This window comes from Patella vulgata, chromosome 7 (genome assembly GCF_932274485.2).
Source record: "Patella vulgata chromosome 7, xgPatVulg1.2, whole genome shotgun sequence".
Classification (NCBI taxonomy): Eukaryota; Metazoa; Mollusca; class Gastropoda; family Patellidae; genus Patella; species Patella vulgata.
The window spans coordinates 3,973,409-4,038,037 of NC_065885.2; the positions used below are offsets into that span (position 1 = coordinate 3,973,409).

At 36.6% G+C, this 64,629-nt stretch overlaps 2 protein-coding genes across 5 annotated transcripts in view; both read left to right on the forward strand.

The window, feature by feature from the left end:
- The window catches only part of LOC126827118 (neprilysin-4), a 73,966-nt gene extending 52,616 nt beyond the window's left edge, over positions 1 to 21,350 (forward strand). For 3 of the 4 annotated variants that reach the window (XM_050556319.2, XM_050556320.2, XM_050556321.2), the window contains 17 exons: positions 997 to 1,202; positions 2,178 to 2,357; positions 3,978 to 4,064; positions 5,139 to 5,272; positions 6,089 to 6,182; positions 6,875 to 7,003; positions 8,007 to 8,105; positions 8,885 to 8,962; positions 9,622 to 9,725; positions 10,291 to 10,349; positions 11,271 to 11,322; positions 11,650 to 11,717; positions 12,158 to 12,288; positions 12,958 to 13,023; positions 13,683 to 13,787; positions 15,209 to 15,285; positions 16,363 to 21,350. In XM_050556319.2, the coding sequence (XP_050412276.1) occupies positions 997 to 1,202; positions 2,178 to 2,357; positions 3,978 to 4,064; positions 5,139 to 5,272; positions 6,089 to 6,182; positions 6,875 to 7,003; positions 8,007 to 8,105; positions 8,885 to 8,962; positions 9,622 to 9,725; positions 10,291 to 10,349; positions 11,271 to 11,322; positions 11,650 to 11,717; positions 12,158 to 12,288; positions 12,958 to 13,023; positions 13,683 to 13,787; positions 15,209 to 15,285; positions 16,363 to 16,462 (1,769 nt within the window). In that variant the 3' untranslated portion in view covers positions 16,463 to 21,350. Of the gene's footprint in view, positions 1 to 996; positions 1,709 to 2,177; positions 2,358 to 3,977; positions 4,065 to 5,138; positions 5,273 to 6,088; positions 6,183 to 6,874; positions 7,004 to 8,006; positions 8,106 to 8,884; positions 8,963 to 9,621; positions 9,726 to 10,290; positions 10,350 to 11,270; positions 11,323 to 11,649; positions 11,718 to 12,157; positions 12,289 to 12,957; positions 13,024 to 13,682; positions 13,788 to 15,208; positions 15,286 to 16,362 lie in introns of those variants that run through there. The other variant, XM_056102414.1, reaches the window with a different exon arrangement.
- Positions 21,351 to 24,712: 3,362 nt separating this feature from the next.
- Positions 24,713 to 38,685, forward strand: LOC126828122 (vigilin). The gene is made up of 18 exons (XM_056102211.1): positions 24,713 to 24,782; positions 24,865 to 24,938; positions 26,698 to 26,929; positions 27,609 to 27,717; positions 28,930 to 29,045; positions 29,876 to 30,082; positions 30,613 to 30,828; positions 31,353 to 31,559; positions 32,520 to 32,627; positions 33,097 to 33,201; positions 33,848 to 33,926; positions 34,461 to 34,600; positions 35,306 to 35,524; positions 36,170 to 36,256; positions 36,839 to 36,970; positions 37,582 to 37,800; positions 38,153 to 38,239; positions 38,521 to 38,685. The coding sequence occupies exons 3-18, from the start codon at positions 26,732 to 26,734 to the stop codon at positions 38,683 to 38,685; spliced, it is 2,394 nt and encodes a 797-aa protein (XP_055958186.1). The 5' UTR covers positions 24,713 to 24,782; positions 24,865 to 24,938; positions 26,698 to 26,731.
- The last annotated feature ends 25,944 nt before the right edge of the window (positions 38,686 to 64,629 follow it).

A 64,629-nucleotide genomic window follows, 5' to 3' on the forward strand; every position in this document is an offset into this window, starting at 1 on the left:
TTCACCCACTTAACACTACTTCATCCACCCACTTTACCCTACTTCATCCACCCACCTCACCCAACTTCATCCACCCACTTCACTCCACTTCATTCACCCACTTTACCCCATTTCATCCACCCACCTCACCCCACTTCATCCACCCACCTCACCCCACTTCATCCACCCACTTCACCCCACTTCATCCACCTATTTCACCCTACTTCATCTACCCACTTCACCCCACTTCAAATAAACCACTTCACCCAGTGATAAGTGATGTGCTTGGTCATTTATTCTTAATTTTATTACGCCCAACCAAAGTTTTAAGATGAGTTTAGTTTTTATTCTTAAATGTTTATATTTATATTATGTTTACTATTTTTATATATATTACCAAACGTATATTCCATCTTCCTAATCATAAATAAATAGATAGAACTCAATGACCAGTGAATACCGCGCGGGTTATTCAATGGTTCAAGAGAGTGTATTCCTGCGCAAAGTGGCAGGGATACACTTGAGTGAACCATTGAATAACCCAAGTGGTATTCAATGGTCATTGAGTTCTGTTTTTATTCTATAACTATATGTAAATCTGTAAATACACGGTACTATCCAGATTATCCAAAAAAAAAAAAATAAAATCACCAATAACGTTAAAATTCATCATAGGTTCCGCCCATTTTTCTTTCTTTTTTTACAAAAATTGTGGTTGCTTGTGTTGACGTCATTACAGTTTGACGTAATTCTGAAAGTGACATCATTCTGGACAAAAGTAGTACATGCCCAAGCCATTGAAAACAACCATAGATTTTTTAATGGCTGTATTCAATGGCTGTATTCAATGATATTTGCTTGTATTTGCATGTAGTTATAGAATAAATGACATTAATCACCATCCGTTCTTTTGATTGTTTCTATTTGATGCTGGGGAAATGTTTGAAGCCGAAATAAACACCTGCAATAGTCAGATTTACTTCTGATATAATGAATGCATCTTTGATTTATTTCTAGCTTTAATTGATCAGCGTGGTTTGGAACCAATATTGAATCTACTTAATGAACTTGGTACCTGGCCTGCTGTTGTTGGTGATAGTTGGAAAGAAGAAGAGTTTGATTTGATTGATCTGATAATTAAATTACGTTTGTATAATAATAAAATATTAGTTGATCAGTGGGTTAGTGCTGATGATAAAAACTCAGATGTTAATATTATACAGGTGAGTAGGTCTATATTCGCCTGTCCAACTTCGTTGGTTTTCTCCAGGTCCTCCGGTTTCCTCACACTGCTAAAGACCCCTAAACGCACGCGAATTATTGAAATAGAATTAAACCATATGTTAGTCCGGAAATGATCTAGTTTGTGTCGAGTGGACGTTTAAACCCCATTTCTCTCTCTCTCTCTTTCGTCTATATTTTACTGTATGTGAAATGGAGTAGGGTCGCCTGTCCAATATTGTGGGTTTTCTCCGGGTCCTCCCTAGTTTCCTGTCACTGGTAAAGTAAATTATTGAAATAAATTATTAAACAGTAGGACTAGGGTCACCTGTCCAACTTTGTGGGTTTTCTCCAGGTCCTTTGGTTTCCAATCACTACTGAAGCAAATTATTGAAATAGATTGAACCATATGTCAGTCCTCGAATGTCTTAGTTTGTGTCAAGTAGACGTTAAATGTGCAGTACACATGATATCACAAAAAACTTTCTTAATTATATAATTTAGTTAGTCCCGAAATGACCCATTTTGTGTCAACTGGATGTTTAAACCCTCTCTCTCTCTCTCTCTCTCTCTCTCTCTCTCTCTCTCTCTCTCTCTCTCACACTGAGTTGTAAATATTTAATAGGTAAGTGGGTCTCTTGCATCCTCGATTTTATTTTACGTAAAGCCCCAACCATGCCAGAATAAATGAAATGAAATGGGGTTTAATGTCCTACTTTTCTGCAGGGTAATCTACAAAGATGTTTGTCTAGGATATAACTACCATGGAATCAGACATCAAATATCAACTAGTCAGTTCTAGAAAGGTGATCTACCTTGTTTCGTGCCTGACACATGAAATAAAATTATTTAATTATATAATTTCAGTTGGATCAACCCAATTTAGGTATCAATGTCAGTTCTAGAAAGGTGATCTACCTTGTTTCGTGCCTGACACATGAAATAAAATTAAATGTTTTTTAATTATATAATTTCAGCTGGATCAACCCGATTTAGGTATGCCATCTAGAGATTATTATTTAAAAGGAAGAAACAATAAAGCTGTATTAGTTTACGAGAAATTTGCGCAGGAAGTAGCTGCTTTACTTGGTGCCAATAAAACCATTGCTGAAAGGGATATTGCTTTAATGATAGATCTAGAAACAGAAATAGCCAACGTAAGTCACAGCATGGACCTTAAAATACCCTATTATAGGGTTCAAGCTCATGGTTTGACTGGTTTCATTCTATAAACTTTACCATTTGATTGATTGATTGATTATTTAAAAACTTTACCAGTTGATTGATTGATTGATTAAAAACTTTAACATTTAATTAAAAACTTTACCGTTTGATTGATTGATAGATTAAACACTTTAACATGTTATTGATTGATTGATCAAAAACTTTAATAATTGCTTGATAGGTTAGAAAAATTGATAATTGATAGATTGATTGATTGATTGATTATTTTAACAGATATTGACTATTAACTGGCATACATTTGTTGATAGGTCTATTACCAGGGTTTTGCTTTCAGAATTTCACCTGTCAGACAATTTTAGCCAAAGTCAAAATTAGGTCACCAAGGAAATATGGTTAAAAAGCTTCCATTCCCTTTAATATTACCAGACTGCGGCAAAAAACAATTTCTTGATAATTTGATTTGTAGCTTTCATGATATTCTGAATAATATTTATAATTACCACACTAATATAATGTAAAATAGGAACACCTGCTTAATATTGTTTATATTGGCTTCAAGTTCATGTTAATAATTACCTATCTTCGTTTCTTGATGAGGGGGTGGATGGCTGATTGGTTAGCATGTGTGCATTGCATCATAAGGTCTGACATTGAGTCAACTGGTGTGGTTTTGATTTCCCGGTTGTACGTGACAAGGAGTAGAGTCGCCAGTCCAACCTCATGGGTTTTCTCCGGATCGTCCGGTTTCCTCCCACTGCTAAAGACCCCTAAGTGCAAGCGAATTATTGAAACAAAATTGAACCATATGTTAGTCCTGAAATGACCTAGTTTATGTCGATTGGACGTTAAACCCTCTCTCTCTCTCTCTCTCTCTCTCTCTCTCTATGATAAGAATAGTTGATGATGACATTGTCTAAATACTGTTTATCATCTTTATAAAAGGGTATTTTAATATAGCATCGATGATTCAATCAGCATAGCAAACTTCCAAATATTGTTTTGTTGTGTTAACTACTGTTTGTGTCTGGGGCAAGGCATGTAGTTTTCCCAATAAAATGAATCTTTTTATTACATCTTACATAGATTTAATAATAGTATAGTTAAAGGGACCATCTCGATTTTAACAGAGTCTCGGAAATAAAAATCTGTACGTTTGAAATTTAAACGCCAAAATGTAAAGGAATGATGTAATTACCGTGTCTCAAACTTTCAGCTCAAAGTATTGACTTGTTTAGACGTGAACGTCAAAACTTGTAACCCTTTTAAGATTTCCGGTCAATTTTTCCGATAGGTCTATACGAAAGGCAAATTTCAGCTACACGTTATTTTTATAAAATAAAAGTCTGGTTTTATCCAGACACCACATAATACAGTTTGGGACACCGGTCTCCATTTCGAGATGAAGACTGACAGATTTAAGTTGTTTGAAAACTTATCACATATATTGAGTTAGTTGCTCGGCCCTATGGTAGAGGATTTGAAGGGCTTTTAATGCAAAATTAAGCTGTTTTATTCTCCATAATATAATCGAGATTGGCCCTTTAAGGTGTGTATTTGGATGGATATTTACATATTGTTCTTGTTAATTTCAGCTAACAATACCCCAGGATCAGAGACGAGACAATGAAAAACTGTATAATAGAATGACCATCAAAGAATTATCCGAGAGAATTCCAGGGGTATGTATTTATATATTATATATATTTAAAGTTTTAACTTGTAACCATTAAATTGTTTTAAGATAAATTTGGCACAGCCTGTCTGTCATGTTGTATTGGCCGTTAATTAATGTTTATATATAAAACAAGTAAAACTGCATACTTGTGGCGATATCCAACAACAAATACATTAGTTATATGGTCTAAAGTCTATGTGCACATATTAGTAGTTCCCTTTGTATGCTCGTTGCAATTGCGTGTGCACATATACAAATTAGCAGAAACGGTGCTTTCTATTATTTGTTGAGACAATGAGAGAGGCCCAGTGGGTAAAGTGCTAGCTCAATTACCAGAAGGTGCTAGTCACAGTGGCTCAGTGGGTCAAGGTGCTAGCTCATTTACCAGGAGGTCCTGGTCACAGTGGCACTGTCGGTGAAGGTGCTAGTTCACTAACAAGGACGTCCTGGTCACAGTGGCTCAGTGGGTGAAGGGGCTAGTCAGTGTGGCTCAGTGGGTGAAGGTGCTAGCTCACTTGCTAGGAGGTTCTAGTCACAGTGGCGCAGTGGGTGAAGGTGCTAGCTCATTAACAAGGAGGTCCTGGTCACAGTGGCTCAGTGGATGAAGGGGCTAGTCACTGTGGCTCAGTGGGTGAAGGTGCTAGCTCACTTGCTAGGAGGTTCTAGTCACAGTGGCGCAGTGGGTGAAGGTGCTAGCTCATTAACAAGGAGGTCCTAGTCACAGTGGCGCAGTGGGTGAAGGTGCTAGCTCATTAACAAGGAGGTCCTAGTCACAGTGGCTCAGTGGGTGAAGGTGCTAGCTTATTAACAAGGAGGTCCATCTGAAATAAGGTTTAACTGTTTACTTCTCTACATTCACTGGTCTAATGATTACAGTCGTACGCCATGTAGTGTGCTTAGTGGGAAAATTTCCAACTGTAAAGGGTTAAGTTACTTGTCCACCAACAAATACTTGAATGAACCACAGTTTTTCTTACCTTCCCTCAGGTAAAGTATCAACATGAACTTTAAAACCCCCTTTTATAACAATAGAATTTAATTATTCCTGTATAATTTTTTAAGATTTTATTTTCTTCAGTTTGATTGGTTGAGATATTTACAGCTTGTGTTTAAATCTGTTAATATTTCTATAAACGAAACGGAAGAACTGGTTGTTTATGCTCCGGACTATCTGGAAAACATGGTCAAACTTATCAACAGAACTGAAAAAAGGTAGAAAATGTGTCTTTGTCATTATTCATGAGCCTTTGTTCAGCGAAAACTAAAATTCAAATACTTTCAAAAGCAGGCTTTGCATTGGCTAAGAGGTGAAATTTGTAGTTGGATTTTAACCCACAACCAATGAAAAGGAGACATTCTTAAACTATTTTCTTTTTTTAAGTTTTTGTGAATAAGGCCCCTGGACATTTTATGACAATTAAATTAGGAGTAGGCCTATGGAATATCTTGTCACCATAGTAATTTGATGACACATGATCCAGTTGTCTATATATGGATATGTTTTTCATATCAAAGAGACTGTTGATTTTGTCACATTTCGTCTATTGCATGCATTTTGCATAGCAATTTTTATTGAATTTTTGGTCTAGACTTGAAAAGGTGTATTTGAATTTCCACTTTCGGCCATTTTCTAACTGGGTTGAGCAATAAACTGTAAAACATACTAATTTATTTAGGCAACATTTTGAAGATTATTCTCTCAATGTTTCGAAGAATATTGTCTCAACGTTTCGAAGAATATTGTCTCAATTTCTCAAAGAGTATTGTTCCAATTTCTCAAAGAGTATTGTTCCAATATTTCAAAGAATATAGAATATTGTCTCAACGATTCAAAGTGTATTGTCTCAACGTTGCGAAGAATATTGTTTCATTCAATGTTTCAAAGTGTATTGTCTCAACGTTTCGAACTAATACAGTAATACAAAATATGAGACAAACATATACAGAAAAATAAACAGATCTGTTTCATAAGGAAAAAAATAAATTGTTGAAATTGAGTATATCATATGATCTTATGTTTTATTTCAGAGTTTTGGCTAATTATTTGTTTTGGAGAATTATGATGAACCGAGTGACTAACCTACCGGATAAATTTAGAATTATTAGAAAAGATTATTACAAGGTAGGTAAAACTGAATGGTATTAGAGGGGGAGAGAGGTTTAACATCCACTCAGCGAGTTTATTACGGGTCTAACATATGGTACAATTTTATTTTGATGTGTCGCTTCCATGTAGTGGGAGGAAACCGAAGTCCTAGGAGGTTTAACATTCACTCAACAGGGTCATTTTGGGACTAACATATGGTACAATTTTATTTTAATGTTTTGCTTGCGTGTAGTGGAAAGAAACCGAAGTCCCTGGAGAAAACCCACAAGGTTGAACAGACAACCATATTCCTTGTCATGTATAAGCTTGGGATCGAACCCACCCCACTTGACTCAATTACAGAGCTTATGATCTAAAATCTATGCATTAGACAACTTGACCTCCCCCCCCCCCCCACATATCTATATTACGACATGTTAGAATGAAACATTTCTCACTGTGACTCAGTTCTTTTTTTCCTGAGTTGCTCATTGGATTTAGTGCATATGCCTGCGTGCATGTAAAAGAACCCTTGACAGGGCAAAATTTCTCTCATAGCACACTGTATGCTCATCTTCATTAGACCAGTTGGTACTTCATTAGACCAGTCGGTACTTCATTAGCCCAGTCGGTACAGAACAGTAGTCCCTTCAACCCCATTTCATTTCATTTAATTTCCCATGTTCCATCCTGTCATTGGGTTTAGAAGAATCGTTTTTTTGTTGCAGACTATATTTGGATCTGAAGCAGAACGTGCTAGATGGCGTGACTGTGTTGGTTATGTTATTGATAATGTTGGTAACGCTGTCGGCCGATTATTCGTAGAGAAACATTTTGATGAAAATGCTAAAAGTATTGTAAGTAATGATATTATTTATACAATTTTCATTCACAGGGAGGGAGGGAGATAGAGAGAGAGAGAGAGAGAGGGGGAGGGAGAGAGAGAGAGAGAGGGAGAGAGAGTTTAACGTGCACTCGATACAAACTAGGTCATTTCGGGACTAACATATGGTTTAATTTTATTTCAACAATTCGCTTGTGCGTTGGGGTCTTTAGCAGTGGGAGGAAACTGGAGGACCCGGAGAGAGAGAGAGAGAGAGAGAGGACCCGGAGAAAACCCACGAGGTTGGACCGGCGACCCTACTCCTTGTCACTTTCAACTGGGGAATCTTCATTCACAGATTTTGTGTATAGAGGATGTATTTAATCCTGCCTAAATTATTCAAAAGCTGAAAGAAAACCCCAAACATTTTTTTCTTCTACCCGTTAGGGAGAGGGGTTTTACATAGGCTAAGGGGGTTGGGTGGCCGAATGGTTAGCACATGCGTGCTTTATAATACGGCCTGTCTTTGAGTCAGTGGGCGTGGTTTCGAATCCCCGGTTGTACGTGACAAGGAGTAGGGTCGCCTGTCCAACCTCGTGGGTTTTCCCCGTGTCCTCCGGTTTCCTCCCATTGCTAAAGACCCCTACGCGCAAGCGAATTAATGAAATAAAATTAAACCATATGTTAGTTCGAAATGACCTAGTTTGTGTCGACTAGACGTTAAACTCCATTTCTCTCTCTCTCTTTTTACATAGGCTAAGCCTGTTCCCCTATCCCATTCAGACATCCTAAATAAAATACTGTTTATTAAAAAAAAAAAAAAAAGAAAAATTAACAAATGACCTACCCTGGCATAAATTTATAGATCATCCAATACATACAGTAGTATTTATACAGAGTCGGTCACTTGTATTACTTATATAGTGGTATTTAGGCAGAGTCGGTAACTTATACAGTGATATTTAGACAGAGTCGGTCAGTTTTATAGTGGCATTTATACAAAGTCGGTCACTGATATAGCAGTATTTATTTTACAGGCTTTAGAAATGATCCATAATATTAGAGAATCATTTTATGAATTATTAACAGAAGCACATTGGATGGATGAGAAGACGAGAGTCGTAGCAAAAGAAAAGGTAGAAATATTTTTGTTTCTCGTGGAAGCCGTGTGATTCGTTGAGTGAGGCACTAGCTCACTCACTAGAAGAACCAGAAGGTCATAGGTTTAATCTAGGTGTTGACCTCATGATTTTTGAGTTTGGTTTCCCCTTATCAGTGGTGCAGAACGGAGACCCTGCAAATAGTGTCTAGTTGTTTGAATGTACACATTGGCGTGCAGGTTAAAGAACCCCTAAGAATTTTAATTCGATGAAGAGAAAGCGGAAATGCCTCGATTTAGACAAAATTTCTTTCACAGTCAATGCAGAAGTAAACTAGGATTTCAATTATGTGAAAAAAAACCTCCAAAAAAAAAAAAAAACCAAAAAAAAAACATGTCTTATGATAGAACCCCCATGATGTGAACCATATTGGGCACTAGAGTCTTAAGTGGAATATTTATCCCGGAATTGGGTTTAGAGGAATCTCTGGGATTTTTCAAGTTCAACCTTTTTCGATTTCATCTTTCAGGAAAGAACAACTGTAGTAAAAACATTAAACAAAGTTTACTTTGTTTAATTATTAGATAGGCTGATAGTATTCTGACTGTGTTTATTTACATAGACTGAGAGTATTGCTGACTATGTTTATTTATATATTACATAGACTGAGAGTATTGCTGACTGTGTTTATTTATATAGACTGAGAGTATTGCTGACTGTGTTTATTTATATAGACTGAGAGTATTGCTGACTGTGTTTATTATATTATATAGGCTGAGAGTATTGCTGACTGTGTTTATTTATATATTATATAGGCTGAGAGTATTGCTGAGAAAATTGGTTATCCTGACTACATATTAAATAATACAGCTCTAGATGAAGAATATGATGATGTAAGTATACTGACTGGATCAATTCTCTCAATACTCTTCATCATATATATTTCATTAAAGTTTCAGAATCTTATTATATATTCCGTTATTTATTTTTTTAAATTTGACAGTGAAAATGTGAACCCTACTTTAAACCCTACTATAGCTTTAGAAAAGTCTGGAATATAAATTGTATATTTCTAATTTTGAACCTTACTATAGTTTTAGATAGGTTTGGAATATAAATTGTATGTTTTATTTTTGAACCCTACTATTGCTTTCAATAGATTTGGAAACTAATTGTGGCTAAGTGGATAAGACGCCGGCTCGCTAGCCTGGAGTTCGCGTGTTCGATCTTTGCATTGGCCGAGAAAGTTCAACGGGATTTTCCGACGTGGTTTCATCTTGTCAGTGGTGTAGGACGGAAGACCTGACAAGGACAGCTGTCTAGTTGTTTGTATTGGACAAAAAAACAAGATCCCGTGTATACATTGGCGTGCACATAACAGATACCTTGACAGGTAGGCCATAGGGCCGCTGCCCCAGGCAAAATTTCCCTCACAGCACACTGTATAGCGTATGCCCGTCTTCATTAGTCCAGTTGGAGCAGAACAATAGGAAGTTAAACCCCATTTGATTTCATTTTGGAAACTAATTATATATTTGTATTTTTATTTTAGGTAGAGTTTTACCCAGATAAATATTTTGAGAATGTCTTGGCTAATATTCGTAGTATAGCTATCAGTAATTTAAAGAAATTACGAGATCCTGTCGATAAAACAAAGTAAGTATGGTTAATGTCATAATATTGGTGGAGCCACAGTGGCTCAGGGAGTAAGAGGCTGGCTGTCTAACGAGGAGAGAGGGGTTGGGTGGTCGAATGGTTAATGAGTGTGCGTTGCATTATAAAATCTGTCATTGAGTCAAGTGGAGTGGTTTTGATTCCTCACTTGTACATGACAAGGAGTAGGATCTAACATATGGTTCAATTTTATTTCAATAATTCGCTTGCGTGTAGGGGTCTATAGCAGTGGGAGGAAACCGGAGGACCCGGAGAAAACCCACGAGGTTGGACAGGCGCCCCTACTCCTTGTCACATACAACCGGGGAATCAAAACCATGCCAGATGACTCAATGACAGACTTTATGATACAGCACGCGCACGCTAACCATTCAGCCATCCAACCCCCCCTAGTAAAGACAAGTAAAATGAAATTTTGAACTATAAAAACGAAACGAAATAGGATCTGTGTTTTAATCAGATTGCTATTAAATTATTAACACAACATGAATTGTTTGTTGTCATCTTTGAGTGTAATTTACAAGTGACAACATGTTTTTTTTTTCAGATGGTCCACAACACCAGTAGTTGTCAATGCTTTCTACAGTTCGACTAAAAACCAAATTAGTAAGTAATTCATCTTGTTCCAAAGTTAACCTGAAATGAAATAAAATGGGCATCAGGCTAATGAACATGGGCATACACCATGCAGTACAGTGTGCTATATGGGAAAATTTGCCTGAAAAGCAGTGCTACGGTCTACTCTTATTGGAAATTCCAACACCAATGTGTACATTAGTCTCTATCATCCAGAAAAATATTCTACGAATATTAGTCTGGATGTGTTGTCAACATTTGAGAATAATAGGTCATTGGTTAGATTATCCGGTCTTTTACATAATCATAAACAACGTCTAAGGGGGTTAACTTGTTCTAAAACAAGACGATGAAGCCATTTCAACTAATTCATGCATGCCAGTTCAATATCCAACACTCTTAATTTTTTTTTATTGTAATATTTCTCTCTTCATGGGCCATAGCTATGTTTTTTAAATTAATCCTAATTTGTCGTCACGATTCATGTTTGTTTATATCAATGCAAGAATTATGGGATTTATTGCGGGAAGGGCCGCAACTCTTACTTGACTTGGTCAAAGATACTGGATAATCAACCACATTAAAAACCAAACTCCTGGTTACGCATGGGCAATGGACTTTTCGTCAAATATTGACAACGGTCCCAGACCCTCTGTACATTGAAGACTAGGAGGTTCTGGGTGACCGAGACTATGTGTACATGGGACCTTGTTTTGCACCCCCATCCGAATGACTAGATGCTGATCCTTCCTTGTCAGACCCTCTGTCCTAACAAGAGGAGACTAAGTGTAAAATCTCAAGAATTTTCTCAGCCAACACCAAGGTGAATCCGAGATCGGCAGGTCATCAGCCGACAAGCACCTTACCCACTGAGACACTTATGGTATATGTGATATATTATTTAGTACTACATAATATTTATATTTTAGTTGTGTATTTATTATATTTCAGTGTTCCCTGCTGGTATCCTACAACCACCATTTTATAACAAGGATTATCCCAAGTAAGTATCATTATCATCATCATCATCATTCATCATCATCACTCAGTCAATCATCATCAATCATCATCAATCATCATCATCATCATCATCATCATCATCATCATCATCATCATCATCATCATCACCTTTCATAACAACCTGTTTGATATTAAAAGATGGACGTGTAGCACTTTGTTTTGGAACTTGTGGCTTCAATCGAAGATATCTGGGCATGTTTTTCATGAATACTATAACTATAATTGAATACTTTTTGTTGTGATTGATGATTAACTATTGATTTGCTGTGATTGAAGATTGACTATTGATTTTTTAAACTATTGATTTTAGATCATTAAACTATGGTGGTATTGGAATGGTTATTGGACATGAAATCACTCACGGCTTTGATGATCGAGGTAATAGTTTCTATTTATTTACACCAACAATGTCACAAGCAAGTTTCTGTTTATTTTAATGTGTATGACATCATAGTGTATATTTTTGACACTGTCATAAGCCTTTCTCTCATGTTCTGTAGTCTTAAACAACCATCATCATCCTCAGCTTTGCTCAACTGTGAGGCCAGGGATTGCATAAATGGGAGGGACCTCATTATTGGAATAGCCTAGGGCCTCTCTTCATCACTTCAATTTTGGAGATGATATATAGAATATGCTTAACTACAGTATAACATATCTTTCCTGGTTGGTCACTTTCTAAAATACTTTTGGTGATTTTGACAATAGACTGGTATGAAAATCTATATTGCGCTATACCACATCACATTGAGACATGCCCTAAGCATATGTTAACCATAATTTATGAAATGATATAACTGTTTGTTTTTTTATATTAGGACGTCAGTTTGATAAAGATGGTAATTTGATACAATGGTGGGATGACGAAGTTATAGAATCGTTTAAGAACCAGGCTCAGTGTATTGTTGATCAATATGGAAACTATACAGTACCAGAGGTCAATCTACAGGTAGGTCTCAACGAGTCAATCTACAGGTAGGTCTATATAGTACCAGAGGTCAATCTATAGGTAGGTGTATACAGTACCAGAGGTCAAACTACAGGTAGGTCTATACAGTACCAGAGGTCAGTCTACAGGTAGGTCTATACAGTACCAGAGGTCAAACTACAGGTAGGTATATACAGTCCCAGAGGTCAATCTACAGATAGGTATATAGGTCAATCTAACGGTAGCTCTATAGTATATACGCTATACAGTATCAGAAGTCAATCTACAGGTAGGTCTATACAGTCCCAGATCTACAGGTAGGTCTATACAGTCCCATACTATTAGCCATCTACAAATTTATTGGATCTTAAGGAGCCATGGTGGCAGTGTGCTATCAGCGAAATTTTGTCCGAACAGCAGCTCTTCCAACTACTCTTCTTTGAATTCCCACTGTCAAGATCTCTCTCATGTACATATCAACAATGTGTGCACAGGAACTCAGGTTTTTCATCCCATCCGAATAACTAGACTCTGTTCCTTGCCAGGTACTCCGTCCTGCACCACAGATAAGGGGACTGTCTGTGGAAGTTTCTCATCCAATGCCAGGATTAAATCCTCAACCTTCTGGTTAACGAGCAAACACCTTAATCACTGAGCCAATATTGACAAGTGTTTTTCGTTTTATTTTAGGTGAATGGTATTCAAACACAAGGTGAAAATATTGCTGATAATGGTGGATTGAAAGAAGCATTCAGGGTAAATAGTAGAACAGCTATAGCGTATTTACCTCCCTTTAATCATTATAATGGGGACGCTTGATAGTTGGTCCGGAGCGTCCCGAATCGACAGAATTGCAATTGAGTAACGCGGAATTCAATCTTTTCACATTTCTATCAGTCTCAACAACTGACGATGTGTGAGTTGAATCGTGATGTATTTAAACACAACCAATATGGTTGGTTGAAATATTTTCATATGCAGTTGATACATGCGCTGTTTCACCCCAAATCCGCTTTCCTGAATTTTCAAAATTTTGTAAGGGAGAGTCCACAGACCGTCAGTGGCTGGAACTCTTCATTAATTAACCTATGCTTACATGTATTGCTATAATCGTGAGTTAGATCTATTTTATACGGCCAACTGCAAGTTTGGTCAAAGGTCACGAAATGTAAACAAACGGGGCTAGCAGCAATTCCAACCCTAACCCTAATCCTGGACCTAGCTCCAATGCTGACCCTAACCCTAACCTACAATCTCACCAACAATCATGTGCCTATCCTTATTTACATCTCAGTGACCATGACGAAAATTGAGCTGGCCTTAACAAATAGATTTAGAATTAATCCTGTTCTGTCTCTGTGTATTTTGTTTTATTTCGCTCTCCATTTTGAAAACTATAACATTTCCTTTTCCAGGCTTACAGAAAAATGGTTGAACATGATGAACATGAGAAACGAATACACTTACCGGGCATAGCTCATCTTAACAATTATCAACTATTTTTTCTCAATTTTGCTCAGGTAACCATCTTTATTAAACGTGTACATCTATAGGCCTACTAATATTTGTGACTGTCCTTGGTCTGTCTGTTCAGGGTTGGCGGCTACACTAAGGACTGTCTCGAGGCTGAGATTTGGTGTATAGGGGTAGCTCGGCACCAGGTAGTAACATACGTCTGAAGACTTTGGTCTACTGCTTCCAGGGGATATACTACTGCAGTGTCAGGTCATCCGCTAGATGGAATTTTGTTCACTGGAGTAGATAGGTTACTTGATTTGTCTGTTTGTCTGTTCAGGGTTGGCGGCTGCACCAGGGCTGTCCCCGGCTGAAATTTATTTTATAGATCTGGTAACGTGGGAGAACGATAAATCGACGATGGTCCTGCACATTTTAGCACATATGACGTCATAATTATGTGGGTTAGGGTTAGGACCTGCAGAATTCGTCAAAGCCTTGAGATGTAAGTGGGGTTGGATGGCTGAATGGTTAGCACGTGCACGCTGTAGCGTAAAGTCTGTCATTGAGTCAACTGGCGTGGTTTTGATTCCCTGGTTGTACGTGACAAGGAGTAGGGTCGCCTGTCCAACCTCGTGGGTTTTCTACGGGTCCTCCGGTTATTGAAATAAAATTAAACCATGTTAGTCCCGAAATGACCTAGTTTGTGTCGAGTGGACGTTAAACCCCATTTCTCTCTCTCTCTCTTGTGATGTAAACAGGGCTAGCCCTAACCCTAACCCTGGACCCCGCCTAACCCTAACGCATAATCCACATATAACGTCATATCTAGCGTTCTCCATTGACGTGGCCTTCCAATTTTGGTTTGGGAGTTATAGGCACATCCGCTAGTTTTATAAAATTACAAGAATAAATCTTAGGCCAATTAGTTTAATTTTTTGTTCTTCGAGTCCTGATAAATTAATATCCACATGAATCACATGAAAGATGTTTAAAAAAAATTGGAACTAAACGTTTTTGAACAGTGCAACCAAGTACCTTTCCTGAAGAAATTAAAACAAAAATAGGTATTCCCGAAGACCAGAAAATCATATTGGTGTGACCTTAATGTGAAATTGTTCATAAAATATTAGTCAGCATGCTTAGTTGTTAGGATGGGGAAAAATCCAAGGTCCACAGAAGTACTGATATTAGGAATTGCAGGGGCGGATTCAGAGGGGGGGTTTGGGGGGTTCAAACCCCACCCTGCTCAAGCTACATAAAAAAATTTGAATGCCTTGCATCAATGAAATTAAATCACAATGTGTTCCTACGTCATTACAAAAATGATTTCTCTCTTTAAAAAGCGTATGTATAATTTAGAGACGATGATGACGGATTTCCTTAACAGGAACCTGGCAAACCCCCTCCTGCAAAAATTCCTGGATCCGCCCCTGTATTGTGTGTTATAGAAGTTATATAATTTGATGTATTTGTATGATATTAGGTATGGTGTGGTACGATGAGACCGGAGGCAGCAATCAACAGGATCAGAACAGGTGTACACAGTCCAGGTAGATTCAGGTATGGCTTATTAACACATCAAAACTCGATTAAATTGTGTATTTATGGCACTGCTGCAGTGCCAGGGTCCAGACGAAAACAAATCAAATGGGGTTTAACGTCCTACTGTTCAGCTCTGACTTGGCTAATGAAGATTGGCATATGCCATACAGTGTGCTATGAGGGAAATTTTGCCCAGGCAGCGGAACTATGGCCTATTCTTATATCGAATTCAAAGGATCTTTCACATGCATGCCAATGTATACACGGGACCTCATATTTTTGTCCAATCCAAATGACTAGACAGCTGTCCTTGCCAGACTCTCTGTCCTGCACCACTGACAAGGGGAAGCCACGTCTGAAAATCTTGATGAACTTTCTCTGCTAATGTAATGCAGGGATCGAATGTGTGACCTCCAGACTAGCAATCCAGCAGCCATAGTGCCGCTGCCCGTGCAAAATTCCCCTCATAGCACACTGTATGGCCGTCTTCATTAGCCCAGTCAAAGCTGAACAGTAGGACGTTAAACCCCATTTCATTTTATTTCTCGATTGGTCGATGAAAATTGCAGAAATATCAAGGGGGGATAATTTGACTATGTGTCTCCCCCTTGGATGGAGCCAGGGGTAAGTGGAGTAGAATGGAACGACACCACTGGGGATACCGAGAGTGTAACACTTCAGAAAAACCTCTCTACATGGAAATGAAATGAAATGTAATGGGGTTTAACGTCCTACTGTTCTGCTCCTAAACTGGGCTAATGAAGACGGGCATACGCCATACAGTGTGCTATGAGGGAAATTTTGCCCGGGCAGCGGCACTATCGCCTGCTCTTATATCGAATTCCAACTGCCAAGGGATCTTTTACGTGCATTCCAATGTATACACGGGACCTCGGTTTTTCGTGTCATCCGAAGGACTAGACAGCTGTCCTTGTCAGGCCCTCCGTCCTGCATCACTGACAAGGGGGAACCACGCCGGAAAATCTGGATGAACTTTCTCGGCCAATGCAGGTATCGAACACCCGACTTCCAGGCTAGCGAGCCAGCGTCTTACCCACGTAATGTATTCATTTGGATGTGTTGTTGATTTTTCAGGGTAACGGGCACACTACAAAACCTTCCAGGATTTGTTGAAGCTTTTAAATGTGCTAATACCTCCTATATGAATCCACCAGAGAAATGTCGAGTTTGGTGAGGGGTGTGGTTTTATATTCAATAAGAAAAAAAAAAAGAAGTCCCGATCCCTGCTAAAAGTTAATGAGCAATCAGTATTGATGCCGGGTAAAGAAAACGATATTCATAATTTTAAAGTGAAAGCAACAAGCACAGAAAAAGTTCATAGTGTTAAGCCTATATTCGTTTTTTGAGTGATTGGACTCAATGCGTAGCCTTACACATAGCAGAGAACGATACCTAGTCAGAATGGGTAGTGTACATATCAAGTCAATTCGAAGGAAGTTTGTTGGCCGTTTGGTTATTGGGTAACAATTACCCCACGTGTTCAGCCCCTTTCTTTGTTACCTCTTGGGTACTGGTATTTCAAAATTATATATATATAATGCATGATTTTTTTTCCACTTTATTTTTTTTTTCTTATATTTTTTATTTATAATACTTGAATTGGTTTGTATTACGTACACGAAGGAGAGGATATAGAATACTATTTTGTGAAGAGGTTTGTTTTGTATGGATCGCTATATAATGTGAATTTGAAATGAGAAGATCTATTTTTGTAAATAAATTGTTAACCCATATTTTCTATGTGTACTGTATATGTGACCTGTGATAGCAGAATGAGTCAGAAGTCGCAAGAGTTTTACAAAAATATTAAAATAGACTAAAAATATCTTTTTAGTGATATAACACGAAAGGTAAAAGTTTAGATTAGTCGGCAGTCTCAAGTTTTTTACAATATGAACAAAAATGTTAAAGATGCATTATGAAGATTTAGATAAAGAGCTGGTCATTCTTGCTACAATAGTTCGAAAATAGATAATTTAAAATTAATATATTAAAAATTTCATTCAAATTACTCGATTGCCTGTGAAGATATTAGCCTTTGATGGTTTGACAAGATGTATGCCTTAATTGCAGCCACCATACTGGATGTTCGAAGCTAAGCCTCGTTTCTCCATTTTTAAATTAAATCAAAATATAGCTGAACCGTTCTAATCGAGAGTTGATCAAGGTCTTGTCATGTTAATAAATGTCTAATTAATAGTTTAGATAACATTTCAGGCCTAAAGAAAGACCTGCAATAGGCAGATTTAGCTCCTGCATAATGTATGTTTAACATAGGCTAAAGCTAAACATGAAAGGTAAAAATGAATATTTGATAAATAAAATAAACTGATGTTAAATTATTTTGACATTTTTGTTCATTAATCACAAGTCTTTTACTATATGAACAAAAAAGTTAAAAAGGCTAAAAATATATTTTTAATAATATAACATGAAAGATAAAAGTATAGACTGACAAATAAAGCAAATTAAATTTCTTTGATGATACGAACAAAAATGTTAAAATAGGATAAACATGTGTTTTTAATGATATAGCACAAAAGTTAATATTTGACATAAAAAGAAAATTGATTTTTAAAAATATTTTTAGCTTATTTCAACATTTTAGTTCATATATTGTACACAATGACTTGCAACGTCTGACTCTTTTTGTTCATATATCGTTAAACATACATTATGCAAGAGCTAAATCAGCCTATTGCAGGTCTTTCTTTAGGCCAGAATTATTTTCTAAATTATTAATTAGACATTATCCAGGCCATAATTAACTCTCGATGGCATCAGATTTCTCTGATATTAAATAAATTAGAACAGTTCAGCCATATTTTGATTTAAGCTAAAAATGTAGGAGCGAGACTTAGCTTCAAACAACAAGTACGGTGGTTGAAATTATTGCACACGTCTTGTGAAACCTTCAAAGGGTAATATCTTCGTTCGCAATAGAGTAATTTGAATGAAATTTTCAAATTATCCATTTTACATTATCTATTTTCGAACTATTAAAGTAAGAATGGCTAGATCTTTATCTAAATCTTACATAATGTATCTTTAACAATGACTTGTGACTCATTTTGCCGTTACAAGTCTCGTATTAATACCCTTGTATATTATAATTCATTTTATTATTACTTTACATCTTCATATATTGTTATATTTTACTACTTTCTTCTTGACCTCATCTTGGAAAAAAAAGTACATTATTTTTTTTTGCCGCGCTGTAGTTTTAAAGTATTTTCAATATGCATATTTTATTTATTAAAATCTCTGTGCGTTATTTGAGCGATATCGGAATCCTTTGCAAACTACAATATTGTGAAAGTTGAATATCTAAATAGGAATAAAAAAAACATTATTATTAGACAAAATTCAAAGTTCTAAAAATCTGTATCAGCAAAATATTATAATCAGCAAATGGACTGTTGGCCATGTACAAAATACATGATGAACAGTGGTAACAGGTGTCCGAAAGAGTAAGCCTGGTGCCACACCCGCCATAGCTGCATCCAAACCATTAGACAAAGTTGATGTCAAGGAATTTCGGTTGCATCTCAAAATAATTTTTGACCACAATTTTTTAATGTTGCAGAAGAAATGAAAGTTGTTTGAAGATTTGGGAGGGGCTATATTTACACAAATGTATAAACTGTACTTATCTCATATCTAAACTTGAGATTTTTAATAATTAATTTGGATGTAACATTGACGAGAAATTATTTTGAGATGTAACCAAAATTCCTTGACATCAAATTCTTGATCAAATACCTACAAATGACAGACAGAGAATTTAATGATATTTTTACTGTGAGTGCTTGTGTTATGTTTTTGATGTTTTGTAATGCACAGGTTTTATATATGTATATCCATGTATTACGACATGTCAGATATTCTGACCAAATTTCACTTGAAATTAATTACTTTAGCTTTTTATGTTAAAATGGTACATCATTGTTGTGTCAGTCGGATTCAAATACAGATCTATTATTTGTTTCGTTTTTTTTATTCTTTCGATGGCCTCTACTACATGAAGATCTGCCAAGTTGTAGCGATAGGTCGCGTCAGAGGGTCATACGCACGGCTTTTGACCCTATGATGTCAGAAATTTGATTAACCAATCAGCATTGATGTTACTTGTTGATTAAGCAAAGTTCTGTGCAAAACACGCCTAAAGCTCACTGTAACAGACTGTTTCATTGGCTAATTTCTCAGACCATTCAGTACATGCCAATGATAACAACTCTTTCAGATCCTAGTGTAGTAAAGACAAGTAAAACGAAATTTTGAACTATAAAAAACGAAACGAAATAGGATCTGTGTTTTAATCAGATTTTTGTTGTGTTTTTTAAATTGATGCATTTTTTTTTCGTGGTTCTGTATTACCAGATATATACTCAATATTTGACAACGTTCATAATATTCATTTAGTTATTATAACCAGTGACCTCACTTATTTTTCTGTTGTTCAGATTGGTAAATCTTCACATCTACGGTAGGCCTATACATCTAGGCCTTATTCATGAAATAAGGATGCGGTCCATTTCATTGGTTAAAAGTTAAAATCATAATACAAATTTTGGCTCATAACCAATGAAAAAGCTATATCCTTATAATATTTTATTGAACAGGGCTCCCTGGTATGTTAACTGTATTATATCAAACATTATTATTATGTAAGAGTTATCTGCCTTGTACCTAGCAAGGTGTTTAATTTGCCACTCGGCAAACCTCGGCAGATTCCAGTAGCCTACATCTAGCCTTGGCTGTATGATGGTAAGTGATATGTACCTACACCTATACATTTGCGATGTGGCACCGGTTTACTTTATTAGGAATTTCTCAAAATTGCGTCGTTCGAAGAGTGTGTAGAATTTTCAGTGCAAAGTTGTCCTTGTTTAAAGAAAATCGGATAAACTTGAAAGAAAAACATCTTCAGACTTTGAAATATTTGTATGATAAAACATTCTTCAAAGCATCGTCATGGGCGACTCCGTTGGTAATGCGGGAACTTGAAAGTAGTTCCAATGGCGGACTTTGTGATACAGCCGCGGCTAGATGTAGAGTACTGGAATCTGCTGAGGTTTGCCGAATGCTTAATTTGCAACATATGTCATTGTTACCACTGAATGAGCATTGTGTGGTTTGTAATGATTCTTGACTAATCCCTTTCTAATCTACTGTAATGGAAGCTTGAATGGAGCTTGTTATATAAATACATTTGAAGCCTGCTAATTAATCACCTATAACTGATTACAAATCAATGCCTGAATGTGTTTATATAACTTCATGAAGGGCAGGATGGTAGAGAGGCTTTACCCTTCTCAAATAAAATGATTATTATTATTTCATCTGAGGCTATTGTCATTGAATCAGACATTAATCTTAGCAATATCTTGCATCTTTGAAGAAAAGTTTCTACCTTTGAATGTTATTGGCTTTAAAATGCATTGTGAACAAAATGTTCTACATTAGCATGTAACAAAGTTGGCTTTATTCAGTCAATGACATGCAAAGACATTTGGTCTGTACATATTAAAGTAATTGTTTGTTGTTAAGCAAAATTTCTGTATATTTTTTTTATTCAAATTATGAACTATTCTTCATTGAATTTATTCATTTTCAAACCAGGATCTGGCTCCATACACTTGGTGATTTTCGTGTTTGGAGAAGACGATCTTCATAAAAAGCCTGAGGTTATGTTAATTTGAATAAGTTCGACATGAAAATTGGCATGTTTGTTCTTTGGACAATTGCGCATAGATTGAAGGATTTCTATTTTGGATATGAGATTATAATTCCAAGATGGCTGCTATGACATCATCGTCGGTCCCTGGTTCATCTAATATGATGGTCCTGTTCGTCTACAGACGCAAGTTCTTCTTGTTTTATTTTTGTTAGATGTCAGGATCACCATAGTTAAATACAGTGCTATATGCTGTTTTCTTTTTCTTTTAATTTTGTTTTTGTTCAGCTGCAGCGTCGTTTATTTGTTCTCTTTTTATTTTATAGAAAATGTTTTTGTGTTATTGCATACATATTGATATTATAATAAAAGAAATCCAAAACTCTTTTTGTTGTAATATTTTGCCTTTTGGACCAATATAATTGTAATGAAGTCATTCACAAAATGTCTTTTACATGGTTAGCGAGTTGGCGTTGTATCATAAGGTCTGTCATTGAGTCAACTGCAAGGTTTCGATTCCTCCGGTTGTACGTGACAAGGAGTAGGGTCGCCTGTCCAACCCCAGTTAGACCCCTGTGCGCAAGCGAATTATTGAAATAAAATTGAACCATATGTTAGTCCCGAAATGACCTAGTTTGTGTTGTGTGGACGTTTTTTCTCTCTCTTTACGTGTTTGGCTGAATATAGTTCTGGGTCGCCAACCAGGGGATCCTGGGGTCCATCCTGGTGTTGGCTGATAAAGTTACTCAGGATAGTTGTTCGGATGGGATAAAAAAACATGGTTCTATGTACAAGTTGGCATGCACGTGTAAGAAGCCCTGTCGGGTGGATTTGAAATACGAGTAGGCTGTAATGCCACTGTACGGGAAATATTTCCCCCATAACACAGTACAAGGCACATGCTCGTCTTCATTAGCTCTGTCTGCGCATAAGTAAGATGTTATACCCCATATCATAGAATTCGTTTACCTGAAATCTGATTAGCTGGCTCGCTAGCCTGGAGGTCGGGTGTTCGATCCCTGCATTGGCCAAGAAAGTTCATCCAGATTTTCCGGCGTGGTTCTCCCTTGTCAGTGATGCAGGACGGAGGAGCTGACAAGGAAAGCTGTCTAGTCGTTTGGATGGGACGAAAAACCGAGGTCCCGTGTACACATTGGCGTGCACGTAAAAGATCCCTTGGCAGTTGGAATTCGATATAAGAGTAGGCTGTAGTGCTGCTGTCAGGGCAAAATTTCCCTCATAGCACACTTTATGGCGTATGCCTGTCTTCATTAGTCCAGTTCGGAGCAAAACAATAGGACGTTAAACCCCATTTCATTTCATTTCTGAAATCTGATTAAGCGGACAAATGGTGAGAATTTGTGTCAAATAAAATACACACCTTACCGTGTGAAACATTAGGAGCATCATGGCTTGATGTGCTGCCTTCGCCAAATGCAACATTAATCCATCAGTCTCATCTACCCAGGTTATTTGTATGTTAGTAGCTTTAATATTTTCAAGTTACTAGAACTATTACATACCCATACCCCACTCTACATTTACAGGGATGTGGTGAGACCGTTGATTCAGGGATCTGGTGACCTTTGATTTTTAGGGATCTGGTGACCGCTGATTTGCAGGGATCTGGCGACCACTGATTTTCGGGGGTGGGTGGGTGGGGGGTGGCCGAATGGTTAGCACGCGCGCGCTGTATCATACAGTCTGTCATTGAGTCAACTGGCGGGGTTTCAATTCCCCAGTTGTACATGACAAGGAGTAGGGTCGCCTGTCCAACCTCGTGGGTTTTCTCCGGGTCCTCCGGTTTCCTCCCACTGCTAAAGACCCCTATGCGCAAGCGAATTATTGAAATAAGAAAATTAAACCATATGTTAGTCCCGAAATGATCTATTTGTGTCGAGTGGACGTTAAACCCCATTTCTCTCTCTCTCTGATTTTCAGGGATGTGGTGAATGCTGATTTTCTTGAGAACCAGATCCTGTAGGGGCACAAAATCCCAATATTAATATCATTAGATGGTGGATGGGTGGGGGGGGCAGGGATATGTACATCATCCTAAGAAATTTTGCTGTGTGGAAAACTTGAGTTGATATGTAACATGTCGTGAACCACAGGTAATGTTTTGTGTTACTATTCAATTACTAAATGCCAATTAAAGAGGTAATTAGTCTAAATTAAGTAGCCCGTCGTTATTTTCTGTGGACCATCACATCGCTGTTTAATAATTGTGCTAGACCTACGCCATATTTGTCATTATATATATATGGTTGGCATATGCAGCAATTATTGTAACGGGAGGGATCCAAGTGTCATAGGGGCAGTGGATGGCTGAATGGTTAGCATGTGTGTGCTGCATCATAAGGTCTTGCTGTCATTGAGTCAACTGGCGTGGTTTCGATTCCCCGCTTCAACGAGACAAGGAGCAAGGTCGTCTGCAGGAGGCCCATAGCCAGCTTGCTGGCTGCGGAGGGCCAGTGAAGTTTTTAGGGGGGGGGGGGGGGCACAGTCTACAGTAGGTAGGCCTATTTTAGAGCTATATAAAAATTAAATTATATATGGTCGACAACTTTTTTTTCGGGGGGGGGGGGGGGGGCGCCTGTCCAACCTTGTGGGTTTTCTATGGGTCTTCTTACTGCTAAAGACCCGTACCACGCAAACAAATTATTGAAATAAAATTGAACCATGTGTTAGTCCCAAAATGACCTAGTTTGTGTCAGATGTTAAACCCCATTTCTCTCTGTGGAAAACAAAAATAGCCAAATGCCAATCAATAGTAAAGCAGTTGAAGGGGGGCAACTCTTATTTTTTTTATAGATTATCACACAAAATCCGTACAAATGATTTTCTGATTTTTTTTTGAAGTGTGCGAAAGAAAGACTCGGCAGTTTTACTGAATTGGAAACAATCTCGTTTATCAATAAAATAAAAAAATTTTTATATTATCTTAAACGGTTTTAAAAGTAGAAATGAGATTGAGAAAGTTTTGTAGTTTTTCTATAATATAATAATAATAATTCTAACTGAATTGAACCAAGAAAATTATCGGTGGTATACATAATACACGAATTGCTGTATGTCCTGGGTAAAAAAATTTACACAATGGAAATAACTGATTTAATCTTAGCATAGATCCAGAAAGGGGTGAATTAAATCAGGGCAAACACACACACTGATTTTTTAATTTTTTTTATGCTTCATTTTCATTCCATTGCTTGTTTAGGCCAACTCCCCCAGCCCCGCTCATGTTACTGCAAATGTTCGTTATCGTACAAAACCATTATGGTCAATATTTCAAATAGCCGGTGGGCTGAAATTAATACATTTTATTTCAATTAGTTTTGAGAAATTGTTCTCAATAACACAAATTGATCGTTCCATAAACAAACCATATGGTGTTATCTGACTGAATTTATTTTCACACGTGGGCAGTGACGTCAGAGTATTTTATTGGAAACTTTGAACTTTGAACTCAGTAAAATTTGATACAAAATAGTCCCATGTATAACTACTAATGTGTTTATCTGTATTTTAAAAAGGATTAAAATTTGATCTAAAATTACTGTTATTATTTGATGTATATCTTTTTGCCTTTAAACATGATGGAATAAAAAAGGGGACGATGTGTCAGAACATATTGTTTACACCATGGTGTGACCCCATTCCTTCCATCACCATTGGCCAATATAACTGTTTTCGTCAGCAAGTGTCCGTTTTCAACCAATCAAATAAGCCGTATTATACAGAATACTTGTATCCCTACGCGCAAGCTTGCTAGTCAAGGTCTGACTTGTGAAGTGCTCCTTCTGTTACGTGGTTGGTAAGTGATGGTCTGTATTTTAGATGTACCTTGATAAAACAAAGTTAATAATTTCTACTGACAGTCGCTTTTTTTCTTGCAGATACCAACCCAGACACATTGGAGACTCATAACCAAGAAAATCTCTTTTAGGACGGACATTACGGACGCAGTACGGTAAGATTATAAGTTTTGTCAAGTTGAAAACGACACGTCTACAGATTAGCCGGTTATGCCCGAATTGAGAGGTCCTACGTGGACCAAGTTTTCACTTCGTTCCAAGTCGTACCTAGTACAACTTTCCCCTTGATATCTCTCAATGATGATTAATTGTAAATATTCTAATTATTTTAAACAGTATTCACAACGGTTCTATGATGTTGTTGATGAAATATCGAAAGATTTCTTAGGTTCAGAAAATTCCTCAAGACTTAAAGTTGAAGAAAGTCGACACTTTGTCACTGACAGCTGTTATTGTATAGCCATCAAGTTGATAAAGCTTCTCTCTTATACGGCGATGGATATGAATTTTAGATACAATTTTATATTATGAACTAGATCCACGAGCTTTCCACACCAAATTAACCATTTTTAATTAAAATTTACTGCAATATTTCTGTTTTTTCCCTTAAGATATCCGTTTCCCATGATAATTTCTTACATGCATAACATGGGACAGGTAACCCATTTGTTTTTTTGTACATTATTTGTACAACGTGAATATGTCAGAGGCAGACGAGGAGTAATTCGCCACCCATCTTCATTGATTGCTAATCCTAACACTAGAATACAGCACTTTTCATGTGTATGCCAGAGTCGGTTACTCGATTCACACGACTCGGACGTGCGACTTGTCTTGAAATATTTATCTTGACTCAGACTTTGCTGCTGTGATAACTCAGGTCGCCAACTTGCCTTATTCATAATGAATTGCAGACACATATGATGAACTGGCGACTTAAACAAGGCTTGAGTCTTTTGAAGACTTGGTGTTAATGTCAATGAGTTGGGACTTGACTTAATACTAATGTCAGTTCAGTATCACTCGAAGTCTCACATCTGGTGTATGCTACATGTACCTCCAGGTACATAAACAGGAGGTCTCTCTACCCTTATCTTTGCTGAAAACGCCGTTCTGTTGAAATTCTGGCGTGAGACTTGTAATCTTTCCAGACATGAGTTTACATCTTACGGTTACGGCTGGCCCCCGTATCCTATCAATTGATTTGATATTTATTTTTTGCAATGTCTATATTCTGTCTTGTAGATTTTGTTTTGCGTGTAGTGCGGTCCTGCACTTGCTATTAAATGTAACTTAATAGTAAGTGCAGGAGGACCGCACTACACGTAAAACAAAAAAATCTACAAGATAAACCTGCGGACAAGACAGAAAATAGACATTGCACCAAATAAACAAATATCAAATCAACCCTAAGATGTAGATCAAAAATATGATCTTGCTAATCTGAAGGACCTGGATTTGATCCTTATTGCAGCCGAAAGGTTTCATTGTGATTTCTTGCTTTGTTCCACTTATTAGTGGTTTAAGTTCAGGCAGGCAAATTTTCCCTCACAACGCACTGCATGGCGCATACCTGTCTTCATTAGCCTCGATGTAGCAGAAAGGTAGGACTACTAGGACATTCAATTTCATTTCTCAAGATAGGTTTCCACTATCATGATTCGTGCTATGATTGAAATCGTGGTTTTAATTGTGGAGTAATCATGGTGATCCTATCAGATGTTATATTTTGAGGTCAGTCGTAGCAATCGTGTTGATCGTATCGAAACGTATCCGAAAGTAACTGCACATACCAGATTGTGTACTAATTGGGGACAATCCTATCGTAGCACATCGCACGGCAGTGCAAACCTAGCATAAGCAAATTTTTGGCTTTTTGGTAATAATAAATATGATTTTGGTTGTATATTACAGGTGTACTGTTCGACTCGGATCTGTCTACTGAAATATGAGCAAGGACATGGCTACGAACTCTGAGGTAGTCCACAGTGTAGAGGATGAGGCTTACGAGCCCCAGACTTACAATGATGCTTTTCCGGCCCTAGAAGCTGCCCGAGATGTTTCAAATGTTCAACAACAAGGTGCATGGCAATCCCAAACAGGAGCGTGGAAACACCCAACTGTCCGCTCAATTAAGTGTACACAGGTAATTACGACTAAATTAAATGGCAGCTTGATACAAAGAGGGTGGAGATCACATGAGACTTCAACTGTACTCCAATCCCTAAACACCACGAATAACAACAAAAATCTCTTTACCCTGAAGAAGAACAATACTACCCATCTCTATAGAGATTTACAATTTTATTTTTAAATTAGTCTAGCACTGAGTCGTTTAAAATGTATCCCAATTATTCCCAGTACAAGATGCGATGGTAAGAAACTTACTTTGAGTTGAACAGCTTGTCAATTGAATGGTCTGAACGAAATAGACGAGAGGTAATTCAATGTCCCTGGATATCATTTTAGGGATTGGACAATTGCTTGCTTACTACAAAATTGTGGAAGTAGAATCTCTAAAAAAAAAAAATACTTATCAAAAAAGTTTCAATTCCATTCAGGGTTTACGAAGATATAAAAGGGATATTGTCCCCTATAATTTTTGCCTAGGTCTTTTCATTTGACCGTATTAAATCCAGGGGGGGGGGGGGGACTTTCTACTCAGAGATGTTTTTGTTTTGTTTTTAATATGGGTACATTTGGCTTTGATTAAGTTGTCTTGAAAAATTCGATATTGCCGATCAGCGTTTTCAGTTTCTAAAATTTTTCATGAGAATCAATGTTTTAGGGATGATCATCAAGTTAAAAAATTTCTTGGCTTGTAGGTTTTCTCTGTTCCCTTAGAAGAAAGAAGGTTCAAGGAAATGGACGATCGATTATTTGGTGATGAAACGGAGCAGACTAAAATATGCAAGGACATTATGTCCAAAACAGGTTTGTGAATATTCGTACCTTTACTCACCACAGTTTGACACTGGTAGGAGTGTGGACTATTTTCAGTCTTCTGAGTAACTTATTCTTAGACAATAGTAAATTCTTCAGCTACTGTGGTGTACAATGGCACTTTCTCACAAAAATTGATTTTATTTAAAAATAGATTATCAAGACTTTGTTTATTATCATAACATCTGTAGCTATGAACGTCGAGATGCTATCACTGTAACCCAGGTATCGTTTAATCTTGTGTATCTAGCACTAATTTCTTTCACATTCGTTTAATATCGAATCTTTGTTTAAAAATTTGTAAAAACTGTTTAAAATCACCATAAATCGTTCAATTTGTACTTCTGTCCAGTTTAAAGCTGACCATTCAATTTTGATAATGAGTGTCCAATTTACAAGTGTTTAATTTCTCAATCATTGTTAAAAAATAAACAACCCAATTGATTAATGATGTATAATGATTAATTTTTGAACAGTCATCAGGAAATTAAATAATTGTATATTGGACACACATTAACAAAATTAATCTGTCAGCTTTAAACTGGACACATGTACAAATTAAATGATTTATGGTAATTTTAAACAGTTTTTATGAATTTTTAAACAAAGATTGGACATTAAACGACTGAAAGAAATTAGTGCTAGGTACACAAGATTAAACGATACCTGGGTTACAGTGTATACTTCAAACATTCTTAACCCAGCTCAGATTAAAGTAATTTGACTAGAAATGTTCAATATATTCCTATTTCATTATCTATTTTTAAACTATTGTAGCAAGGTCAACCCTTTTAAAGGCTCAATACCACTTGCTCTTGTTGTAACTGAATAATATGTCCCAATCTTTATTCTGGTCAACAAATTGTACTATTTTACAATATTCCAATTAATTGATGATACAAATTTCATTTTAACACACCTAATTTTAAAAATTGGAAAAATTCAACTAAATGATTTGAAAAGCCTGACGTAAAGCTTTTCATATGTGACTTGGATTTAAAAATATTTTTGAACCCTCTGGACAAGTAAAATAGGATTTAATGGATAATTTACACAACAGGTAGGACACTAACACATCTAGTAGGCTACTTAGAATAAGACTATTTTTTATTTTCTGGAGCTGTCAAGCCAGCAAGAGTGTTATTGTCCCTTTAAGTAAATGTTATATACTGTATGTTTAAGTATGTGTGATATTTGTTGCAGGTGTTTCTATTGAAATTAGTATGGCTAAAGATCAGTCTTTAACAGTGGTTGTACATGGTAAAGGGGATGCCGTTATGAGAGCAAGAAGAGAAGTCATGACCAGACTTCAAACACAGGTAAATTAGATATTCAAAAAGGTCGAGAAGAACTCAGGGATTTTTCATTCTGGTTTCTATTGGTCACGAGTAGCATAACCAGTAGTTCGAGGGTTCAAGTTCTTTAGTTTGGGGGGGGGGGGCGAATGGTTAGCATGTGCGCGCTGTATCATAAGGCCTGTACGTGACGAGGAGTAGGGTCGCCTGTCCAACCTCGTGGGTTTTCTCTGGGTCCTCCGGTTTCCTCCCACAGCTAAAGACCCCTACGCGCAAGCGAATTATTGCAATAAAATTAAACCATATGTTAGTCCTGAAATGACCTAGTTTGTGTCGAGTGGGCGTTAAACCCATTTCTATCTATCTCTCTGTAGTTTTGGAGTCGCAGTGGCTTAATGGTTAACACGCTGGCTCGATAACTTGTAGGTTCCAGGATTGATCCCAGTGCTGGCCGGGAATTTCAGTGTTGCAGGATGGAACAGCGTCTAGTTGTTTGGAAATCTCCCTAATCTGGAGCCCCCCCTCCCCGAGTTCGCATCTGCATGTATGTAAAAGAACCCTTGACAGTTGGACTTTAAAATAAGAGTAAACTCTAGCCAACAAGGCAAAATGTCTTTTAAAGCATTATGCATGACATATGCTCATCTTCATTAGCATTAGCTCGTATGCAGCAGAAAAGTAGGATTTTACATCCCGTTGTTGAATTTGGATGTTAGAAATCACCAAATGAAAAGTGGTATCAGACATACATTTAATGAATCTTGTTAAATTTGGTCGTTAGAAACTCATTCGTATGTTATCGATGTGGTTATTGTTTCGTCAGACTAACGCTTGTTTTTATTGTTTTTCGTCAGGCTAACACGATCGTCAGCATCCCGAAAGAGCATCATCGTTATATACTTGGAAAAAGTGGTAAGAAACTACAGGAACTTGAACTGAGCACTGCAACAAAAATTAACATCCCCCGACCCGACGAGAATTCGGATTCAATCAAGATTGTTGGACCTAAAGAAGGAATAGATAAAGCTAAACATGAAATTCAGCTTATTTCTGCTGAACAGGTGAGTTCTGCTTGTCTTTTATTATTGATTGTTGCCTTATACAAGATCTTTAGACTCTTTCTGAAACCGAAGATGGTTGCATAATACAAGAACTTGCCACGAGTTCACGAAGCATTCTCAGACTTAAACGTACATTATGCAAGAGCTGCAGGTCTTTCTTTAGGCTATGTGACAAGGTGTAGGGTCACCTGTCCAACCTCGCGGGTTTCCTCCCACGGATAAAGACCCCTAAGCGCAAGCGACATATTGAAATAAAATTGAACCATGTGTTAGTCCCAAAATGACATAGTTTGTGTCGTGTTGACGTTAAACCCCATTTCTCTCTCTTTAGACTTGCAATGTTTTCTAAATTATTAATTGGACATTAATGAACTGATCCAGACCATAATCAACACTCAATGGCATCGGATGTCTCCAATATTATATATATTGAACGGTTCAGCCATATTTTGATTTAATTTAAAAATATACATGTATTTAGATTTAATTTAGAAATATATATTTATATGTTTTCAATGATCTATTTACAGGCCAAGCTAGGATTCGAACGTCTGCCCATTCTGAAAGTTTTCCACCCCTTCGTCTGTGGACCGAATAATCAGATTATCAAAACCTTAATGGAAGAAACTAACGCTAAAATTAATGTCCCTCCTCCCAGCGTCATGAAGGATGAAATTGTTGTCTCCGGCGAAAAAGATGGCGTCATGAAATGCAAAGATACGCTCATGAAAATTTACGAAGAAAAGGTAAGTATTTGAATATAAATTTGTGTATACCGATGTCATGCCCATGGTATGCCCATTGATCAATTTAGATCATGTTTTTGTACCCTCAGCAACCTAACTTACACACTTTGTTTTGGGCTATGTGTCATTTCTGAGGGTTGGAGGGCCTGACAAGGACAGTTGTCTAGTTGTTCAGATGGGACAAAAAACAAAACAAACGAGATCCTATGTACACAATGACGTGCACGTAAAAGATCCCTTGGCAGTTGGAATTCGATATGAGTAGGCTGTAGCGAGCTGTCCGGGCAAAATTTACCTCATAGCACACTGTATGTCTTCATTAGCCAAGTCGGAGCAGAACAGTAGGATGTTAAACCCCATTTTATTTCTCTTCATTTCTTGTTACATGACAAAATATCTTTCATAAGTATAGTTTGCGTTGTTTAAATTTACATCCCAATTTTATTGGTGCAGAAAACTAGGACCTAAAACCTCATTTCATTTACAAATTTAACCTAAATATTGATGTGTTTTTTTTTTCACAGAAAAAGAAGTGCCAAACAGTCTCAGTTGAAGTTCGAAAATCGCAACATAAATATATTATTGGCCCACGTGCTGCTGGCCTCCATGAAATCTTGGGGGCCACCGGTGTGTCGGTGGAAGTCCCTCCTAGTGACAGTACCTCGGAGACTATAACATTACGTGGTGAACAGGAAAAACTTGGTCCTGCTTTAACTATGGTTTACTCAAAGGTATGTCTATATTTTCTGACTTCTTTATCAATCTTCAAATCTCGATTAAAAACTCGTCTTTTCAAAACTCACAACAGAAATTGACAAAAAAAACAACATAGAGCCAAATGACTTTGGTATATTTGTATGCGCTATGATTACGATTTGTGCATTTGATGCTATATAAATGGACATATTATTATTATTATTATATGAATAATTGACAGTCATTGTTTTTTAAGGCGAGCGATCACTCTCGATCACCTGCTGCCCACCTGAATGTCGGCCGAGGGGAGTTTTTTCCTTTACATAGTCATTGGGGGTTTATTATCATTTATGAAACCAGGAATGACCCCATTACATGCAGTTAAAATGATCTTAGAACCATTTCCCATGCACATATCTTATCTCCTTAATTTCTAAGTTTTTTGAGCGGAGCGATTTTTTCAATTTGTTGATTGAGGGGAGCGTTTTTAGGCTCTCCTCTGAAATACAAACAACAACGACTGAATGGAATGAAAATATTGTAAGAATTAAGATCTTCATTAGCCAAAGGATGTAATGGTTGTATCCTAAATAGGGACTCCAAAAAAATAAAAACTATTCATTTATCTTGTTTTCTCGGTAAATGGGGGGACCACGTGGCTAAGTGGGTAAGGCGCTGGCTCGCTAGCCTGGAGGTCGGTTGTTCGATCCCTGCATTGGCCGAGAAAGTTCATCCTGATTTTCCGACGTGGTTCTCCCTTGTCAGTGATGCAGGACGGAGGGGCTGACAGGGAAAGCTGTCTAGTCGTTTGGACGGTACGAAAAACCGAGGTCCGGTGTACACATTGGAGTGCACGTAAAAGATCCCTTGGCAGTTGGAATTCGATATAAGAGTAGGCCGTAGTGCCGCTGTTCGGGCAAAATTTCCCTCGTAGCACACTGTATGGCGTGATACGAATATCCACCCAGCACTAATATTGTGTTTCTATGTTTCAGGCTAACAGTGTTGTGTTTAGTGATGTCGTGGCACCGGCATGGTTACATAGATACGTTATCGGACGTAAAGGTGCTAATATCAAGAAAATATCTGAAGATTATTCTAAGGTAAGGAAACAAATTATACAAAATGTTTCTTATATATCAGTCTTCATTAACGCAGTCGGTTAGTCCCGAAATGAGTGGACATTCTACCCCATTTCTCTCTTTAATGCAATCGGAGCAAAAAAGCAGGACGTTAAACACCATTTTATTTTTTAGGGGGGTTGGATGGCCTGGTGGTTACCACATACATGAATTATTGAAAAAAAATTGAACCATATGTTAGTCCCAAAATGTCCTAGTTGTGTTGAGTGGACATTAAACCCTACTTCTCCCTCCCTCTCTCCTCTCTCTTCCTCCCTACCCCTTCTAAAGACCCTATGCACATGCAAATTATTGAAATAAAATTGTACCATATGTTAGTAAAAAAATGACGGTGTCTACGTTGAGTGGATGTGATAAGAGTTATTTAAACGTATTTTGTTTATTTAGGGTCATGTGACAAGAGTTATTTAAATGTATTTTATCGTTTTAGGTTCATATTGAGTTTGTTGAGAATCAGGATAAGATAACTATTGAAGGACCACCAGAAGAAGTTGATGAAGCCGTTAAAGCTTTACAGAAATATGTTGATGACTTGGTATGTAGCCTTACATTGGATTATATCGTGTTTCATCAATCTCATTACAATACAGATCTATATTTCCTTTTGTTTTTTATACTTTCGACAGCCTACACTACATGAAGATCTGACAAGTTGTAGGGGGTGGGGGGGTCACGTCAGGGGTCATATGAGGAGCTTTTGACCCTATGATGTCGGGCATTGATTAATCAATCAGCGTTGATGTTTCGAGTGGATAACCTACAATTCTGTGCATCGCACGACAAGAACTCGCTGTAAGAGATCATTTCATTGGCTAATCCCTCACCTCAACCAGAACGCCGGTAATATAACAACTCTTCCAGATCCTAGTGTAGTAAAGACAAGTAAAACGATATTTTGAACTATAAAAAACGAAACGAAATAGGATCTGTGTTATAATCAGATTGGGTGTTTCATGTGATGATTCACTCGAAACTTGATGCTAATTTTCCTCTATGAAATATTTCTGTGCTCTCATTTAACGTTATTTGAGGGATTGCAGATTACTTTGCAAACTACAATAATCTGAAAGTTGAATCGCACATATCTGTCAAAAAATAGCCATGAGTACGTTCTGGTGTGGTTGAAGTCGTAGAAAATCTGATTTTTTCTGAAAAATGCATTTATTTTATCTCTTTTGCAGAAGAGCAGAATGACTTTTGCTGAAATTACAGTGGACCAAAAATTCCATAAACATATTATTGGAAAGAGTGGCTCAAACAGTAAGTATATTGTTTATCGGGGGGGGGGGGGCTACAAAACCAGGCCCCGAGTCCACAAAGCATTCTCAGACTTAAGTTAAGAACTTTCAATCACTGTTTATGAGAAACACAAAAATTTTCACAGTTTCTTATTGATTTATTCTATATTTTAATTAAATTAAGGCGAATAATTTTGAGTAAATTCTTATCTTAAATCTGAGAATGCTTTGTGAACTTTGTTCCGAAATCACCTAGTTTGTGTCGAATGGAAGTTAAACATCATTTCTTTCTCTCTTGACGCTATCTGCCAGAGTATCCGCGCACATATTAAATTAACCTACTGCAATTAGTTGATCCTTATAAAATTGTCAAACCTCGTGGGTTTTCTTGAGTTTCCTCCCACTGCTAAAGACCCCTACACGCAAGCAAATTATTGAAATGAAATTGAACCATGTGTTAGTCCTGAAATTCTGTGATTTAACAAATGTTTTGTTTTTAAATAAATATAGAGAAAATTAAAACATAGAATATAAAATATTTATTGTTTTGTTTCAGTTACAAAAATTAAAAATAGCACCGGCGTATCCATCCAAATACCATCTGATGACGAGAAGAGTAATATCATCCGTATTGAAGGTAACCCAGAAGGTGTTGAGGAAGCTAAAAAACAATTACACGAAATGTCAACAAGAATGGTAAGAGTTATTAACATTCGGGCATCAGCACCTCACAGTGGCTCAGTAACCTGGCAGTCCCAGCTTAGATCTAGGTATAGGCAGATAAAGTTGCTCTCATGTTCAGGCCCGTTTTACCCTTGTCAGTTATGCGGTACGGAGGGCCTTGCAGGGACAGTGTCTAATCGTTTTGATGAATGAAAAAACGTGGTTGTGTGTACACATGGGTGTGCATGTAAAAGAACCTGTCTCAGTTGGAATTCGAGATAAAGAGTATACTCCGCATAGATATCACACACTCCATGGCATAAGTCGGTAGTCATTAATGAAGATTGAGCAGAAAAGTAGGCCGTTAAACCTCATTTAATTTCTCTTTACGTGATTTCAGTTATCTGTTCAATATTACCATCTTTATTAATGGGTTCACTAGTCTGCACGTGCACTAGTCCGCACCTAACCCAACCCTTACCCAAATTATAGATATTGGTGAACAAATGATCGGACAAATGATCCCGCCGACTAGTGAACCCACGGACTAGTGAGCATTCCCCTTATTAACCCAGTTGGAGCAGCACAGTAGGATGTTAAACCCTATTTCATTTCTGTACAATATTTGTTTTTTTTAAAATGGCTAGTTCTGTGACTTTTAAGTCTGCAATAAGGAAGGTGGATTAATGCCAGTTGCAAAAATATAAATTTCTAAGATTGTGTGGTTTTTTTTTCTAGGAAAATGAAAAGAGTAGAGATATTACAATTGAGCAAAGATTCCACAAAACCATTATCGGGGCCAAAGGTGAAAATATCAAAGAAATTCGAGATAAATTTAATCAAGTGCAGATAACTTTCCCTGAAGCAGGCAAAAAGAGTGCCGTTGTTACGTTACGTGGTCCAAAGAACGATGTGGATAGAAGTTATAAATACCTTCAACATTACCACACAGAATTAGTAAGTTTGATAGATTTCGTTTATTATATACTAGGAGGATACGCGGCTTCGCCCAGGGCCCAAAGCCTAGGGTAATAACTCTGACACTGGAAGTGGTAGTCCATTGCCAACAGGCCTATGTTATTTTACAGTAAGCTCATAATGATTTATATTTTTACAAGCAATTTAATGATATTTATTTTGTATTTGGGTTAGTATTTAACGATGATATTGACAGTTAATGATAATGCATTATTATCAATGTTACAAAAAAGTGTAAAGTAGTTTACAAGTGGAATGTTAGATTCTGTTGGAGAGTAACGATATAACATTCATTTGAAAACCTTCGCTCAGATGACCAATCTTTACTATTCCCAACCTACAACTTCGAACCTTTTGGTGATTGATATTTTTAATACACTACAGCAGTATACTGGAACAAGCTTTCCATCCACCTAAAAAGAAATAACAATCTTTATCAACATTTGAAAGCTCATTGAAGATATAGTTATTTAGACTCTAAATTAAGTGTTGCCTTAGAATAGAACTGTTATTGTACAGAATTAAATCACAGGTGCTTTGAACATACTCTCTGTATGGAATAGCTCTCTATAAGTAACACTGTAGGCTAAATATTTAAATATCAAATAATTCTCTTTCTTACAGTTAGAAAGTAATTATCAGGCTGAGGTGCACATTTTCAAGGGTTTCCATAAAAATATAATTGGTAAAGGTGGTGCCAACATCCGCAAGGTAAATATCTAGAATTATTATACGCTGGGCATCTAATCAATTCTAAGTGTTGTGTTTAATTGGGCAGAATAATCATCTGTTAATCATACCAATTGTTGTTTTAGAAATTCTAGCACATTTTAGTGCCAGTACTTGCAATATTCTTAAATAATATCCATTGTTTATCACTTACTGTCACTGTAACCTGGTTATCATTTAATCTTGTATATATAGAACTAATTTCTTTCACATTTATTCAATATCAAATCTTTGTTTAAAAATTAGATGATTTGGGGTGATTTTTACGAATTTTTAAACAAAGATTTGATATTAAACAAATGTAAAAGAAATTAGTGCTAGATACACAAGATTAAATGATACCCAGGTTACAGTGTATTAACACATGTTTTTTTTGGTATCCCACTAACTTAACAAACGTATTTAATTTAATAAATTTTAGGTTTGTAGATGACCATTGTTTCATCTCCATCCAAAGATTGATTCATTTTTATAAATATATAACAATATTGCTATTTTAATTTGTATTTCATATCATTTTCACATTTCGATTAAGTTTAGAATTTGTATTATTCATGATTTTAGATTAGGGATGAGACAGACACTAAAATTGATTTACCCAGTGAAAACAGTGACTCAGACGTAATTCTGATAACGGGCAAACGTGAAAATGTTGAAAATGCCAAATCACAGATTGAAGTAATCCAGAAGGAATTGGTAAGATATTTTAAAATTATATTTAAAAAAAAAAAAAGGGACTGTGGTTACCGAGGGGTCTGTGGGGTTGGATGGCCGAATGGTTTAACATGCATGCTTTTAATCAAAAGGTCTGTTATTGAGTCCAGTGACATGGTTTCGATTCCCCGCTTGTATGTGACAAAGAGTAGGGTCGCCTGTCCAATCTGTTGGTTTCTCAGGATCCTGCAGTTTACTCTCACTGCTAAAGAACCTTATTGAAATGAAATTGAACCATATGTTAGTCCCGAAATGAAGCCATTTATCTCTTGCCAAACCTCTGCGTTAACCATCAGTACTTCTTGAAAGGACATCGTGGGTGTTTTTTTCGGTTTCCTCCGGTTTCCTCCCACTGCTAAAGACCCCTATGCACAAGGGAATTATTGAAATAAAATTGAAACATATATTAGTCCAAAAATGCCATAGTTTATGTCAAGTGGATGTTAAACCCCATTTCTCTCTTGAAAAGACTAAAAGATACCTCTTGTCCTCATCACATTACATGACGTATCCCACACTTCATTCAGCTGATTTGTACAGAAAAGTAGGATGTTAAACCCCATTTCATTTCACTGTTTAATGTCATATTTCAGGCTAACATCAAAGAGGTTACAGTTGAAATTCCCTCGAATCTGCACAATTCTATCATCGGAGCTAAAGGTCGTTTGATTCGAGCCATCATGGAGGAATGTGGTGGTGTTATCATTCGTTTTCCACCAGAGGGAACCAGTAGTGACAAAGTAATGATCCGTGGACCAAAAGATGATGTTGAAAATGCTAAGAAACAACTTATGGAAATGGCTTCTGAAAAGGTAAGCATCATTTGATTTCACTTTCATATTCGTAACAAGCCCATTTGATTCACTAAGATATATCATTTAATTTTAAATTATCCCATCCTGTTGACGAGGTGCTTAACCCCTATTCCATTCTGTCGACAAATAATTAAACCCCTATTCCTTTCTGTCAACAAGATGCTAAACCCCTTTTTCTTTCTGTTGATGAGAACCTCTATTTCTTTCTGTTGCTGAGATGCTAAACCCCTATTCCATTCTGTCGATGAGACTCTAAATCCCTTTTCCATTCTGTCAACAAAATTCTAAATCCCCATTCGATTCTAGTCTCATTGAAATAATTATCAAATTGACTTGTTTTTTATTGTAGAAATTATCTGGTTTTACTGCAGAAGTCCAGGCTAAAGCTCAATATCATAAATTCCTGATTGGACGTGGTGGTGCTAATATTAGAAAGGTAATATCACTTATTCACTGTTGATAATTATTCACGAAGGGATGTTTACTTCAGATGTAGTGAGCGTATCCGCAGTCTTTGTTTATAATATTATTAACACCTGTTTCCGATATATCGGGATGCACTTGCAACTGGAACTTGTGGCGTGCACGTAAAAGATCCCTTGGCAGTCGTAATCTGATGTAAGAGCAGGCCATAGTGCCACTGCCCAGGCGTAGGATGTTAAACCCCATTTCATTTTGCAAATAAGATTATTTCATTATGAATGATTATATTTATAGGTACGAGAAAGCACTGGAGCTCGAATTATATTCCCAACCAATAATGATAAGGATCAAGAAACCATTAGTATTATTGGTACAAAAGAATCGGTTGAGATGGCACAAAAAGAATTGGAAGGACTCATCAAGAATTTGGTACGTTTACATGGCAGTTCTGCTGGGTAGTTCAATGATAATAGAGCGTGATTGGTTGGGCTAATGGTTTAAAGGGTACACGTTAATTCGCAAGGTCTGTCATTAAGTCAAGTGGCGTGGTTTCGACTCACCACTTGCATGGTCATCTGTCCAACCTCATGGGTTTTCTCTGGGTCCTCTGGTTTCCTCCCACTGCTAAAGTGAATTATTGAAATAAAATTAACCCATATTTTAGTCCTGAAATGACCTAGTTTGTGTCAAGTGGAAGTTCAACCCACTAGAGAGGGGAGAGGGGTTATACATAGGCTAAGCCTTTTCCCCCAATCCCATTCAGACATTTGAATAAAAACAAAAAAACAATTTCTCTCTCTCTGTCTTATCTGGACAATATGAAAGGTGGGAGGTGAGCCAAATTTTAAAGTGAAAGATGTGCTTTGGTCTAGAAGTAGTTTGCGTTAGTAAAATTTGTAGAGTAAATCACAATGTTAGAGTTATATAGCAAGTGGATGACACTTCCAAAACCGGAAGCAATAGGCCAACCTCACCAGGTGTATGCTATTCCTATACACCAAATTTCAGCCTCGGGACAGCCCTGGTGTAGCCATCGATCCTGAACAGACAAATCAAGTGCCTCTATCTACTTCAGGGAATAAAATTCCATCTAGCAGATTACCTGACGCTGTACAGGTTGAAAGTAGTATATCCCCCGGTAACAGTAGGCCAAAGACTCCAGGCGTATGTTACTCCTCAATCCGAGCCCTACCTCTATACACAAAATTTGAGCCTCGGGACTGCCCTAGTGTAGCCGCCAGCCTTGAACAGACAGCACCTAGCCTGAGCTACCCCTATACACCAAATTTCAGTCTCAACACTTCCCTAGTGTAGCCACCAACCCTGAACAGACAAAAAGTCAAAAACAAATATTATTATAGATGGTACTGGATTTAGACTCTGAATAGAATGTTTATTTTGTTTCATTTTATATTTGTTTTACAGGATAATATAGCAGAAAGTGAGATGAATGTGGATCCTAAACATCATCGTCATTTTGTCAGTCGACGTGGTGAAGTTTTACGTCAGATCGGTGAAGAATATGGTGGCGTTACTGTGAGTTTTCCTCGTAGTGGAGTAAAGAGTGACAAGGTTGTGATCAAAGGACCTAAAGAGTGTATCGAAGGTGCTAAGAAAAAGATCCAAGAAATAGTCAATGACTTGGTAAGTTTCATTTCTCAATGTCTATAAAACTTTGACGTATTAAAGATAAATTATGCGAGATTTAGTCAAATTATTTTATCCTGCTATCCCTGGTTGTACTTGACAAAGAGTAGGGTCGCCCGTCCAACCTCATGGATTTTCTCCGGGTCCTCCGTTTTCCTCCCACTGCTAAAAACCCCTACGCGCAAATGAATTATTGAAATAAAAACTGAATTTTGTCAGTCCCGAAATGATCTACTTGTGTCAGTGGACGTTAAACCCCACTTCTCTCTCTTTATTCCTGAAGATTTGACAAGAGCCATGATTGGCAGATGTTCACTACCCCCATAGAACATCAATGCCTCGATAGTCAGTCTCTAGCCACATTAGAGTTTAACGTCAATTTGGCGGGCATTGTCTCGTCCACTCAATATCTAAGCCACCCTTTAGCCAAAAGAGTTAATCATTGGCTGGTCACCTGAATAAATGTCTTAATAATTAATATATCATTTGAAGCCTTAGCTCTTACATAATAGTTCTTTAAGTCGTCCGGATGGGATGAAAAACTGAGGTCCCATGTTCCTTTTGACATGCACGCCATGGAAATTGATATAAGAGTAGGCCATAGACAAAATTTCCCTCATAGCACATTGTAGGACGTTAAACCCCATTTCATGTCTTTTCATTTTTCTCAGCAGATAAGTATTCACTTAAAAGGTATTTTGAAATTTGAATATTTTTGTGTTTCCATTTTAGGATTCTCAGATCACTGTTGACTGTGTTATCCCACAAAAATATCATCGAACTGTGATGGGTTCCGGAGGACAGAATGTTAAAAATGTCTGTTCTAAGTTTAACGTTGGCATCAAATTCCCAGATAAACCAATCGCTAATGGAGGTAAGGTGTTATTTTCTTTACTATCTACCTGTGAGGTGGGGGTAGGGGGGGGGGGGGGCTAGATCTATTTCACATGCATACCTGCAGATTTCACCATGGTCACCAGGTGTAAACAGGATTAGGGTGCGTGATTGTAGGCTAGGATTAGGGTAAGGCTTAGGTCTTGGGCTAGGGCAGTGGTTCTCAACCTTTTTTTTGCCAATGGCATGCCTTGGAAAACGACAGCTATGAAGTTATCAGTAGACACCAGTAAATACTCAATTGGGATCACATGTTTTTTTAGCATTTTCTTAGTGTGGTATTCAAAATTTTGCGGCACACTTAAAAAGGTCTCGCGGCACACTGGTTGAGAATCACTGGGCTAGGGGTAGGTCTAGGACCGATGACAAAATCTGCAGTGCAGGTGTGCATTTGAAATAAATTTAACCTTTACTTTCTACAGGTTTGTCGGTGCCGAAAAGTAGGAAGTTAAACCCTATTTCATAATAGGATCCGTGGGGTGGTCTAGTTATTTACCTGCGCTTTTGATCATAAGGTCTGTCATTGAGACATAGGGGGTAGTCTGACACGTCCTTTAGATCATAATGTCTGTCATTGAGTCAAGTGTAATGATTTCGATTCCCCATGTGACAAAGAAGTAGGGTCGCCTGTCCATCCCCGTGCAAGCAAATCTACAGGGGGTTGGGTGGCCCAATAGTTTAATGTGAAATCATAAGGTCTGTCATTGAGTCATGTGGCATGGTTTTGATGCCCTGCTTGTACGTGACAAATTGTTGAAATAGAATTAAACCATGTGTTAGTCCTGAAATGACCTAGTTTATGTTGAGTGGACGTTAAACCAAGTTTGTTGCTCACTTAACTATCGACAGAATAACTCGTAAAAAGATCCTTAAGATAGCTGTTTTCAAATTCTTCTTAAAAATTTAATGAATGTTATAGGATATTAAATCGGTTATTTATTCCATGAAAGAGGTGCTTGAACACCTATTCAACCTTGATACCTGAAGCTGGGGGGTTGAGTTCCCGCTTGCTGGTCGTGGTTTCGATTACCCTGGTGTGAGGGCATGTGGCTTGGAGACAGGGTGTGCCTTCTCAACCTCGTTGGTGTACTCCAGGTACTCTGGTTTCCTCCCACTGTAATGACCTCTGTTTGTGCACTAAGACAATAAAAAAAATGAAAAAAGACAACTTGTCTGCGATATCACCACTAAGAAGAATCAGAACAACAAGCTGGGACAGCATCTGTATATTAGACAAAAATAAACATATTTTATTTGTTTTTAAAGGACCGGCAGAGAATGAAGAAAACATACCAAATGGTGAGAGTAATGGTACTGATGAGAGTGATACAGAAAAAAACCATAAAAATGATGTCATTGTTTTAACTGGTACACCTGAAAACTGTAAGGCAGCTGAACAAGAGTTACAGGTATAATATCTCTCTCTCTCTCTCTCTCTCTCTCCCTCCCTCCCTCTCTCTCTCTCCCTCTCTCTCTCTCAGCCATGTATCAGAGGGTTGGATTGACTGGCCGAATGATCTTTCTTCATGAATCAAGTGGCATGGTTTGATTCCCATGTGACGAGGAGTAGGTAGGATACAGGTATAAGATCTCATGTAATAGTAGGAGCGTTGAGTGTTCGAGTTGTCTTATGTTTTAGATCATTAGGTCAGGTGGCGTGGTTTCGATTACTCAGCTTGTACTTCAAGGGTTGGGTGTTCGCGTTGATTGGCTATTTAGATCCTAAGGACTGTCATTGAGTCCGGTGGCGTGGATTCGATTCGCAACTTGTACTTCAAGGGTTGGGTGTTCGAGTTGATTGGCTATTTAGATCCTAAGGGCTGTCATTGAGTCGGGTAGCGTGGTTTCGATTCCCAACTTGTACTTAGGGGGTTGGGTAGTTGAGATCTGTCATTCAATCAACTGGCATGGTATCTGTTCCCCACTTGTACATGACAAGAAGTAGGGTCGCCTGTCCAACCATTTTCCTCCCACTGCTAAAGACCCCTACTCACATGCAAATTATTGAAATTAAATCGAACCTTGTGTTAGTCCTGAAATGACTTGGTTTGTGTCAAGTTTCCATTAAATCTATTAGCCCAGTCTGTAGACGTTGAACCCCATTTCATTTCATTCCCATTAAGTCTATCTCTCCATACAAACAGACTAGTTTTGAAGTCTTTTTGACCCGTTAACTCGTGGAAACTGCTGTAAATATAACTTATTTTATTACAGGCTCTTGTTCCTATCACTGAAGAAGTCAGTGTTCCATACGACTATCATAGATTTATTATAGGCCAGAAGGGTAGAGATGTGCGTAAAATGATGCAGGACTTTGATGTGAATATATCCATCCCTCCTGCAGAAGAAAACAGTAACACTATCAGGATTACTGGACCACCAGCTAACGTAGAACAAGCCATTGAATCCATGAAAGAAAGGGTTGTGCAATTAGATAGAGAAAAAGAAGATCGGGTAAGACTAAAATATGTTTTATTCATTAATATTAATAGTTGTTTAAAAGAAAAGTCACGAGTCTTGGGTAAAATTGTGTGAATTTATTCATTAATGTTAATGGTTGTTTTAAAGAAAAGTCATGAGTCAAATCGTGTGGTTTTTCTCGGGGTCCAAAAATGATCAGGTAACTCTGTCTTTCCGTCATTGGCTTTTTTTGAAACAAATGATGTTTTCCACGGCTTAATCCTGTCTGACATGTACACAATTTGATTATTTAACATTTAATAAGTAATCAAAATCAAAATACCAACGGTGATTAATCTCCCCGATTGGATTCAATCTGTCCAGAAATTTTACCCCAGCACTTATATTCGCTGTGGCTTGTTTACAATTTGTGTTTGGGGGTGTGGATGGCCGAATGGTTAGCGTGTGCGCGTTGTATCATAAAGTCGGTCATTAAGTCAACTGGCATGGTTTTGATTCCCTGGTTGTACATGACAAGGAGTAGGGTCACCTGTCCAACCTCATGGGTTTTCTCCAGGTCCTCCGGTTTCTTCCCATTGCTAAAGACCCCTACACGCAAGCAAATGATTAAAATTTAATTGAACCATATGTTAGTCCCAAAATTATCCATTTTGTGTCGAGTGTACATTAAACCCCATTTCTCAGTTTACAATGTGCGCAGATTATTGCGAAATTTTAATTTATTCATATCTTTGTAATTACTGAACGAAATCAAATCATTCTATTAATGACGATCAGCAAATTTAACACCTGCACTGAAAACGTGTCGCCATAATTTACAGAAATATTTGCCGATTATTGCTAATTTTAGACGATTTTTTTTTTTTTTTAGGATCTTAGAAGTTTTGAACTGACAATTGATGTGAATCCTGAACATCATCCTAAGATTATTGGACGTCGTGGTCTGGTGATTAGTCGTATAAGACAGGATCATGGTGTTAATATACAGTTCCCAGATAGAGGCGATGCTGATCAGAGATTGATCAAAATCGTCGGATATGAGAAGAGTGCCAACGCTGCTAAAGATGACATCATGAAGATTGTCGATGAATTGGTATGTTAGTTGCTTAGTTACTGGTAGTCATGTGGTTGTTAAAACATTTAAGTTTCTTTGAAAAGGGGGGAAGGGTCAGCATGTGTGTGCTGTATCATAAGGTCTGTCATTGAGTCAACTGACGGGTTTTGATTCCCCAGTTGTACGTGACAAGGAGTAGGGTCACCTGTCCAACCTCGTGGGTTTTCTCCAGGTACTCCGGTTTCCTCCCTCTGCTAAAGACCTCTACGTGCAAGCGAATTATTGAAATAAGATTGAACCATGATAGTTCCGAAATGACAGGGTTTGTGTCGAGTGGGGCTTCAACCCCATTTCTCTTTCTCTAGATCTAAACTTTTTTGACATATAAATCAATTTTATTTTCTAGGAAAGTATGGTTACTGAAATAATTAAACTGGATCGTAGGATCCATCCTCGTATCATTGGTGCTAAAGGCCGAGGAATACGGAAGATCACAGAAGATTTTAAAGTTGATCTTCGTTTCCCACGACCTGAAGATTCTGATCCAGATCAAGTTACAATCAGTGGACCTGAAGAGGGTGTAGCAGATTGTAAAGACCATCTTCTCAATATAGAAGAAGAATTTGTAAGTATTGAGTCTATTTATGCTAGGTTCTGACTATCAGGATTTGCGCTACGATTAAAATCAAGGGAGTAAATGTGGTGATCCTATCAGGTCTTATCATATTTTGAGGTCAGTCGTAGCAATCGGGTAGAGGTACGTGTATCGAAACGTACCCGAATTTGTAAGTATTAAGTCCTATCTGGTCTTATCATATATTGAGGTCAGTTGTAGCAATCGTGTTGATCGTATCGAAATGTACGCGATCGTACCAGATTGTGGATGATAGGGACAATCCTATCGTAATGCATCACACAACAGTGGGAACCTGGCATTAACTGTGGGTGTGTGTGCTGGGTTAACCAGTTTGTTTTATATCATAAGGCCTGTCACAGTGGCATGGTTTCGATACCATCCTTGTACGTGATGAGGTGATAGGGGCTCTTTCTTACCTTGCACCATGTTAATCCCAAAATGACCCTGTTTGTGTTGAGTGCCTGTAAACCCCATTTCTCTCTCTGGATTTTTTTTATGGAACCCTGTGTGTGAAACTTGATTGAACGTTCCGAAATTGAATTCTCTCAATCCCCAAAATAGTGACAATCGAGTGAAAGGGAGAATTCGTGCAACAAGGCGTGCGTCGAATGCATATATGATAATATCTCAACCAACCATGACAGCTAAAACATATTCTTTGTGTTGAATAACGTCACGATTCTACCTCACACCACCTCCTTTGTTGAGACTGACAGAACTGTGACAGTACTGAATTCTGCCTCACTCAATTGTAATTCTGTCAAATTCGGAACATTCCAGACTATCGAGCATCCTCAATGAAGCTCAGTGACAGAAAGTTTGTATGGATGGAATCAGCCTCTAAATGGCCAAAACTTGCTAGAATTTACTGATTTCAATAACAAATATACATTTTTAATGGGCCATACTATATACCGGAAAACACCAGAAAACAACTGGAAAACTACCGGAAAACACCATGTTATACTGAATACCGAAAAACACTAAATACCGGAAAACACACTAAATACCGGAAACCACCTTATATAGGTAACACGGAGAAGGGCTATACTATAAACCGGACCCTAACCCTAAACCTAACCCGGGCACACAGAGGACCAGGGTGCCAGTCTCTGGGTTACCTAATTAGGGTATTTTCCGGTATTTAGTGTGTTTTCCGGTATTTAGTGTTTTTCCGGTATTCAGTATAAAATGGTGTTTTCCGGTTGTTTTCCAGCGTTTTCCGGTATATAGTATTGCCGATTTTTAATCACAGAATAATGTCTTAGATCAGTGAAGTGGTATTTATAAAATAAATATATAAACCATATCCTTGAAGAACTTTTAACCATTGTTTTGTCGTTTCTTTCAGCTTCAAGATGCTTTGGACCAAGAATATCTTAACAACCTACAGAAACCATCTCGCCAGGATAACAAAAGCAAAAGTAGAGGTGGACCTCCTCAACCAGGGTTTATGGTTAAAGATGCACCATGGGACAAAGCTCCTGACACTGCCAGTACTGACGAGTTCCCTTCCTTTGGAGCTGTAAACGCACCCAAAGCGGCCCAAGTTTGGGGTCCCATGCGTAAACGTTAAATCGTGCCGTTAGCGTTTTGTTTCACCCTGCAAGACGTCTTAACATTGTAATTGTTTATCCTTATATGTGATTGTCTGGAGTCATCTTGAGAAACCATTTATTTGTGTCAGATATTTTATCAGGCCTTTTCCATGTATATAAAATACATTACAATAGGTGACATGAGTATCTATATATACCAACCAGCTATATTTTTCTTTTTGCTACATAATGTTCCAAGTCAATGCATAAATCCTGAACCAAAAATAAAAACCGTAACAAACCAAACTCAAGTTCTTTAATTAATGAAATCTTTGAGTGACTAGTGCTTTAAATTTCACCTCAGTGCAATGAGTGAAATGTTGTGATTTTATTAAAGCAGCTTCAGTACAGAGATTCCAATGTGTCCCACGTCTCTTGATCCCATCTTCCTTCCTTCCCGAAGACATTTCTTTTCCAACCTTACTTAACGCAAACAGTTACTTATTTACACACAGTTAAGGTGCAATTATTTATTATGCTTAATATGTCATAATTTTTAAACCCAAATAATTTTTAATTTTTCTGTTAGTGAAGAGAGCAGAAATTTATATTATACAAGAGGTTGTTTTCAACTATAAGATAAAACTGCTGAGCTTACTATTTTAATATATGTTGATTATTAATTGGAACATGTGTTAAAACTGTTATGTTAATTTTTTTTTTTTTCATTTTCTTCTTGTTTACTATATTGTTGAATAAATTTAATTTAATATATAACAAACTTGGATAATAATTATTTAAGAAAAAAAAAAAAGATTTTAAAGTTTAGCAACAAAAGTTGTTTGATACATTTATCTAGTAGAAAAAAAAAAGATAAAAATTGTTTCTTTGCATAGGAGACGACCAAAGAAAAATGAAGTTATGCAACAAATTAATACGGTTATGAATAATTAACATGTATGATACGACCAGTATATTATATATTTTTTTGTGAGTCTATTATGAGCTTATTCAGTGTAATGGGTTTAAAAGTTATTGTTGAAAGTTTTTTTCCTATTTTGTTTTTTTTATGTATTTTTTTTTTTTTTTGCAAGCCACATTTCTGGAATAATTTCAACTAGTCATCCAGAATAAATATTCGTGGTTGTTTTCAAATATAATCTATGAGATAAAATATTGTACATACTACTAGTACATGTATTGCTTCAATATATATTTTGTCACAAAAAAAAAAGAGAAAAGAAATAAGCAGATATATATGCAATCTACTATTTTCTATGGTTAAAATAAATTTCTTTTCAACGTGATTTTGTGATCCATTCCATGCCATTTTGGGTTATGACAGAAAACGGTCATTGCTCTATTTAGGTTATTTACCAGTTTCTTTTTTCCTCCATAATCCAACGTTGCATTTACGATTTTTGAGACGGCATTTTATGCCTAATTGTAAATTTTCTTGTAATTGCATTCATCATTTTATCATAACATAATGGCATTAACGGTTCACAATCCAGTTCTGTATAATATTGTAAAAAAATAAAAAGAAAACCATAAAAGTATGATGTATTGTCACCATAAAAGTGTGCAAGTGATATAATATTCCAGATGTCATTGAATTGAAAGAAAATTAAGAGATTAAAAAAAAAATTGCAAAAACAAAATGTATATTTGTTGTGTTTTATCCGTACACCACAACCAGTTACAGAATTGTAATCGTGGAACGGGGAATTCAGTTCTTGTCAAAGATATTACTGATGTGGTATAACTGGAATGGGTTTTAACGTCCTACTGTTCTGCTCTGACTAGATTAACAAAGACCGGTATACACCATACAGTGTGCTATGAGTGAAATTTTACCGACCACAACCTACTCTTATCTTTAATTACAACTGCCAAGGGATGTTTTACGTGCATTCTAATGTACACCCGGTACCTCGTTTTTTTACGTGCCATCCGAACAACTAGACAGCTGTCCTTGTCGTCAGGCCATCTGTCCTGCACCATAGACATGGGGATTCACATCGGAAAATCCTGATCTGGGTTTATGAAGACAGGCATATGCCACACACAGTGTACTATGAGGGAAGTTCTGCTGGACAGTGGCACTACAGCCTACTTTAAATGCAAATGAAATTCCATCCATCTAGAATTTGTTAAAGTGTGCACCGATATTGCATCCGAGCAAGTAGAAGCTAGTTGATCCTTGCCAGGACCTTCATCTTACAAGGGAAAAACCTTAGAAACTTTCTCTGGTAACACAGATTAATGCAAGGATCTATATTTTGTTTCTTTCATACTTTCGATGGCCTACTCGACATGAGGATCTGACCAGTTGTAGTGGGTCAGGGATCAAACGAGCGGCTTTTGACCTGAATCAGACATTTGATTAAACAGAGTTAATGTTTCTAGTGGGTTGCCGACACTTCTGTACACATCATTCCAAAAACTCGCCGTTACAGACTGTTTTATTGGCTAATCCAGAACGCGGGTTATATTCATTTAACAAGTCTTCCAGATCCTAGTGTAGTACAGTCAGGTAAAACAAAATTTTCAACTATAAAAAACGAAACGAATTAGGATCTGTGTTTTAATCAGACTGGGTAACAGATTGAACAGGGGGCCTGTTTCACGAAATTTGAACTAAGATAAAATCCAAATTTTAGTAATTTAATTGGATAATATTAGATTGATTTTAATGCTTAGCCTATCAAACTTGAAGTCTCTACTAAAATTTGGATTTTATCTTTAGTTAAGGTTTCGAGAAACAGGGCCCTGGAGGCCTAGATTAAAAAGCTAGTGTGTTTGTACGACTAATCAACTATGCTACTGGCTATATAAACTATAAAGCAAGTACTTCTGCCTTATGAATGAAAGGAATAGCTCTCCTACTGAAGTAACTCTCTATATTTACCAATTCCCTAACCATGTGCGAGCCACCATACAGAGTGCTCTGATGGAAATATTGCCGGGACAGCGTCGCTACTGCATATTCTTATTTTGAATTCCAACTGTCCAGGGTCAAGTCCCAAGTCTTCACAAACCTCAAGTCACTAGTGCATCAAATGCATGTCAATGTGTTTTTCATCCCATCAGAACGACTAGATACTGTTGGAAAATTCTGTGAAACGTTCTCCGCTGACATAAAGATCGAATCCTGGACTTCGTGGTTAGTGAGCCAGGCTTTTTTACACACTGAGCCACCACGGCTGCACAACGAATGACATGTACACCTGGATTATCCTGGATATCTTAAAACAATTTAAACAAAATGATTTGAAATTCATTTATCCATATATCTGTGTAATAACTATGTAATAACTAATATTTTACAAACAAATAACTAAATTTAGGATGCATTATGGGAGATTAGATAAAGAGCTGGCAGTTCTCACTATAATAGTTAAAAACTAGATAATGTAAAGGGAATTTGCTGAAAATTTCAGTTTAATGGATCCACTCTGAGCTGAGAATTTAGTGACTGAATTTTCGGCCTAGCCTCGATCATTACTAAAGCCAGTACGATAAAAAAAATATCCAATTATCCATTTCATGATTAAATCATGAATGGAAGTTGAGCAGCAAATCGGATCCCAAACCAGTAAATATCACACGCTAGCGATGACATCGAGAGTTGATTATGGTCTGGATAAGTTAATTAATGTCTAATTAATAATTTAGAAAACATTTCAGGCCTAAATAAAGACCTGCAATAGGCAGATTTAGCTCTTACATAATGTATGTTTAATTAATATGTACTATAGTTTTAAGTTCATACATCTAATTTTTACAATAACATGTATTTCTGTGCTGCTACAGAAAAGGTTTTTAGATAATTGTTCATATATAATTAAAATTCAATTCAAAAACAAACAATTCACAAACAAAATTATAATGTTAGGCCACACAAACTTTTTTTTCTGGTTCTCAAACAATCTGATGCAGAAGGTTTCTGATTAAATTTTTTAATTTTGTTAAAGGATCACTACTAGGATAAATGACTCTTCATGGCACTACACTTACACTAGATCTATTTGTTGATACCAACTCAATTTTCGTCAAGGGTGCCGAGATGTAAATAAGGATAGAACGCTTGATTGTTGGTGAAATTGTAGGTAAGGGTTAGGTAAGCATTAGGGCTAGGTCCAGGGTTAGGGTTGGGATTAGAACTAGCCATGTTTACATCTTGTGACCTTTGACCAAACTTGAGTTGGCCTTATCAATTAGATCTAACCCTACACTTACGCATGCATCTCATCCTGCTGTTAATAGGAATGCATGATTCTTGTATCATTTATAATGGCTATGTTGTCTAATCACTTTCCATAACTGGGAAAATATAAAGTGTGTTAATGACGTGTCATTTTTTTTTTTAGTGAGTTAGGAGACAGAAGTATCTAAGAAACAGAATATATTCTTTATATGGCCTCGTTTTAAATTTTTCATTAACTGTTTCAACACTCAGAAAAAAGTATCAAAGCACACTGGTTTACCAGTTCAACTGTGAATGCTTGTCTCCTTATGCTGAGTGTAAGGAAACATTGGTTCTATTTCAGTAACGCACATCTAAAAGTTCCCATGATCGTCTCAACAATCACTGGGATCTGGCAGAGGAGGTGCATTACAGAAATAGTATCAAAATGTTTAGGGTAGGTACAGGTACTATACCTGGAGCTCACATCTTCAAGTTCAATAGGATTCACATAAAACATGATAAAATTACAATCTTCATTAAGGCTATTTTTTGTTATTTACAGGTGATATAATAGATATTCTGTTCTCTATTAACTGTCTTACATCAGACTCTACAGTAGAGGAGGTTTCGTGTACCTCCACATTTAACTTTTCATATTGACTGTCCAATAAATCTTTGACGCGTTGCTGTATTTTGTAAAAGGCGTTAGTCTTATTAGCACAGTCATCCATTATTATCAAAGTTTCATCGCTCATTTTTTGACATTTGAACAAAACCTTTTCATATGAAAATTTATTTGTCATGTAATTAGCCGCTTTGCTTTTCACTGAATCGCTAATGTCTTCATAACGGAAAGTTTCATTAGATTTAAAGGATGTGTCATCGTTGGCATCATCTTGCATCTTTTTCAGCTCATATTCCCATTTTTTATATTCGTCTTTACAGTTCTCAATTTTGGTTTGTATCTGTACTTCTATTTTGGAATCTGGACTTTCATTTTCTTCCTCAATGCCATTCATTTTATTTCCATCTATTTCTTGGTTTGGAAGTTCTAAAATATCAACAATGTTCTCAGCCAAAACATCTGGATTGTCGGGAAGTACAGAGACTCCGTCAGATTTGTTGATTTCGGCACTGACAGCTTCCAATGTTGACAAAATACAACCAGCTATCTCGGATTTCAATTTCTTGGATTCCGAAGACTCTGCAATTGGTGCCACATTTCCTGTTACTTCGGAAGGTAGTAGTGATATTCGATTTGGACAGAGACTCGAACGCCTTCTTTTTGTTTTCTTTGCTTCAGTACTCATATTTGAATGATTATTCCAGATACTACAAAGCTCAAAATAACCAATGTTTTGATTTTGTTCAGCTGTCAAAAACTGCCGCCATATTCAAACTAGCGCGTTACGCATGTGTCAGGGTGTGATAACTCGCACCTGTTGTAGTCCTTTTCTACCAGACACTATTATGTCCCACACGAGAGAAAATAGTTCTACATGTCTGTCGATTTCGATCGATTATGTATAGTTGTAACGTAGCAATTATATTACATGTGGCCCAAAAGGTATATAGGCAGCAATAGGAAAGAGCAAAATTAATGTTCTATTTCTTTTATGCATTCACAGTGTATGGATATTTGACAAACTTTGACCCAACAACGAAATAGTGCGGATTTGTTTGAAAATGGCTGCCCCCTTAGGAAGATCGATTATCAACGCAGAAAGAAGAGTTTTTGCGGTTATGTTCTAGTGTGTACCACACGGATAGTAAAGCAGCATGGTACAGTGAAAAGTAATGACAATTAAAACTTGAAGGATAAGCAAAACTACATTTTTAACATGTCAAAGGTAAGCTTTAGATTCTAAAGGATCATTTTTTATTGACTTAAAAATAGATGAGATAAAAATGAATGGAATCGCGGCTTTGTCTAAACTTGTTTGATCATTTTGTGAAAGCCAGAATCTTGTCTATTGAATCAGAATGACAGTTGTATGTAATATTACTGGAGTTGTTGACATGGTCAACTAACTCCTTTGAATTATCTGCTTTTATAAGAATTAAATTAAATGACAAACTCTCTTCTCTTTGTGTGTAGTGCACTTTCATTTTCCATGCCTAATAAGTTACTAATTATAATCAAGTCTGGACATAGGGCACCTGTCACAGACTTTCAGACACAAATTATCACACGTGCGGTATATATTATAACATATACATGTACCTATACGCGAATGCATGTCAACTCAGTCCAAAGACCACTTGATTCGGACCACAATATGCAATAGTTGTATTTGTTTTAATACATAGTCTGGGATAGAAGACCACTCTGACTAAATTAAAATAAATTACTATTCCATATATTTTGTTTTATTTATCATTAGGCCTATTATTTATTTTATGGGTAAGTACATAACAGCAAATCTTTATTATGTCAACAATTTATAAAAGAATGATGTTGAATAAAAATTTTGTTACCGGTACATCAAAAATTTATAAAAGAATTTTATTACATCAACAATTTATAAAAATATTAGTATTAGATTAATCTTCATTACATCAACAATTTATAAAAAAGAATTAACATAAAATTAAAGATACATTATGTAAGATTTAGATAAAGGACTAGCCATTCTTGCTATAATAGTTCTAAAGTAGATGATGTAAAATGAATAATTTGAAAATTTCATTCAAATTACTCTATTGCAAGCGAAGATATTAGCCTTTGAAAGTTTGACAGACGTGTGCAATAATTTCAACCACCGTACTGGTTGATCGAAGCTAATTCTTGGTCCTCCATATTTGATTAAATCAAAGTATCGCTGAACCATTCTAATCTATTTAATATCGGAGAAATGTGATGCCACCGAGAGTTGATTATGGCCAAGATCAGTTAATTAATGTCTAATTAATAATTTAGAAAACATTTCAGGCCTAAAGAAAGACCTGCAATAGACAGATTTATCTCTTGTATAATGTATGTGTAATAGTTTATATAACATTTCAAGCCTAAAGAAAGACCTGCAATAGGCAGATTTACCTCTTGCATAATGTTTGTTTAATCTTTTTACATCAACAATAAATAATAACCTCATTCAATATTATCCATAACATTCAAAATTGAAAATTAAGGAATTCAGTATTGGTCCATTTCAATCAATATTGATGTTGTTATCTTAACCTGAAAATATTGGATTCTGATATCCAATATTTAAGACACAATAAACATTCTAGAATCAGTACACGAGTCATGTACTTGTTTTGGGCACCATTTGTAAAGAACAAAGAAAAGCATGTCCCCATGAGACAATGCAGAAATAATTAAAAATGGCAGATGCACAGATGACAAAATTACGACTGCAGTTCAAGTTGGACTGTTTGCATTTTTTGTATGTTTTAACGAACATGATTGATTAGAAATTACAATAAAGATGTTCAAATTGAATGAAATCACTTTAACACTCATATTGGATTAAAATGTGCTTTTAGAACCATTTTCGTCTATATAAAGTTCAAAAGAATACATGTAGGGCTATATGCCATTTAAAACAGACCTAAGCTTATAGATACATGGGATGTTGGAGGGATGAATGGTTAGTGTGTGTGCGTTGTATCATAAGGTCTATCATTGAGTCAACTAGTGTGGTTTCAATTTTCCCGGTTGTACGTGACAAGGAGTAGTGTCCCCTGTCCAACCTCGTGGGTTTTCTCCCGGTCCTCAAGTTTCCTCCCGCTGCTAAATACCTCTACACGTAAGCGAATTTTTGAAATAAAATTGAACCATATATTAGTCCCGAAATGACCTAGTTTGTGTCAAGTGGATTTTAAACCCCAATTCTCTCTCTCTCTGTTATAGATACATGTAGTGTTTTATCTACAAATACATCTATAAAGCTTACACTGTCGCATTCCGGTGTTATCTACAGATCTTGTAGGTGTCATCTCTCAGTAGGTACCCACCAATAAGCATTGATTAATGCTGTAGCTTTATTAAATTTTCATATGTATTTTTGAATTGGTTGAACAATTACAACAGGGGTCAAAACCACTGTTGTTTACTTCTTGTCATCTACATGTACAGCCATTATGTAAAAATTCTGTGTGTACGATTTTTTTTGCCCTCTCAGAAAACGATCTTCGAGAATGATTTTCATAAAATTGTGAGATGTTAATCCCGAAATAATCCTATTTCTTTCTCTCTCTCTTGTTTATGTTTTGTAGAATGGACAGTCTCAGGCTTTATTTGTACTTATTAGGAAATAATTATATGAAAAAAGAATATGAAATTCCATTCATTGTTCTGACTGTTATTCATGTTTTATTCCTATTTTAAAATAACTTTGATATTAAAGATTAATATCTGTCAAATATGGGTGAATACAAACACATTCCTAAGTATTTTATTAATAGAATATTTAATATAAAAATTTGAATAATTATGCTTTAAATAGGCCTACAAAATATCACAGGATTATCTATACCTATTATTTACTGGTTTACTAGGCCAAACAACTGGATTAACAAAATTATTGAATAAAAATTTCGTAAAGATATTTATATATCAATATATTGCTCTGGTTCTACGTTCGTCATTTGAGGACATATTTATTAGAAATATAAATCGTGTCAATTCTTGATAATTGCTAGGTTAGTAAGAGCTCAGGGGATTATCTGGTTCAAGAAATTAGACACTTGTTATTTTCCTAGGAGAGGATTTGGATTACATGTACAACTAATCCATTTAGAACCTTGTACTATATATCTGATTGGGATTCAATACAAGATTATAATCTAACAGATATTTATAGTTGACTACTAGACGTTTAGTTACATCTCTACTATCTTGATATATATATAGATATGGTGCAATTTGTTGTGGAGATTAAATAGTGTGTAGTTGGTGATGTTTTTCATCCCAAAGGATTTTATCAATTGATTTTAGATTTTGAAATATGGTAATTTCCTTTTTGTAAATTTAGTTATTGTAGGTACATGTACAAATGTACGTACTTTGGACAGGGCCGTATTTACATGTACATGTACCTACTTGTGGGTGGGTCTTAGACCAAACTCTTCAGTAGATCCCCTAAATATATGGAAATATTGACCTATATCTATTGTACAGGTGCCCTTAAGGTTTTAAATATATTGTATACTCTCCAGATAAGAATATGGCGTCACCGTTTGACATGACTAGCCTCGTTCTTCGAGCCCCTTGTTACAAATGGAACTGAAACGCATTATGGTACATGATTTTTGTACCAATGGTAAAATGTTTATTTTGTCTTTAATATTGGATATCAGAAGCCCATCTTTTCTCGGTAAGATCACAACATCAATGTCGATTTAAATTGACAAATAATTTGTGTTTTCAATGTTGAAGACTTTGGATTATATTGAGAGTTACTTTAAGGTTTTGAATATTTGATAAAATACCTGGTGTATGACAACTGAGTTTCAGTACATGTAGGTCTCCAGATACTCGTGGACCCTTTAAAGAATTCTTGTATAATGAAGATGGATACCCGCAGGCCCCTTGAAGAATTTGTGTAGAATGAAGAAAATGATATAGAAATAAAGCCACACCAATTTGAATTTTTATTCGTCCTGAAGACGTATCGGGTATCCTTTACCCTCGTTATTATGATGTGCCCTTGTTATTTTCTCTACCCTGTTACCCTCTTTTCCTCTATACTATGAAGAGGGGTTGGATGGCCGGATGGTTAGTGCATGTGCGTTGTATCATAAGGTCTGTCATTGAGTCAACTGGTGTTGTTTCGATTCCCTGGTTGTACGTGTCAAGGAGTACTTGTAGGGTCGACTGTCCAATGTCTAACATGCACACTTTAGACATAAGGGCTGTCATTCGAGTCAAGTGGCATGGCTTTGATTCCCTGCTTGTACATGACAAGGAGTAGAATCGTCTGTCCCAGGGTTTCCTCTCACCGCTAAAAACCCCTACGCCTACATGCAAGCGAATTATTGAAATGAAATTGAACCATACCTTTTGCATGTATGTCGGTCCTAAAATGACATAGTTTATATCAAATGGACATTAAACTTAGTTTTCTCTCTCCTTTTACCCTTATTAAACTCTGGGCTCTCTGTCTACAGTTACTACAGCAGAACGATGTCAACGTTAAGCACTGGCCAGCCCTTAGTCCGGACTTAAACCCGATTGAACATCTTTGGGATGAAATTCAGTGGAGACTTAAAGTAGCTAAGTCTCTAACTCAATATCATCCAAAATCTTCAACATTGAAAACACGATTTATTTGTCAAATTAAATTAACATTCATGTTGTGATCTTACCGGAAAAAGATGGGTTTTTGATATCCAATATTTAAGACAAAAAAAACATTTTACCATTGGTACTCGAATCGCGTACCATAATGCCCTTCAGCCCCAGTTGTATCAAGAGACTCGAGGAACGAGGCTAGACACATTGCACCAAATCAAACGGCGTATGTAGACTGGAATAACCAGACGCTAGAAATTTGCACTCGCTTGAGACTGCTGGCTTATTTCGCAGAACATAACTGATTTGAAATTGGAGTAAAAACGGAAACCATTGAATGTAGATCAGTTTATATACATTCATATTACAGTATTATATGCGTTGCGACCCACTTTTGTCAATTTCTAGGTCCCAAATGTTAGCGATTTAGCTCCTTTAAGCTACAATGTAGTTGATCGACATTTTAAGTCCTAAATCAACAGTTTTAGTCGAAAACAATTTTGTTGAATATTTATTCTACTTCCAATTAATAAAATTGAAAGAAGTTTATTTAGTCTTTGTGTATATGACAGATATGAAACGGAGTAGAATCGCATCACAAAACAGTATACTCATTTTTGGATATGGCAGCCACTAAGAGCAGAGATCTATTCTCGAGGAATGAAGTTGATGGATCTCTGTTTGCAGATTGCCTTTTTGTATTATTTTACCTCCGTATCCTTTACAGTTTAAAGATAAAGCATTATTTCAACAATCAATTTAAAGATATTCAAATATTTTTTTATTTTTTTTTAGGACAAGATCTGGGAAGAAATTAATGAAAAAATTTCCCAAGATGGCCTCAAATCTACCATTGATGATAGAGAAAAGGTTCTTCATTTCTGGGAACTTTATAAAACAACCCAGGTAAGGTATTGAACATATTGTGATGTAAGTTTACCTGTTATAATACTGTCCAACCTCTTGGGTTGTCTCCGGGTCCTCCGACTTCCTCCCACTGGTAAAGACCCCTACGTGCAAGCAAATTATTGAAATAAAATATCAAATTCCAACTGCCAAGGGATCTTTTACATGCACGTCAATGTGTACACAGGACCTCGATTTTTCGTGCCATCCAAACAACTAGACAGCTGTCCTTGTCAGGCCCTCCGTCCTGCACCACGGACAAGGGATAACGTCAGAAAATCCCAATGAACTTTCTCGGCCAATGCAGGGATCGAACACGCTACCTCCAGCCTAGCGAGCCAGCATCTTACCCACTTAGCCACTGTGTCTCCCCAGTCTCTCTTGGAAGTTATTATCAGAACTTGGTGAAATTTAGGGCTGTTTAAGCAGGTGGGGGGTAGGATGACCTGATGGTTTAACACCTGTCCTTTCATCATAAGGTTTCGATTCCCCGTTTGTATGTGACAAGGAGTAGGGTCGCCTGTCCAACCCCATGGGGTTTGTCCGGGTCCTCCAACCGATAAAGATCCCTACACGCAAGCAAATTATTGAAATAAAATTGAACCATATGTTGGTCCTGAAATGACCTATTTTGTGTCAACTAGACATTAAATCCCATTTCTCTCTCCCCCTCCCTTTTAAGCAGCCTTGTGGGTCATGTGACTTGAAGGAGGGTCGATGTTTAGAGAATCCAGTATTTGTCAAGTAAGATTGGGTGTCTCTTCTTCCCGTACATGTAAAACCAAATACTTTTATCGGTATACTTTTGTGGGAGTGTATCTTTAATACATATGTTTGCTTATATACATCTGTTATTTATTATTATTTATTAACATTACAAGACCATAATCAACCCTCGATGCCATCGCTAGCCTGCATTATTTAGAGGATTGGAATACATTTTTTGAAAAATAATTAGACGTTAAAAATGGATAATCGACACTGTTTTTTATCGTACCGACTTTAGTAATGATGATCGAGGCTAGCCTAAAATTCATAAGCTAATATCTTGGTTCAGAGTGGAGCAATTTGACTGAAATTTTCAGCATATTTTATTTACGTTATCTATTATAATGCCTATTTAATGATAATATAATTGATATTCATACTGTACATTGTATATATATGTGACATTACTATGACAGTTACATATAGATTCAATACCAGGATATAATTCATATCTCACACCTATTCTTACAAAACAGCTGTGTCAACCATTTTGTTGACTGGGATAATCTATAGAATCAATAAAGACAGACAAATATATTTGATTACTCTTATTTTATATATTTTTCCAGGCTAGATTAATTCTATTGACATTACTTGACCATATTTATATATTGAAAAATATATTAGTATGTCAAGATGTAGGTATATGAGTTAATTAAAAATAATATATCAACTTTGATACAAGTAATAAATGTATTATTTATTTATTTATTTATTTATTTATTTATTTATTTATTTGTGCACAACTTCCACGACTGTGTTCACATAATGGTACAGAAGTTAAATAAATTAAGATAAATTAAAATCCAAATAAGACATACATGTAAACATTGAAATAATTTTAAAATCTTATAAATTTCATATATAAACTATCGTTACACTATAAAATGATACTCTGTAAATGAAATGAAATGGGGTTTAGTGTCCTATTCTTTACTGCTTGGTATTGTCACTGTAGTCACGATACGATACCGCACGTATTGCGATTCAGGTGATAAGAAACTATTCGTATCATGATTCATAAGCAGGTCAATATTTACCTAAAAAAAAAAACCAACAGTGTAAATGAATAATTGATATTTATAGTCCTGCCGATGTCGATCAAAATAACGATCAAAGCAACTTACGAGTATTTGTGTGATGTGGATAATTAAGAGGGACAGCGATAAAAATACTCAAATCTTGAGAAGGTGAATCGCGATACGTTAATTCAACGATATATATATATATATACATTCTTCCACGGCCTGACAAGGACAGCTGTCTAGTTGTTCGGATGGGACGGAAAACCAAGGTCCCGTGTACAAATTGGCGTGCAAATTGGCGTACAGTTGAACTTCGATATAAGAGTAGGCCGAAGCGCCGCTGCCCGGGCAAAATTTCACTCATAGCCCACTGTATGGTGTATGCCCGTCTTCATTAGCCCAGTTTAGGAGCAAAACAGTAGGACGTTAAACCCCATTTCATTTCATTACATTACATTCTTCCGCACCAACCAGGTTAATGAACATACACTATTCATTGTGCTTTGAGGGGAATTTGGCCCAGACAGTGGAATTTCTGACAACTGTTCATCGAATTCCCACTATCAAGGGTTCTATTACATGCACACCAAATGGCAACTCTGTTTTTCATCCCATCTGAATGACTGGTCACTTGTCCTTGCCAAGATCTCCTCGTCCTGCATCATTTACATAGCAATCTGATTAATATACAGATCTATTTCATTTGGTTTTTTATACTTTCGATGGTGAAGACAAGTAAAACAAAATTTTCAACTATAAAAAACGTAACGAAATAGGATCTGTGTTTTAATCAGATTGTTTACAAGGGGAGCTATTCTATAAAATCGGCAATACTATATACCGGAAAACACCAGAAAACAACCGGAAAACACCATTTTATACTGAATACCGGAAAAACACTAAATACCGGAAAACACACTAAATACCGGAAAATACCCTAAATAGGTAACCCGGAGACTGGCACCCTAAATAGGTAACCGGGAGCCTGGTCCTCTGTGTGCCTGGGTTAGGGTTAGGGTTAGTTTCCGGTATATAGTATAGCTCCTATAAAATGTTGAAGAATTTTCTCAGGTAGCACCAGCATTGACCCCAGGACCTCCTAGTTATATAGTAACAGACTCATTGAACATAACAATATACTAGATATTTAAGGACAACTGCACAACAAAACACAGACAATACAAATTAAATTGTTGTCATTTCTCAGGTAGCACCAGTATTGACCCCAGGACCTCCTAGTTATATAGTAACAGACTCATTGAACATAACAATATACTAGATATTTAAGGACAACTGCACAACAAAACACAGACAATACAAATTAAATTGTTGTCATTTCTCAGGTAGCACCAGTATTGACCCCAGGACCTCCTAGTTATATAGTAACAGACTCATTGAACATAACAATATACTAGATATTTAAGGACAACTGCACAACAAAACACAGACAATACAAATTAAATTGTTGTCATTTGGCTGTTAAGTAGTTTTAAGTCTTTTGATGTCTGTTAGATTGAGTTTGGTCGAGTCATATATTGTTTTAGAATACTAGTAATTTTGGTACTGACGCTTATATAAATTTACGTGGGCTAGACGCTGGCTCGCTAGCCTGGAGGTCCCTGCATTGGCCGAGAGGGTTCATCGTGATATTCCGACATGGTTTCCTCTTTGTCTGTGGCGCAGGATGGCGGACCTGACAAAGATGGCTCTCTGGTCATTCGGGTGGAAAAAAAGAACCCCAAGGTGCCCTATATACATTGGCGTGCGCGTAAAAGATCGCTTGGCAGTTGGAATTCGATATACGAGTAAGCCATAGTGCTGCTGCCCAGGTAAAATTTCCCTCATAGCACACTGTATGGCATATGTCTGTCTTCATTAGCCCAGACAGAGCAGAACAGTAGGACTTTAAACCCCATTTCATTTCATATATAAACTGAAATGGGGTTTAACACAGGTCCTACCTTTCTGCACTGACTGGGCTAATAAATCCGGGCATACAGTGTGCTATTGAAAAGGTACTCCCTGTATTTCAAATGTTCCCCGAAAAGTTTGTTAACGTGAGAAAATTTTGTATCAAAGTTTAAATAAATGCCATCTCCTACCCTGCCCTCTTTACAATTATTCAATATAAAATATTCCTAATTAAGAAACATCTATTTTCTTGAGTCAGTTGAGTGGCATATTGAGCACAATAAAAAAACAACACAATTTATAGGTAAAGCACAGGCCATTAGACAGCTTGCTGGCTGTGGAGGGGCAGTGAAGTGTTTAGGGGCGCACACCCGGCACAGTTTGTACTCGATGTCCTGATACAGTGTTCTCCTATCGTTATCAAGCACAAACACATATCAGTGATTGTTTTCCCCATAAATTGTCTTGTGTTTTTTTTTTTAAATATTTCTTATCCGCAACAATATGCACTGATCAACTGATAGCAAGCTTGTGAGATCTATGTATAAGTAAATAAGACTATATAAAAGACTAGTCAGTCATCTTATCTCAATATTTGTTTAAAACCATTTAAAGCTATATGTAGAGGGTCAGGTGGGTTATTTGAATATTTTATGTTGAATTAAAGCTTTGTATAGTTGGACTAGATAATGATCCCGTATTAAGGTAGTCTGCTTCAATGATGTTTAGTAATGGAAACTTGAATTTCAGTTGTATAGGATATTACTGAGAAATGTTTTGACTAGTGAGGCCCTTGTCCATATGAATACACTTGTATAGGATATTACTGAGAGATGTTTTGACTAGTGAGTCCCTGTCCATATAAAAAATATGATGAAGTTGATAACTAAACAGCAGTTTTATTGTTAAAATAAAAACCTTTCAAAATCTTATCAGGGATGATAGCAGGATATACAGGTGACAATTCTATGGAAGACAGTTACTGCTTATTACTGAGAAACATTTTGACTTGAATTCAACAGTCTTTATCATCACACTGTAACCCAGGTATCATTTAATCTTGTGTTTTTAGCACTTATTTCTTTCACATTCGCTTTAATTTCAAATCTTTGTTTAAAAATTTGTGAAAATCATTTAAAATCATCTAATTTGTACTTTTAAAGCTGACTGATTCATTTTGATACTGAGTGTCCAATTTACAAGTTTTTAATTTCCTGACCACTTTTCAAAAATTAATCATTATACATCATTTAACAGTGATCGAGAAATTAAACGCTTGTAAATTGGACACTCATTATCAAAATTGAAATGTCAGCTTTAAACTGGACACGAGTACAAATTAGATGATTTTGGGTGATTTTAAACTATTTTTACAAAATTTTAAAACAAAAGATTTGAAATCAAACGAATGTGAAAGAAAGAAGTGTTAAATACACAAGATTAAATGATACCCAGATAACAGTGTCATTTACTTGCTTGATAAATAGTCAAGTCAAAATTCTATGGAATACAATTGTTGTTTAATTAGTTTACTGAATGATGTTTTAACTAGAATTCTCTAGTTTTTATTGCTCAGTAATAAGCAATAATTGTATTCCGTAGAATTGTATTCTTTGTATCAGTAATAAACAGTGACTTTCTTCCATAGAATTGTCACCTACGTATTTCCAGGTTCAATAACTAAATGCCTTTGCCATTGAAACAATTTAAAATCTTATCAAAGATGATTAATTTATATACATTTGTAATTGAATTCAAGGGACACAATTTTATGGAATACAATTACTCTTTATTACTTTGTGTATAGTGTCTAATAGCTGACTAATAGACGGTAGAACATGGAAGCTAAACCACAAACGTACCAAATCTGAAGTGTAACACTATCCCCTGCTACACATTATTTGTTTTGGTCACTAATCGTTTAGATATGACTGGTGTGTATACTATTACCTTTTTGCAATTATTGACTTAAATATTTGATTTAGGATGGGACTCAGATATAGACTTGCCCAGGGACATGCGTGTATTATATTTCCAAAAAATAACACTGTTTTTCTTTGATATATTTTTATATTAAGCAAGATACAAAATATACTGATATATGCATACGATACATGTATAATTCCACATAAAACTAAAAAATATTATGCCTTTTTATACGACAACATTTAAAGGTGGACGTATATTGTCGTCACCCCTGTCCGTCCGTCCACAATTTGTTTGTGGACACTCTACAGGTCACAATTCTTACCCGATTTTGAAGAAACTTGAAATATAGGTTTATCTCCAAAAGATCTCGGCTGCTTTCGATATTGGCATCTATCGGATTGAAACTTCATGGATTATGGCCCCTGTTTGTACGAAAAATCACGTTTTTAGCTTGTGGACACTAAAGAGGTCACAATTTTTATCCTATTTTGTTGAGACTTGAAATGTAAGTTGATAACCCAAAGATCTCGGTTCCTTTCGATATTCGCGCATATCGGACCGTAACTTCCTGAATTATGGCCCCTGATTGTACGAAAAATACCGTTTTTAGCTTGTGGACCCTATAGAGGTCATAATTTTTATCCGATTTAAAAAAACGTATTATTACCGTTACACCCTAAGGATGGGTGAGTTCGAATTTCATGATAATTGGCCCAAAATTGACAGACAAAATGGCTGCCCTTCGTTCTCAAATAGCGTAAAAATATGGTATATCAAGGTTGTGGACCCTATAGAGGTCACAATTTTTATCCGATTTTGTTGAAACTTGAAATGTAATTTTATAACCCAAAGATCTCGGTTCCTCTCGATATTCGTGCATATCGGACCATAACTTCCTGAATTATGGCCCCTGATTGTAGGAAAAATCACTTTCTTTTTAGCTTGTCCTCTATCCATCTCTCGAAAATGTCGGCGTATTCTGCCTGGCAGCCGCTGGTTAGATCAGGCTGTAACCTTATTGATATTCATATAACGTTGTAATTCAATATGACATCAACCTCCAATTCAAATATAACTTTCCGGTTTCCTCCCACTGCTAAAGACCCCTATGCGCAAGCGAATTATTGAAATAAAATTAAACCATATGTTAGTCCCGAAATGACCTAGTTTGTGTCGAGTGGACGTTAAACCCCATTTCTCTCTCTCTCTCTCAAATATAACTTATTGTTCTGTAGGGTGATCT

Coding starts and splice junctions, on each gene's coding strand:
- LOC126828122 (XM_056102211.1), top strand. CDS start 26,732: ATGAGCAAGGACATGGCTACGAACTCTGAGGTAGTCCACAGTGTAGAG. Junction 29,046..29,875: donor TGACCAGACTTCAAACACAG/GTAAATTAGATA, acceptor GTTTTTCGTCAG/GCTAACACGATCGTCAGCAT. Junction 35,525..36,169: donor AACATTACCACACAGAATTA/GTAAGTTTGATA, acceptor TCTTTCTTACAG/TTAGAAAGTAATTATCAGGC.